Consider the following 71,915-nt stretch of genomic DNA (forward strand, 5'->3'; position numbering starts at 1 on the left):
GATATTCTGTATCAGGTCAATAAATAGAAATTAAACTTGAATATTGAGGATCTGGTCAGCTTTTCTTAAAGAGTTGGTCTTGACACCTACAACAAGCCTGAGAATGGATTACAGACACTCCATCTAATAGTCTATAAAGATCCCTGGCGGTAGCTTCTTGGCTTGATCAGCTTAATGATTCATTTATATTGTAATGTTATTTTTCAGTTGTATGCCTGTGTGTGCTTAAAGTAAAAAGGACAAAAATAAGTTTGAGGGGGAAAATACATTTTAATTGCTTTCAAATGTTCCAGTAAACTCAAACCCATATACTCTTGCTCAAGAATTTCTTTGCCAGATTATTACGTACTTGCTTGCCAAATCTCTCTAGTTTTCTCTTATTTTCTTCATCTTAGGAACCAAAGAAGATATTATGCTGGCTGGTCAGAAAATGTAAATATTTCCAAAAAACTTAAACATTCAAACGTCATAGGAAAGAGTAAAAAAAAAAAAAAAAAAAAAAAAAATCAGATCTCTGCTCCTAAAAACAACTAATAGTAATAATCAGAAAATAGCAAAACCAATCTTAAGCCCCCAAGAAGAAAGAATATATAATTTTTTCACATTCATGTTTAATTTTGTTATCTTCAACTGTAGTTCCTACTGCAAACATCCCAATAAACGGCCAGTCTCTATGACTAAGGAAATACTCCAACTTATGATCCACCGATAAGGCGAAGAAATATCAACAAGTCCAGGAGGTCTCCTGAGTCGCTATCTAACAGATGGTGGCACCAGCAGCAGGCCCAGCTAAATGACAAGGAGCAGTGGTTGTACCCAAACCATTGCAAGTTTGCTAAGATTATTTCAGCCCATCGAACAACTCCAGGTGGGCACCAGGCACACTGGATTCTATGTGACCAGAATACAATAGAATATACGTGAATGGTGGGTGCCCGTTGTTCAAAGAAGTTTTGAATGATTACAGGTTGAAATTCCAGTGTTTCTCTGATGAATTTACAGTATTTAGCTGCATACTTGAAAACTCAGAAAGACATAAAATCTTTCATAACTTGGAGAAATAAAGAGGAGGGCACACACAGAGATGGAAAGAGACAAAACTTGAGAGTGAATTCAGATATCATCTTTTTTCACAAGCAAAAACTCAGATATAAATAATATCCCTAAAATGTTTATAAGAACAGTTTTATTTCAGTCTTGATTTCTTTGAGGGTGAAAGGAGACAGCTTCTTGGGTTCAGGATTCTCTTACAAAATACTGTTTTCTTTCTTTGTTTGTTTGGTTTTTTTTTTGGCTGCGCCTTGCGGCATGTGGGAATCCTAATTCCCTGACCAGGGATTGAACCTGTGTCCCCTGCATTGGAAGTGCAGAATCTCAACCACTGGACCACCAGGGAAGTCCCCAAAGTACTATGTTTATTTTATTTATTTATTTAAAAAAAATTATTTATGTATTTATTTTTATCTTTCGCTGCGTTGGGTCTTCGTGGCTGTGCGCGGGCTTTTCTCTAGTTGTGGCGAGCGGGGGCTACTCTTCGTTGCGGTGCGTGGGCTTCTCATTGCGGTGGCTTCTCTTGTCGCAGAGCACAGGCTCTAGGCGCGCAGGCTTCAGTAGTTGTGGTATGAGGGCTCAGTAGTTGTGGCACACGGGCTTAGTTGCTCTGCAGCATGTGGGATCTTCCTGGACCAGGGCTCGAACCCGTGTCCCCTGCATTGGCAGGCGGATTCTTAACCACTGCGCCACCAGGGAAGTCCAAGTACTATGTTTATAAATGGTTATTTTCAAGACAAAATATCTATGACATCTTGATGTCTCCAAAAAGGCAATATTGGACTTCCCTGGTGGTCCAGTAGTTAAGACTCCGCACTTCCACTGCAGGGGGCACAGGTTCGATCCCTGGTGGGGGAAGTTCCGCGTGCTGCGTAGTACGGCCACAAAAAGACAGTATCATGCTCATGGGGCACTTTTCCTGCACCCTCCTAGTGTCTTGTGATATAAGCAGGGAAACTGAGTCAGGGATAGAGTCAAACTGTAGCTCTTATATGATCCAAGAACAGCAAAAGCCCGAAGTCTGTTTAATTTAATCCAGTGCCCTTGGCTCTCAACTCTACTTGACATCCTTGTTACTTAAAGCACATGAATTTTAAAGAACAGTTTTCATCATAATTATCATGTAGTGTTAGAAGTAATTCATTACTCTCTGGGGTCAGAAGGAAAGGCTTTCATTCTTAAGAGACCCAATCAAAGGTTACTTTACCCACTAAACAGCCTCAGACATTCTCAAATGCCAGAGGATGTCTTCAGAAGAAATAAAATTCCTAAGTAGGCCTTCTTTGCTCCCTCTTAGACCCCTAAGAAGGCAGGTTTGCCACTAAGGCAAACACCTGCTTTATCTTGTAGTCTAAGACTATGAGCTTTTCTTATCTGTCTTCTTATTTACAGCTAAGGTACTTAATTAAAAACTAAATATAAATCTATCAACCTGATGGGCAAAAAGAAGGAGTCTTTGAAAAGACACAGATTAAGGAAGAGAAGTCTGAAATAGAAAAATGGAATATTGTGTCATAGAGCAGATTTAGGATCCCTCAGACTGCAAAATAATGTTTTCCAAATAGTTTTTAAGTGTCTGTCAAATCTGTCAATTACCTGCTTTGGGTTATTTTACATATCTTCAAAACCTCTGAAGTTCAAAGTAAAGAATGGTGACAATGGTTAAATCCAGCATCTACAAGGAGACTGTTTCCAGGGAATTTGACATTTCAATTAAGGTTGCAACGGTGATGCCCCTCCTTTTCAAAGATGATCACGTATATCACCTTGGAAAACCATGTCATCTTGTTTGGAACCCTCCCTCATGCTCTTGCTCCCTGTAAGAGATCTGCTAGAGAACTTTAATACAAACCAGAAACTTAATTTAAGTAAATGGTACTAAAAAAGAAACTTCTGGCCCAGTACTTCGAATCTTTGGACTATTAATAACCAAGAGAACTGTATTTTCAAGTTGGTGTATTGTTCATCTATTCTGCTCCCAACTTTGATCTCAATATTTACAGGGTGTCTGTGAAGTCTGGAAACAAAGAAGGAAATGCATAATATCATCATGAACCTCTTCAATCTGCAAAAAATTAGAATACAACAGAATAGACTAATAGAATGGTATAATCGAATAAAACAAAACAAAAAAACAGAGTAAAGTAAATTAATAAAGTAAATGAAAAAACACTATCTAATGTTTCCAGACTTTATGGAAATCCTCCCCGTGAACTTGTGGGGTGTGTTGAGCCATGAGTAGCTTGGCGAAATGGGAAACTCCGCTGCAGGAAGTGGTGCTTTTCTGATGCTGCTAATTAAGGAATGTGGAACCCTTCCTTCTGAGTCAGCTTGGCGGTATGTGGATCTCTGTGCTGCTTGCTGCTTACATGATTATTGCATGAAACTTTGGAAATAAAACCAGAGTATCTCACCACTTAACACTTAAGAGGCAGGAGGTGGTATGTGTGTGTGTGTTTTTTAAATGGTTCCTAATCTTTAAAATGGTTCGCTGCAGCTGGCCTTGTTATCAGCTGATCATATTTACAGCATAGTCTCAGACAGTGGTGCAACCCACAGAGAGGATCTGGACCATTTATGAGCTCGCATTTTAAGGTACCTAGGTTTATCAGAGCATTCTGAGGATTCACTACTATTACACAGCAATAAAAACATCTCATGGGACTGTCAACTCTTTTTAATTTCTTTTTGGTAAAATAAATGTTAATTTGTTTTATTTCAAAGGTAATACAGGCATATAAGAGAAAATATTTCGAGAAAAATAGGAGGTAGAAAAAGGTCATGCATATCCCATGATCAAAAAACAACCATTTAAAAAATTTTAATAGAAAATTTGAAATGAACATAAGAATAGAGAGAATAGTGAAGCCCCCATGCCCAACCTCAGTTCTGCAGTTTCAAGATGTAAACCACATTTGCTTCAATTCTCTCCTTTTTAAAGTTTGCTAAATATTATAAATTCCAACATACCAGGCCATTTGTCTCCTATACTCTTCAATATATATCTCTAAAAAATATGTAAATTTTTTTCTAGTAACTCAAAATGCCATTATCACAGCAAATGAATGAACAATAAGTCCTCAGTATCACATGATGCACAGTCCGTACTAAAATTTCTGTGATAAGAAAACCAATTTCAACAGTTTTACATATTCTTATATGCTCTTTTTGCTTACTAATAAAAAGACATAGTTTATTAAAAATATGATTTTGCATCTTGATTTTTTTTCCATTTGCTATTTTAACTATTTCCCAATGGCATTATTTTTTAAAACTTTCTAATTTCAAAATGGCTATGTGCAAAAGTGGGGCATAATTTGGATGATTAGCTATTCCTCTGTGTGTTTCCACATGTATGTGGAGAGAGAGGGTGTGTGTGTGTTTTTCTTCCCCTTATATTAAGTCTTGTTGCCATGAATGTCTTTGTTCATAACACCTTTTCCTTGATTAGGGTTATTTCCTTGGGATTGATTTCAGGAGTGTTATTGCTGCACCCAAATGTATGAACATTTGTAAGGCCCTTGACTTGTCTCACTGAGTTGTTTACAAAAGGACTGTACCAATTTACACTTCCACTTACAAAGGATGACAGAGCCTCTATTAAAATGTTTAAAGGCAGTGCTTTTCAGAGCTCTTATAAATCATTGGCTAAGGCTAGCTCATGTGTCATATGGTCATAGCCATCTCAAAATAAATAAATACACATTTTCTATAGCCATAAAAACCTGGCAAGCGCAGACTGCCAAACAACCACAAACTAACTTTGATTAAACAAGGAAACCGGTCTGCTTGTTGAAAATGTGGTAATGAGATAGTTTCCACCCAGCCGGGAAGCCCAGTCGTGGAGGGGGAGGGGAGCCTGCATTTCTTCTTGCCTCTCTACCCATCCTGGAGAAGGTAGAAATGAACAGGTCAGCAATCTCTTCCTCTACGATTTTTTTTTTTTAAGCTGAGTGTTTTATTTGTTTCCATATGGCTGAGTTGATGATGCAAAAATACGATTGAAAGCGGGTTGAAAACTAGCAGAAAACTTCTGGTGGCAGGCGTTTCCTGTAAACGCAGCCCCATGGTACGGGGTAACAGAGGATTAAGGCAGAGCCATTTTAGCTTGGATTCCAAATTCTACTTTGTTTCCTTGGGGACACGTTGTTGTTCTTATTCCTTGACTTCGGATACAACTGCTTCAGAAACTGTTTATTTCTGTTCATAGCCTTCTTTTCTTTAAAGGACATAGCATATCAGTTACAAATCATTATAGCAAATTCAATTGTATTTGTTTGGAGAAATTTATGTGACAGAGTTTTTGGGGTTTTTTTTTTTGAAAGTAGGGAGAAAGAAAAACTATCTCGTTACTGTTGTGTTTGTGGGGGAGGAAAAAAAAAAAGAAGGAACTTGGTAAGAAAATACTTAGCAGGATGGTCTTTAAAAGCCCAGGATCTGAATCTTTAATTCTTTGCTTTTTCTTTGCTTTTCTTTTTTTTTGAAAAAGTTCAGGAAAGATGGTCCTATTATCCTCATTTGCTTTTATACTGTTTTCATCCCACTCAACGTCGCTGAAGCTGTTCCTCAAAGCAAGTGGGAACAAAACATAATCTCTTAAAATATTTTTAAGAGGACATGCAGGCTTGGTATTTGTAAAAATATGTCAACAAAATGTGCTAACGACGTTTGAAAAAAAGTTGTCAAAGAGGCCAAGGAGATTAGTTAAGTAGAAGGGCTGATTTAGGACAGGGAGAGGGATGGCTAATGTCGTTTTGGCTGACATTTACTGACTCAGTTTTAAGGTTTTTAAGGTCTCATCACCATCAGCCCATTTAACCCTTAAAGGCGCCTGATGCATTGAGGACTATTATTCCCATTTTACAGGTGAGGTAGAGAGGCTAAATCATCGGGCTGAGGTCCCCCAGCAGCTGAGCAGTGGAGTCAGGATTTGGATCCAGGAAGCCTCTGGAGACTGTATTTTATTCAGTTCCGGTTTCTGGGAAAACTTGCTGTGTTCGTGTTGGGAGCTGCTGAAAGTGAAGTGGTGAAGTAGCTGGTTTGGGATTAACTATGCTCCAGAAATTTAGGGCAACTGTCTTATCTTTAGTCTAGACTCAGGGATTTTTTTTGGTCACTCTATGCCTGTCAAGGGTATGGCTCTGACCTTAATCTCCTCTCCAGCACTTCTCCCAAATCCCAATATCCTATTGGAGGGCGTGGCTTGAGAGGGCACACCTAAAGTCAGGAGATTCTTCTGTTCCACATCCTTTCCTGCTGCCACTAACCTCTGACCTCCTCCTTCAGGGGTCGCTCAGGCCTTGCTTGACCTTCAGTTTGGAGAAGATGCCCAAGGAACACTGAAAGGTGGGTTGTCTCCGAAACTTCCTGGAGGATCACCCAGATTGAGGTATGTATCTTTTTTTCCAGGGAATTCCACTTACTTAGTCTACCTTGGGTGGGCACTCAGATGATTGAAAGTGACTCAGTTCTGGAGAGGACAAATCCCTCACCTCTATAAACACACTTCTCTTCTCCAACCCATGAATAAGTACCCTGGCAGGGTCCTGCAGTGGGTGAGCTTCTGTGACCGTGGGCAATAATCTTCATAATAATAGTGTGTCTTAATTAAATGTTTACCATGTGCCAAATTCTCTGCAAAACATTTTACAGGTGAGGATTTATTTATTCCTCTTAAATACACTTGTCAGTGAGTATTCTTACCTCCATCTGTAAAATGGGGAGAACAGAGGCAAAGAGAGCTCAAGTGAGGTGGCAAAGGTGGCACAGCTGGGTAGTCCAGAGTCTTGGTTTGAACCCAGTTTTATGAGCTCAGCCCTTTAACCACTATCCATATGACTGCTCGGAGTTGCAGGTTTCTAATCTGGGCGAAGGGGGTACTGACTCTGCCTGGGTATCCAGTAATGGTGCATACAATGTGCTTGGCCTGTAATAAGTGCTTAATCAATGATCCCTATTATTACCCTCTGGTCTCCTAAGGCCAAGGTCAACAACTTAGGGTAAAAAAGAATGGCATGTGGCAGCATGGGGTTTGGAATTAGACGGGGCGAGAATTTCACTTTATTTTTGTGGTAGCACCTCCAGGAAGTTAGAGAAGTTAGTAAGTCAGAAAGTAAGTTAACCTCTGATGGCTATAGTTTCCTCATCTGGCAAATGAATTTAAATATAGTTAAATTTATATATACATTTACATTTCTATATATTTACATAAATATAGATAGGTTATCAGGAGAGCTAAGTAACAGCTTGATTGGATACATTAGGTGTGGAGTCAAGACTCTGGCACATAGCAGGGGCTCAATAAATTATTTTATTTCTCCCTTCTTATCCTTTTTATCTCTTCTATTGCTATTGTCCTCATTATTGTTGTTGTTATTGTAAAAGTAGCCTGAAAATATGAACACACTTAAATATCTGAGTGATTTCAGCAAAGGAGACTATCTGCTTTACTACTTTAGAAGTGCTCTTAATTTTATCATCTGTTTAATAAGCCTCTTAATACCCCAGCCAGGTCATCATTCCTCTGCTCAAACCATTCAGTGGCCCTCAGGCTCATTCAGATAAAATCCTATCTTTACAAAGTCCCAAAGGCCCCAGGCAATTTATATGCATCCCCTCCATTCTCATTTTCTGATTTGTCTCGTCTTACTTCACGCCAGCCACTCGGCCACCATGCTAGCTGCCTTGTAGTTCCTTGAGTCACTGGATACACACTTCAAGGTCTTTGCAGGCCAACCTTTTAGCCTCTTTCCCCAGAACCCCACATGGCTCCCACTGGAACCCTATTCAGATCTTTACTCAGATGTCTCCACCTATGAAGTCAACCTGCAGTAGACATTTTTTTTTTTTTTCTTTTGGCCACTTCTTGGCATGCGGAACTTCCCTGACCAGGTATCGAACCCGCGCTCCCTGCAGAGGAAGCGCGATCTTAACCACTGGTCTGCCAGGGAAGGCCCAGACTAGCCTATTTAATATCCCCCCGCCTCCCACACCTACCCCTTCCATTTCCTGACCCCTTCGCTCCCCTTATTTTTCTCCATAGTACTTAATTAACACACTAGAATGTTAAATGTTAACTTTGTGAGGATAGGCGTTTTGATTGGTTTGCTTTCCTGCGGCATTCCCAGCACCTAGAACAGTGCCTGGTACACAGTAGGTGCTTAATAAATGTTTGTTGAGTAAGAGAGTAAATGCATGAGTGAATGAAAGAATTCAGGGAGCATATTTATTTAATTAAATAGAACAGCTAAATATTGAGACACTTCCTGTGTGCCAGCAACTGTGACATGGAGGAAACTGGCCTTCCCTTCAAGGAGCCTGTGATTTATTCAGGTGGGCTAAGCATAATCCAGCAAATGTCACAAAGGAGGGGTGAACAAACAGTGACTGAACAAAGAGAGGGTGGTGGCATTTGGAGTGGTCCTTGGGGGGTGGGCAGGATGGCTACAGATTGACTTTTGCACATACATGGCACACGTATTTGGAGAGATTCAAAGTGACAGTGGGACAGGAAGCCATCACAGAGAAAGGAGATAGGTAAGCAGAGAATGGTTTATCAAATGTTTATCAGAAGGCAGTAGATGGAGATACTAAACATTTTATTCCCTGTTTTTTTTTTATTTCCCAGTGTATTCAACACAGTTTGGAATTTCTTTTTAGTAGGCATATGAGTTTGCTTTACATGTAAAGAAATTAAAATATTTAGCTATCACCAAACTGTCCTGGATCCTTGCCCACACTTGAGAATTAACCAGCTTTTATTTGTGTATTTCCATATATATATTTCTTATTTATTTATTGAGATATAACTGACATATAACATTATATTAGTTTCAGGTGGTACAATATAATGATTCAGTATTTGTATATATTGAGAAATGATCAGCATATATATATTTCGTATGATGTGTGTGTACATATATATTTACATTAATATACACATACATATATACATATGTATACATAAACATATGTATGTGTGTATTAATGTAAATATATGTGTACATGTATACGTATATATGTATATGTAAATATATATAATATATACACATAAATATTATATACATATACATGTATTTCCTTTGGAAAATATATAATTGTGTGTGTCTTTTTAAACAAAAATGGCATACGTTTTTGCAGCTTTGTTTTTTTTCTCCACAATGTCTTGGTGATCTAGCCACACCACTTCATTCTTTCCAACTGCTGTCTATATTCTTCAATTCGGATATACCGTAGTTTATGTGGCCATTTTCCTTTTGATGAACACATAGGTTGTTTCTAGTTTTTCACTGTTATAAACAATGCTGCAATGAACATACTTGTGTATGCTTCTTTAAGTACCCGAGTGATTATTTCTCCAGGGTAGGTACTGTAATTATATGCTTTTCTGTTTATTTATGTTTTAATTTGTTTAATGTCTATTTCTCCGATTAAAATGTAAGCTCCATGAAGGTAGGAATGCAATTTGTTTTGTATCTCATTCTTTAGTTACTATCTAGCCAAGTGCCTGGGACAGAGGAGTGCTCCCAAATAAATATTTATGGAATGAATCTGGCTGAAAGCTTGGCTGGGGCCGTAGTTTTGTATCCTAAGAGAGGGAGGTATGGCTTCTTTTGGTAAAATTGGAGATTTTTGCACGGGACAGTGGCAGGATGGTTATTTGTGGGGTTCGGGAAAAAGTATTCTGGGTTAGGAGGAAGACAGGTACAGGAGGACCAGTTAGGAGATTACTACACAGATCAGAATGAAACAAGAAACAAGGACTGTGGAAATAAGAAGGAAAAGGGTGCATTGAGAGATTTTGAGACGATAGCATCTGTAAGACTTGCTAGCTGCTGAGCTCTGACAGGCAGTGTGAAGGAAGGCATGGATGTTTGAGACCTAGTCTAGGATATTTTCATCTTACAAACCTATATTGCTTCCCAACTCTGTGAAAAGCACTCTGCTAATTGCTGTTGGGATATACTTTGCATGACCTTTCTCCCCTACCTTCAAAGGAGATTTGCAGACTGTTGGGGAAGACAGGCCGAGTACTCAGGGACACCAGGAACGCCAGGGAGTGACTGAGGTGGGAGGGGACTAGCCCCGGGGCAATGGAGTAAAATATGGCTGTTCCAGAATGGGGGGAGGGGAGGCACATTGGGTGAGGAGGTTTCAACTTTGCCCTGGAGCCACACACGGCTGACTGGTGAACATTCAGGAAATAGGGTGTCAAGCAATGTGCATCAGTGCTGATTTCTATTTATTTATTTATTTATTTATTTAAATAAGTACCTGATTATTTTTTATTTTATTTTTAAAAAATATTTATTTATTTATTTATTTATTTTTGGCTGTGTTGGGTCTTCGTTTCTGTGCGAGGGCTTTCTCTAGTTGTGGCAAGCGGGGGCCACTCTTCATCGCGGTGCGTGGGCCTCTCACTATTGCGGCCTCTCTTGTTGCGCAGCACAGGCTCCAGACGCGCAGGCTCAGTAGTTGTGGCTCGCGGGCCCAGTTGCTCCGCGGCATGTGGGATCTTCCCAGACCAGGGCTCGAACCCGTGTCCCCTGCATTGGCAGGCAGACTCTCAACCACTGCGCCACCAGGAAGCCCTATTTATTTATTTTTAATTTATTTATTTTATTTATTTTTGGCTGCATTGGGTCTTCGTTGCTGCGCGGGGGCTTTCTCTAGTGGCGGTGAGCAGGGTCTACTCTTTGTTGCGGTGCGCGGGCTTCTCATTGCGGTGGCTTCTCCTGTTGCAGAGCACGTGCTCTAGGCGCACGGGCTTCAGTAGTTGTGGCACGCGGGCTCAGTAGTTGTGGCTCGTGGGCTCTAGAGCGCAGGCTCAGTAGTTGTGGCGCACGGGCTTAGTTGCTCCGCGGCATGTGGGATCTTCCCGGACCAGAGCTCGAACCCGTGTCCCCTGCATTGGCAGACAGATTCTTAACCACTGCGCCACCAGGGAAGCCCCAGTGTTGATTTTTAGGTGAGGAAATTTAGGTTGGTGACAGAGTTGAGGTTTGACGTTGGGTTCAAATGGCCCATTGGCCTTAGTCCTGAAGACAGGGAATCAAACTGTTAGTTGTGTGACCTCAGTCAGCCTACTTAACTCTTCTGAGCCTCAGTTAACTCTTTTTTAAGGAAAGGCAGTAGTAACTCAAGGGGTCACGATTGATCAGATTACAGCTGGTGCCAGGCACGGCGATCCGTGACTGCTGTGATTCTGTGATCCTACCCTTGGCACAAGGAGAGGAAAATGGGGGCTTGAAGTAAGAGAACTGTAACTTCTTCATGTTTGCTGTGGCCTCTGTTTAACCAGGATGAGATCCTTCAGGAGATAATCTCTCAAGGAAGAAACACTTGAAGTTCAATAGTTCTTTCGGTTTTACTACTATTTTTTTTTCCCGTTGGCATCCCAGTGCTTTTGGAATAAAGTCCAAAGTCTTCACAGGGCCCACCAGATCCTGCCAGAAATTTTGTCTTTATTTTCAGAGACGTTGGGAGTTTGGGGCAGGGCCCTGATGTGATCACATTTGACTTTTGAAAAGATCAGTGCAGATTGTGAAGAGCTCAGTGTGACAGAGATGTGATCATCTGCATCTCTATCAGCTGCCAATCAGGGAGCATATTTATTTAATTAAATAGAACAGCTAAATATTGAGACACTTCCTGTGTGCCAGCAACTGTGACATGGAGGAAACTGGCCTTCCCTTCAAGGAGCCTGTGATTTATTCAGGTGGGCTAAGCATAATCCAGCAAATGTCACAAAGGAGGGGTGAACAAACAGTGACTGAACAAAGAGAGGGTGGTGGCATTTGGAGTGGTCCTTGGGGGATGGGCAGGATGGCTACAGATTGACTTTTGCACATACATGGCACATGTATTTGGAGAGATTCAAAGTGACAGTGGGACAGGAAGCCATCACAGAGAAAGGAGATAGGTAAGCAGAGAATGGTTTATCAAATGTTTATCAGAAGGCAGTAGATGGAGATACTAAACATTTTATTCCCTGTTTTTTTTTTATTTCCCAGTATAGTCAACACAGTTTGGAATTTCTTTTTAGTAGGCATATGAGTATGCTTTACTCTGCAAGTTCAGAATCCACTTTCATCACAGCTGTATCCCTGGTATGTGGGGAAAATGCTGGGCCCATTACTCGGAGAATGTAATGAGATAGTAGATGGCAGGCACCTGGCGCACAGCATTCATCCTCATTTTGCATCTGGTATTTTAATGAGCAGCTACTATGTGCCAGGCATGGTTCAAGGTCCTGGGGATACACCATGAGGTGTTGGGGTGAGGCTTGGCCGGTGTCTGCACAGGAAAGGAGGCCATTGTGATGAAGGACAGTGAGGGAGGGGGGAAGGGGGGGAGAGGAGCCGAGGTGGAGACCTAGGCAGGGGACCCGGGTATGAGGAAGGTCGTGTATCTGTAGGTAAGGACAGAGGCCCTAGAGGCAGGTGCTGGATTTAGACGCCTGGCTCTGCTGCTTATTGCCAGCTACTTAATCTCTTTGTGCCCACGTTCTTTGTCTATAAAAATGGAAAAATATTGGCCCTGCCTTGCAGGGTCGTTAGGTGGATTAAATGAGTTACAAAATGAAAAGCACACATGAACTCAATCAACGTTAGAGCTTATCAGCTAAGCCTCTCGGCACGCTGGCCCTGTTTCTGGCATAGAAGTTTTTTGAACTGTCAGTGGTTTAGTCCACCCAACCCATCCCAAGGCAGAGAAACGCAGGAGGCTCTGCTGGGTGTGAGTTTGGACAAGTCCCCACTCTTGATGGAGTTAACAGTCTGATTCAGACCAAAAAATGAAAGAAAATAAAATTCCTAACCAACCAACTATATAAACCATTCACTACACCAGTTATCTCATCCAAAAGGGAGAGAAAAGTGAGTTCAAAGACTGTGAATGCTCTTTTAGCAAAGTGCGGGACCTCTTGGGTTTCAGGTCTGATGTAAAGGTCATCAGGGGAGCTGAGTTCCAGGTGTACCCAAAGGTGAGTCCAGACACAAGCAGAGCCCCCTGCCGAGTTGACACTCAGCAGTCAAGACAAGAGTCATGGTAAAAACGACCCTTTGCTGTTATACAGCACGGAGCTTCCCCATGGTATGACAGGGGGCAACCCCACTATCCAAGGAGGCAGGTCGAACAGAGATTAGAAGCCTCATTTTACAGATGAGAAAACTGAGCCAAGACCCCAGTGACTGGCCTGAACACCCAAACTTCAGGTCCCTTTTGGCTGGATCTCACTGCGGCTGAGTTCTATGCATTAGTATTATTTCTATATTCATTTGTCTTGAACACATTTATTGATCGCTGCAATAGACAGACATCATACTAAGACTTGGAGATACAGCAGAGAACAAATCACAGTATCATGTATTTCTATGGAGTTTAGACTCTAGTGGGAGGAGGACAGGCAGAAATAATTACTATAATGTGTGATGAGTATAATTGCATTGGTTTGAGCTCGGGGGGTACCTGGCAGGGGTGCATGATCCAATGTCGGTGGCTGACCCAGCTCTCTACCCACTCTTTTCTTGGCTGACCCAGCTCTCTACCCACTCACTCTTTCTTCTCCATCTACATTCCCTTCCTGGAGAGTCTCATGCAATTTCTATGATCTTATGTATTCATTAGTGGTGGAGGACTGTGGGAGAAGGTCTGAGGTTGAAATCTAGAAATAATTTCTGGACATCTAAATGGAGCTGGAGTAGACAGCTGGAAATATATTTTGGGGTTTGAGGGGAGAGGTCTGGGTGGGAAATATATAAATTTAGGAGCCTTATAGATGGTATTTTGAGCCATTGGACTGAATGAAATACTTAGGGAATGAGTAGGAAAAAGACCAGGCTCCAGCACTGGGCCCTGGGGCACTTCAGAGTCTGGAGGTCAGGGGAAAAGAACCAGCAGAGGGGACGGAGAAGGAGCAGCCAGTGAGGACTGGTGGAAATCAGGAAAGCGCGGTGTCCCAAATCAGGGGGAAAAGTGTTTCAAGGAAGAGGAAAGGGCTGACTGTATCGAGGGCTGCAGATATGGCAAATAAAATGAGAGCAGAGAATTGACCATCTTTGATATCCTACTGCTACCAGAGTCAAAAACCAGTCCTTGGGACTTCCCTGGCAGTCCAGTGGTTAAGACTCTGCGCTTCCACTGCAGGGGGCACGGATTCTATCCCTGGTCTGGGAACTGAGATACCACATGCCTTGTGATGCGGCCAAAAAACCAAACAAAAAAACCCAGTCCTTGCCTCTGTCTTTACAAGGTCTTGCCTTATTATTTCCTTGTTCCCCTGTCCTCACCCGCTGGGCCCCGATGCGCTGGCCTTCTGGCAGTGCTTTCCCCGGGTCAGCCTGTCTTCTGCCCTGTCTTCTGCCTTCTCACCTTGTGCTCCCTGCCTTAGTGTGCTTTGCCACCCGACTTCCTGGAGGTCTCTGCTCCTCAGGGAGCCCCAGTCCAAAAAACAGCAGGCACCTTCCCCTCGCCACTGAGCCTGTGTGTTGTCTGCCTCCCTCTAGAAGGTAAGCTCCAAAAACGGAAAGAACTTCGTTTGCTTTGTTTACTGTAAGCTCTAGCTCCGGTGCCTAGAACAGTGCCAGGCCTGCAAAACTCTGGGCTTACAGGCTTTACACAGTGTGCCTCAATTTTGCCAAGAGTCTTATGAAAACAAATACTATTTATATAAATAATATAATTATATTATTATATAGTTCTTCCAGTTTTATTGAGATATGATTAACACATAGCATTGTATAAGTTTAAGGTATACAATGTAGTAATTTGGTATATGTATACATTTCAAAATGATGACCACAATACATTTAATTAACATGAATCATTTCACATAGTTACAAATATTTTTTTTCCTTGTGATGAGAACTTTTAAGATCTACGTTCTTCTACAAGAGTATATTGATATTATACAGCACAGGGAATATAGCCAACAATATAATAAATTTTTTTTTAATTTAAAAATTAAAAAAATTTTTTTGGCCGCGCCACATGACATGGGATCTTAGTTCCCTGACCAGGGATGGAACCCGTGCCCACTGCATTGGAAACACAGAGTCTTAACCACTGGACCACCAGGGAAGTCCCTATAATAACCTTAAATAGAGTATAATCTACAAAAATTTTGAATCACTATGTCATATACCTGAAACTAATATAATATTGTAATACTGTAAATCAACTATACTTTTTTTGGGGGGGCCACACCAAGAGGCTTGCAGGATCTTAGTTCCCTGACCGGGGATTGAACCCACCTTAGTGAAAGTGCTGAGTCCTAACCACTGGACCGCCAGGGAAGTCCCTAAATCAACTATACTTCAATTTAAAAAATTTAAAAAAAAATTTACCTCACCCTTCCCCGCCTCCTCCATCTTCTTCTTTATCACACCATTTTATGGATCAGGAATTGAAACCCATGGAGATTAAATAGTATTCCAGGATTAATGCAGCTGTCAAGAGGTTGGAGCAGGAATGTTTGAGCCCAAGATTGGATTATTGGAGAGAAGACCTTCCAACACCTTGTCAGAGGGCCTCCCCCCAGAGAGCCCAGAGTTTAAACCTCTCAGGAGGAATAGAAGCTGATTTCCTGAAAGACTGGAGAGATAGAACTAGGCAAAGGGAAACACAGGGCTGGAGCCTCTGGGTCAGAGAGAAGGCCTTGTGGCTGGAGCTTAGAGCTCTAAGCAGAGGGCTTGCCAAGACTTGAGGCTGGAGACTTAGGCAGGGGCCAGATCTACAGGGTTGGCAGGCAGGCTCTGGAGTTTGTTCTTTTTCCTGAGGCAATAGGAAGCCATTAAGCAGGGTGGTGACACGATCTGATTTACACTGTAAAAGATCTCTTGGGCTATGGGTGAAGAACATAACCAAGGCAAACCTAGAAAGGAAGAAGCTTGGAGACACCTTGGTATATTTGGAGGAGTGAGAGATCGTGGTGCTGTGGAGTAGCCTTGTGTTAGAGATTTGAGATATATTAAGATAGAAATTATAGGCCCTGCTGGTGGATTAAAGGTGTGTGTGTTTGTGTGTGTGTGTGTTTGTGTGTGTGAGAGAGACGGGGGTGGGGCTGGAGATGAAATATCATAGTTTGACTTCCAGGTTTTGGCTTACGTGGGTGGATGGAAGATGGTTCCATTTACTGAGATGATGAAAATTGCATTTCAATAGATGTTAGTTACTTTCCTCTTCCATCACCTCCCCCTCACCCCACAGCTCACCATTTGGAATATTAGATGAGAATAAAAGCTTTAAAGAGGTGCTCCAAAAGTTATGTGACCCATGTAATTTATTTTTCTTCTAGTTTTATTGCGAAGTATTCAACATATGCCATTGCGTAAGGTTAGGGCGTACGGCATAATGATTGACTTTTCACAATCACGAAATGATGACCATAGTAAGTTTAGTGAGCATCCATCATCTCATATAGACACAAAATAAAAAAAAAAAAAGAACAACTTTTTCTCCTTGTGATGAGTACTCAGGATTTACTCTCTTAACTTTCATATATAACATACAGCTGTGTTAATTATACTAATCATGTTGCATATTGCATCCCTAGTACTTTATATATATATATTTTTAATTGAGGTATAGTTGATGTACAATGTTATATAAGTTTCAGGTGTACAACATAGTGATTCAAAAATTTTAAAGGTCCATTTACAGTTACTATAAAATACTGGCTCTATTCCCTGTGTTTACAGTATATCCTTGTAGCTTATTTATTTTATACATAGTAGTTTGCATCTCTTAATCTCCTCCCCCTATCTTGCCCCTCCCCCTCTTCCCTTTGCCTACTGGTAACCACTAGTTTGTTCTCTATATCTGAGTGTTTCTTTTTTGTTATATTCTCTAGTTTGTTTTATTTGTGACCCGTGTAATTTTTAAAGAAAGTTTACAGTGACATTTTGAGTGGAGTCAGCCTTGGAAAACCATCCAGGATATTGGAGAAGATGCACAGAAGTTGTGCTTGTAAAGTGGGGCAGGGTACTCACCAAACTTGCCAATGGGGCAGACACAGCCATGATTGGTTAGTCAAGCTGGGATTGCATCTAAACCTCTATTTATACTGAGCCTTATTCTTGGCCCCTCCCTTTTTTGGTTTGCTTATAAAAACCAGCAATCACATCTCTTCCAGTATTGTTCTGAGTCAGGTGGACCGGCCAACTCAGGGAGAGAAAGCCTCCTGGTTCCAGACCCTGCCTCCACTTCTGCAAGGTAATTTCTGCTATTTATTTTTATCATGTATTATTATGATGTTTTGTAGGGCGTTTAAAATTGTGAGATGACTTGAATGGGATGAAGAAACTTAATAGGAAAGAGAGAAGTTTGGTGTTCCCTGGAGTCGCTGGTGATCCCTACTTCATTTAGTGCATTCTGTCCTGTTAAAAGAGCTGCCCTTCTTCATTTCCTTCTCAAATGTCCCTTGTAGTTTGCAGAGCTGGCAGGTTTGCCTAACTTTTTCATTTTCTTTTCCTGCTAACTCCTCACTGCAGTTTTTCAGGTTTTCCTGCTCTGAACACTGAATTCTTTTAAGTCTGTGTTGGCTCCGTTTCAGCTCCAGGGATTTACATACAGTTTCCAAATCGTTTCTCTATAATAGTTCCACAGTAAAATAAATACTTGAGAAAATAAGAAGATCATAACGGCATCCTCCTCTGCTAATGAAGGCTAATTCTCAAAAGATGATTCCAATGAATGTTAAATATAGCAAATTAGAAGGGTTTTTTGTTGTTAGATCTGAGAATGCGGTGGCAGGCAGGAGCTGGAGAGAAAATCAGAAGTTAACTAAAGCCAGAGGGCTCCTATCACTGGGATTAGATCAGAGATAATGGTGCGATTTTATAAGCATACACTGGGAAATAGATCTTAAGGAGGGCTGGTCTGTTTGGATAATTGTGAAAAATGAGGTGTAGGTGATGTGCGTCGCATTAAAAAGAGGTGAAGTGGGGTCTTTCGCTCTCTCCCCGAATAACGTGTGCCGAGCATCAGCTCACATTTGAAGGGACATTTCTGGTTCCATTGTTTGTGTCGCCTGCGTCTCTGCAGCACCTGACTCCTTTAGAGATAGTCTAGCTGGGGGGGGGGCGGGGGGGGCGAAACAGGATTATGCGTGGGCGGAGCTAAGTATATGGAGACCAACGTTCGATTTTCGATTTTCATTTCATACGATAATAGTGAGTTCCTGGCTTTACTACAAAACCGAATGTTCCTGGCGTCCTCCTGTTGCTTTTGGAGTTTTCATTCTTAATTGTTTTAACTATACACGCTTTCCAAGTAAATCTTAAGTGTGGGTCTCCACCTTCTAAGGGGCCGAATGTGTCCCACAGACGCCCTTACAGCGCATTCAGATCACTCTATGTCCATTTAAAAACACAGTATGTGTTTGCAACCCAGCACTCAGCCATTGGCAGAATTTTTCAACGACTTCCCAGTTTTGTTGGCACGTCTCCAGGAATAAGGTTCTTTGTAATTCTTTGCTCAAACGTTAAGATCGCCTATAAAACGCTTAGCGGATAGATCAGTTAATAAAATTACTTTCAATTTGAAAATCTACAAGGTAATACGGTTTTTTTGTTGTTGTTCTATTTTTTATTTTTTGCCGGGCGGGGGGGGAGGAGAGAGAAACAGTAACTAACAAACCATATGATGCTATTATGCTCACAAAGTGGTAGTTTTGTGAGGGCATAGGGAAAAGTACCATTTTTTGCTCAGAAAATAATTCAGTAGCAACAAGGTCTGAGAGCCAGGAGCCTCATTGTTCTTAGTGAAACGATTATTTGTCAAAACATTTGTTTCCCTATTCCGACTGAAAAGTTTGGACTTTTCTTTTTGCTCAATTTTGACACTAGGATTTTTAACTATCAGTGCTATTGTGTTTACAGCTTTCAAGGTTTCAGAGTTCAAAGGTTATCTATTAACATGTAGAGTGAGGCTACACTTATGTGAAGACTCAATTTGGTTTCACTTGTTCATAGTTTCTTTGTTTTGTAGCAGTGCCCGAAGTCATTTGTTTTGGTAAGTTAAATGAAGTTTCTTGTTTAGGAAGAGTGTGTCTATGGACTGTATTTTGGTATGTGACTATAAGACTTTACAAAATATTTTAAAGAAAGATATTCGTCTTCCCTGAGAAAAGGAACTCTAGTACTAGAAGTGATCAATATCAGTGTACTTGAGTGAGGGAAAAAAAAAGAGTTCTGGCTTAAGAATCTACTTCTGGAACTGCTAATTAATTAAGTGTGAGTAAGTAATTGGTTCACTTCCTTTTTAAAAAAGACTAACCAGACCATATGTGGGGTTAGTAGTTATATATAAAATGACAGCAAAACATCACACTTGGCAAATTCTTCCCCTTTGCTGAGAAACTGTCTCTCAAGTTCCATTTCCTACTTATTAAGGATTGCACTGCTCACCAGCAGAGCATTTATGTAGGGCTTTTTTTGTCCTGATTTATTAAATATATACTTTAAGGGCCTTTCTTGATATGTTTTAAGTTTTTCCATTTTGGATACACCGAAGGCCAATAAAAAAACACACAACAAGACAAACTTGGCTATTTTGTGGTGACTTAACGTAGCACCCTTTACTTTTGCATTCGTTTGCATCTTGGGGCAGAGAACTTGGTGGATGTGATTGTTCCTTCTTTGGTTCCTCCTTGGGGCTTACTTAAAATGGGGGAATATCACTGACCTTCGGAATCATAACCTTTTCTTTTTTAGTGAGCAAATAAAAAGAATAGTTGGGAAACGCTTTCAATTAAGGGGAGGGGGAAGGCTAGTTCCCCCCCCCCCAGTTTTAAGCCTGGTTTCATCCACGTGGATTTCTATCAAAGCCAAGTGGATTCTTGGCATCTAGGCCAAGTTTAGAAACCTCAAGTTATAGCAGCGCAAGCTCAGCCCTTTCAGAAAAATAGTAACAATTAAAAGTAGCTTTACGAAGATACTAATTTAAAAAATATTTTAATCATCTTATCTCATCGACCTTTCTCATGCTTGAAGAAAATCTGAAAAAATGTTGTTTGTGCACAGTTGCCTTCTAACCTACCCAAATGGGGGTAAAGGCTTTTCGTTTGTTGGTAATGCTGGATGACCCAGGAGTTCGGGCGACCAGCCCCTCCCCTAGCCTGGGCACACCTTGCATGGGAGGGGGAAGCGGCGAGGCAGAGGCCTGGAACTGCGCTTGCGCGCTGCCCTCGTGGCCCCCTCCCCGCGTACCTGTCACTGGACCCGCCGGGGCGCGCGCGGGCCACGTTAAGCCGGATGGCGGGAGGGGTGTGTGTGTGTGTGTGTGTGTGTGTGTGGGGGGGGGGGGGGTGAAAGGCGCGCGCGTGCGCGGGAGTGGCAGGGCAAGAACAGGGAGTGCGCGCGCTCGACCGCTCGCTCGCGTCCGCGAGGCGGGGGTCCGTGGCGGTGGGCGGGGCAGGGGCGCGCCTGCGCAGATCACGTGGATGCGGGGGCGTGGCCGAGGGCGTGGCCGGGCGGCCGGTGAAGGCAGGAGGCGGGGCGTCTCCGAGCGGCCGGGCTGAGGGAGGGCGCAACAGCTGCTCCCTGAGCACTTTCTGACCCAACAGTCCCCCTGCGCCTGACGCGCCGCGCCCCGGCGGCTCTAGGGACCCCCCGCGCCTGCACTGTCCTCGCGCGGACGAGTAGGGGGCGCCCGCGCCTTTGACCCCCGTGAGCACCCCCGCCCCGCTCACCTTAGCCCCGCGCCCGAGGTGAGCCCGGCCCCCAAATCCTCCGGGTGGGGGTGGGGGACGCTCCTTTTGGGGGGGTCTTCAAGGCGCGAAGCCCCGAGGCGCCCAGGGGGATGGCCTCGCCTCTTGCGCAGTGGCCCCCAGTCTCTTTTGGGGGGCCGGTGCGGGCGCGGAATCCGGGAGGTGTCCGCACAAAAGGCCGAGAGAAACTCCCCGTCGCCTCCCCTCCCTCTTGCCTTCCCCGCCCCCTCCCCTCCTCGCCTGCTCCCTCCTCATTCAAACCTCGGCTCGCTCGTGTGGTGTCAGTTCAGTCCCGGCCGCCGCCGAGCGAGGAAATGGCCGAGGAGCCGGAGCCGCAGGTAAAGGGGGCGCGCCCCCGGCCCGCGCGGGGCCCCAGGGGGCTCCTCGTCTCGCCCCTCTGGCGTCCCCCGAGCCCGCCCTCGAGTTTCCCGTGCTCGTTATCTCGCCCTCTCCCCGAACGGTTCCCCCGCCCCGCCAGCCTCCCCCCATTCCTACTCTCTATTCCGCTCCTCTAGGGCGCCCCCTCCCCTCCCGGCTTCTGAGCGATTCCACTGGCGAGAAGGTGTCGGGCGAGCCCCCGGTATGCACAGACTGTGTTTGACCATCACACTCACTCTGGGAAACAGTCTAGATGGCTTGGGGGCGGAGGAGTGCCCCTTCCTTGGGTCGGGAGTCAGGGGCCCGCCGGAGGGAGCTCGGGGGCTGCGTGGGGGGGTTGCGTGGGGGGCTGTTCCTGAAAAGTTGGGTGGCTCCGCCGGGCAGGTCTCACCGTTTGCCCACTCTGCCGTGGGGCGCGGGCGGAGGGGAGCGGGCCGGCGCGGGGTCCCCTGGTATGGCCCGAGAGGGGCCGGGGCAAGTTGGAAACAGCCAAAACAATGCGTCCTAACAGGCGTCCCCCGCAAACAATGGCCGGGACCGTCCGCACGGGCCGGGCGGAGGGCGCGTCTACAGGGGCCGAGGGAGGGGCTTGGCCTCGCCGCGGACCCGGCCACGCACCCCAGCCAGCCCCCCGGGCGCCCCCAAATCCGTCCCCGGGAGCCTCGGTCCTCTGCCCATCCCTGAGCAGGCGGTGCACCGGGCTGCGTTTCCTGGATGTGTAATAAGGTGTTTTTTTTTTCCCCCCTTTAATTTTAAAATATTTTTTTAACTGTTTTTTTTTTAATAACCCTTAAATGCTTTAAGAATATCTTTATCACTCAATTCTAGTGGGAGACGCAAAGCCAGCTGGAAGCAGAACTAGGAACTCTAAAGGGCAGGAGAGATTGAAATGTTAGCCTAAAAGTGTTTTTTTTTTTTAAAGGGAAGTTTCTACCAGGAGGCGCTGAGTGGCGAGACCGCTCAGTTTCAGATGTAGAGCCCTCTTCACTCTTGATTTGGCCCCAAAATGCGAGCCGCACGGGATGGGGAGGGAGAGGGGGAGGAGGGCGCTGCTGGGGGCCCCGGGAGGCTGGATTTGGGATGGCCCGGGCGGTCTTGCTCCGAGGGGGCCAGAACTGGCCTGCGGGGTGCGCAGGCCGCGGTACCTGCGCCCCGGGGATCGGAACAGAAGTTCAAGTCCCGGGTTGGAACCCACATTTTAGGATTCAGGGTAGGGCCACCGAGAACGGGAAGCCACATTCTTGGGCGGGCGGGTGGGGGTGGGGTGGGCGGGGGGGCAGTTTCCCCCCAGGGCTTAGTAAAGAGAGCAGGAGAGGGCCACCAGTGGCCACTTCTGGGACCCCAAGCAGCCTGTTAACACTTGGAGCAGTGTAAACTTTCTTTTTTCTCATTTTGTTGCTTTTTCCAAGAAAAGGATAGTCACTTCAGAGTTTGAGGCTTTGCTGTGTTGTTCCCCTTTGAAATTCCTTGAGCCTCAATTTATCTTTCTGGATCAGCCTATAGGGCTTGGAGCGTTAAGCTTGAACATTCCTTAACGTGTATTAAAGACAAGGCGGGTACAGTGGTTCTTTGGCCGGTCTGGGGTCCTATGTTATTGATCGCCGTGCAAACTAGCAGGTTTCCTAGTTTTCTAGATCGTTTGGAATCATTAAGGTGTATGTTTTAAGAAGCCTAGGTCTGATTTAGTTCAGGTTGATTCAATTATGTCTTCATCGCTTTTGAGTTGGTTGAATGAGTTGACATGAGATTAAGCCCAACAAAAGAAAAGGCAGGGTAACAGCAGCTGCCAGCCAGGCCTGGCCACTAGGTAGGGGTCCTTAGGAGGCCTTTACCTTCTCTTTTGTATGTGTCAAGAAGTACATTTAAAATGTTTTCGACTGTACTTTTACCCCCCTGGAATGGATGGACTGTCTTGATTGATACCAAATAAGACTTAAAATAGTGAATTTTGTAATATTTTGAGAATGAGTAATAGATCTAGATTTTCTAAAAAGCCTTCAGCGCAGTAATGACAAGTGTAGAGCAATAACCTAATTGCTTTTTGTCTGAAAAATATAACAGTCAAACCACTAGTTTGTGCTTGCTTAGTTAATGTGTGCTGAGAACTTTTAAGGTGTGTCCTTAATGGTAGATGACTTTTTCTGAGAAGTCCTGTTTATTTTAGATACTGTTTTGTTTAGTATTCTAAAGACTGTAGTAGTGTGTGTGCGTGAGTGTGAGTGCGTGCGTGTGTGTGTGTGTGTGTGTGTGTTTAATCCTGGTGTTTTAGTGGAAGTCGACCCCCACCCCACATTGCTGCCATTTTAAATCAGTTATATAAGTCCTGAATTCCAGAGGCAGGGACTTATTTAAAAATTCAGTTGTCAATAGCTACAGGCCAAATTTATCATTTATTTGGCTTGTTTGGTAGAATAGGGTTAATAATCCGATTGTTTGGAATTTTAATTATTTGGCGAGGCGAGGGAGGCTGCTCCTGTAGAATTGCACATTGATTTGCGTGCTGGAGGAGGGAGTAGGGGAAGATTATGACTTTTCTAGGTAAAGGACACAGACTTTTTTCTTTCGTGTCCAACTTCTTTCAGTCCTTTTATCTTCACAACACCGTCTAACACTGCCGTTTGACCTTTGCTGTGTGTTTTTGTTTTTAATAACTTGTGAGATCGAAGTTTAGTAGTTGTCTTGGGTTCATATTATTCCCTTTCACTTCTTAATCAAAAAAAGGAACTAATACACCACTTAGATAAAACTTGTAGAAAATGTTTTGCTCCTTTGTCCTGAAGAATCGATTTAGATAACAGCTTGATTTTTTTTTTTTTTTTTTTTTCCCAAGTAGGGGAGGAAGAGGGAGGGGTGAAGGTTTTGACTTTCCCAGTAAAGGTTTAAGGTGGAGGTTGGTCTGCCTTCTCTTAATAATCCTCCATTTTTGGCAGTGGAACTTCAGGGAGGAATAGCAGCCCCTGTTTTAATAAAAACCCCTTCCAGTGGTCCTTTTCAAGAGGAAATCTGGAAATAAGACTCAGTCATCAAGTCACTTACAAACTGATGAAATAATTAAGGAATATAATGGCCTGGCAAGGACAGAGTCCCTCTGTCTCCTCATTTCAGATAAATGCTAATCACTTCTCTCTCTTTTAACAACATTTATGATGAAATGGCCTGTTTTTGCCACAGCAGGGTTGCTTTGCCAACCCAGAGCACTCTTAATTCTGATACGCTTGATTAGAGCCTCAGGGGTCCCAAAAGATGTGCTGTTTTCCCACTTTGTAAAATTACATTCTTTTCTCACAGTTGTCGCAAACATGATATTGGTTGATAAGAACTTTTGAGTAGTTTTCATGAGTCTTTACTGCTTACAGTCTACTACTTTAAAAAAAAGATAGACTTTTATCTCTCAAGACTATAAATGGACCTTTTTTATGTTTTACATGAAGCTTTGTTTCCATTTGCTCAAAAAAAAAAAAAGGAAAAAAAGTCAATTCAGATCATTCCAGCTCACAGATGCCACTATGGCCTGTAAGGGTTTTTTAGGTTGCTGGGTATGACTTGTTTTAAATGGTTCATTTCTAATTTCAGTTTAATTGTGTAATAGTGTGTTTAATAGATGAATTGGAAAGGTGAAGTCAAAGAACTGAACAATGGCTATGTATTTTCAAGCTTCAGAATTACACAGTAAGAATGAAACACATGAGACAGTTGGATAAACTGATGAGTATTCATTCCTGTAAAATAAAATAAATGTAAGGAGATTTTAAGTTAAGTGACTTTATTTGGAATATACTGAGTAGTTTTCAAGTTGCTGAGGTGTGCTGCAAAATAAAAAAAAACCTGGAAGGTATTTACAGAACAGCCACTGAAGTGGAATTAGAGGAATCCAATCATATTAAATATTCTAAATAGTGAAGAGTTTAGTTACAGCATGTAAATGAAAGTCGTGACAGTGGAAGAGTCTTGATTTGTATGCCTCATCTTCAGATCTTTGGGGGAGGGGTGCTGCCTAGTTTAAATGCACGTGGAAGAAAGAATGAGTTACACAAAGACAGCAGGAAATTTCTTAAATCTGGGGGAGGGAAGCTTGATCATCATAGCTGAATGGCCTCATTTGGGGGCAGTATAAAACCTTCTGAAATGTTGGTGAAATGTTGACTTTCGGCAGTAAGGTGATCTGGATGATTTTTCTCCAACTGATACTATGGTTAGGCAAATTTGCAGTGGTATGTAGGGCAAAGGGTTGGGAATTGAGACCATGAGGGCAGATAGAAATCTGACTTTGAGGAAGTCGGAGGACAGGGACCATCCTTCCTAAAATCGGCAGCTATTGATAAGTAAGCTCAATTCTTGTATAAATCTATCTTCCCAGTAAATAGAGGGGCAGCCCCTGTCAGCCAGGAGCCACCACACGTTGCTCATTTACGCTTCGGGTTGGAATGCTCATTAGAACACTTTATATTTGAACATTTGTGGACGGACTCTTCTGAACATCCTCATAACTTCCTGCCCAGGGTAACAACATAACTGAGTTACTGGAAATTTGGGGCCAGTTTGGTAATTTTGTGATAAAGTTGAGAAATAAAATTACTAAACCCGAAAAGACAGCTGAATAAGTTGTATGAGAGAATTAGTTTAATTCTTTAGCCTTTGTCCTCGAGCTTTACCAGAGTTGCTCTTGGCCTGCAGGTCCTCCGCTTGCTATGGGAGAGCAACCCTGGAGTGAGCTGCTAGTTTTTTAATGGGTTCGTGTAATGTTTTGTGTGTTGGTGTTCATTAGTTTCTAGTGTGTCGGGGAACCTTCTGAATTTAAAATACAGTTCTATGGACTGGAAATGGAGAGTCCACATATGTTTTGTTCCTGAGTCAGCATTAGGAAGAACACTTTTTATATTTCCTACCTGTAACAAATCAGGATAACCTCAGAACAGTTCAGTTATACCAGAAGAAGTGTTTTTGTGTTTTTTAAATTAGTGGATAAGTGCTTTTCAGTTCAGTATATAAGTCTGCTGAGCAGTGATTGTATTAATTGAAGGGAGACTTTTTTTTTTTATTTTTGAAAGCAAATATGTGATTTGAAAGAGCCAGACATACAGCTTTAGTATTTACTCAACAGAGATGGGGAGGGGAATATTTAAATGTGGCTAAAGAAAGATCTCATGCCTTAAAAGGCATTGCCCTTGTTTATATATAATCTGAAGTTGGTTAAATTGGCTATAATTAAGAACACTCACCATTAGGCACCGTGGAAAAAGAGGTGTAGTTGTGTAGGGTAATGGGTAATATAATGGTTATAGTGATTTGTGTATCTGTGTGTGTGTTATATACACACAGATATACAAATATATATATACACACACGTGTGTGTGTGTGTGTGTGTGCAGTGTTTTCTTTGTAGAGAGTTAAAGAATACAGGTAGTTTTTTTTTTAGTTCGTTGAAATCTCTCTGAAGTTAGTCCTGTCCAAAATCTTTGCAAAATACTTAAGGTAGTACTGGTTAAGTGGTAATAACAGAAACTCACTGATAGCAGTGCTTAATCTTGCTTAAGTAAAATTTAAAAAATTTCCCTTATACTTCTTTTTTTCACGTCAAGATGGAATTTTTAAAAGCCAGTTTACAGGCCACAGTATCTTAATATTGATAATACTGAAACTAAAACTTAATATGTGGTGCTTTAAGTTCATATTAAGATCGTTTATCGAGCTTAATTAATTTAGGAGGAATCAGGCAGAGTTCTTAATCATGACGCTGAAATATGCTAGTAGGAATATATTTTTATCCTACTTTGGTCTCTAATCCCATGTAGCACCAAGCACCTACACAGAATTTCAAGAAAATGAGCCTTTATCCCATCGGATCTTCCCAAGCTTTGCCTTTGAACAATCATTTGCTTTCAAATAGATTGTAATGTTGAATGTAAACTTTGAATATTTTAGTCTTTCTCTCTCGCTTAACTTTTAAGCATCTTTCCACAGCTCTGTTAGGAGAGTTGGGTTGGCCATCTGCTCAGTGGGTGTGACCTTGGTGATTTCCTTGCAATAGTGTTGAAGGATTTAAAGTTGTAGGTTTTGATTGCCACTGTAGATTACTGTGTGGAGTTCTCTTCACTTGTCAGATTAAGGAAAAAACAGTATGTGCAAAATAGAGAAGGGAAACCTATAGAAAAACCGGCAGTTTCCTAACCACATCTTGGAGATAATTTTGAAGTTTAAAGGATACAAATGAATTGGCCGGAGACTAGTAGTTTGTTTAGACTGAATGTTTTAGTGATCATTTATTTGGACGCTGAGGTAACTTGGGTGGTGGTAGAGGGAGTAGATTTGTAGGACTACTGCAAATTACTTGGCTATAAATAGAATTTTTAAGTGTTTTTGACAGGTTTTGAGGACCTTGAATACCTTATTGCTCCATACTATGGTAATAAATATTCCATGCCAAGACATGTCAGATAACCTGTTCAGCCGAAGTAGGGATGTGGGGTCTCTAAAGGCGACAGTTTGAGTACAGCTGTACATTAAGAACAGTATTTCCAAGTTACATTGTCAGCAAGGTGGCATTCACCTCTAATTTACTGTGCTTAAGCACAAATTATGGTGCTTTTCGTTAAACGTTGTATACTGGGTAGTATCAATATTTGCTAATTTCAAGGTCGATAGGTATTGGCAGAATTCATAGGAAATTTACTTACAGATGAATATCTGCTTTAAAAAGAGATAAATGACCTAAAGAACACCAGACTTATATTCCAGGTGGTTGTAGCACTATGGTTTCTATTCTTGTCAAAGCTTATGTTGTGGTGAATTAAAAAAAAGTATCTACTTAAGTGATCACAATATAAATTAAACCCTAGTATTCGCTCAAAATATTAGGTTATACTGAATAATCTCTTGCCTTAGGTGCCTTAGGTGTGTCTGGCTGATGGTCAAGTGCTGTCATTAACCTGAGTAAAGGTTAAGAAAACTTGTTTTAGACGTTGAAAAACATTTTTGCTGAGTGCCTTTCAATAAGCTTCGTCTGTTCAGAATGCTCACTTTTCTGCAAACTAAAAGAAGTTAGACTGTAGGTGTTGGTTTATAACATCTTCCCTACCCCCTCCATCTCCAGTTCCTTGTCGAGACAGACAATTCACTTTATCAGCAGTGCCACTGGCGTACTGTTGACGTCCGTGTGCTCCATACGTGAAACGCCGAAAGTGCTGGGGAGCCTGTGTGTGCACACTTCCCTCAGTTGGGATGGTGACCTGTTGCTGTGTTACCAGTAATTAGGTTACGATGTCTGGTTTCCTTAAGTTCTGTTATTATTAAAGTCTTTATTATTGCAGGCACTCTATAAAGATTTTTGATTTTTGTTGAGCAGACTGATTTTGAGTATAGTTATTGATTTATAGTTTAAGGAAGTGTTTTGTCTGCATTTAGTTTTCTAAGTCGAGTTGAGGGTATTTGCTCAGAGAGATGTCCCTAGCAGGCCCTGCATTTTGGGTTTGGTAGGTCAATAAGGAGAGTGGTTATAAAGCCAAGTGATGCAGTTTTGCTTCTACTAGTTAACTTTATGGTATGATTATATATGATTCATTTTTTATTATACTCTTAACATTGCAGAAAATGGCAATTAGATGGCAGCCACAGATAGCCGTGTAGAAATCTTGATGAACATTCAAGTTAATTTTAATATGAAGTCAGTTACGGTTGGTGACTGTGGCCAAAAATACACGTACTCATTCTCTACCTGTACTGATTTATGTGGTGTTTCTTGAGAGCCTCACCCTGTGCCAGGGACTCTTTCTAGGCACTGGGGGGCAGCAGTGAGCCGGGCTGACAGGGTCTCTGCCCCTGGGATCTTACTTTAAAGGAATGGCCCATAGTTTTCGAATCTTTTGGGAGAATAGTAAGGATTGTTTGTGACCCTAGTGCTGGGGACAGCTGGGCACAGTTAATGACCATCAGAATCTGTCCCAGAAGCTTCCCTGGAGGAAGAAGTCCTTGGGTTTTGCCTGGGAGGGTTGTCTTCCCCATCTGACTGCACCCGCAGATTCCCTGGCCTGGGACATCCTTCCCTCCCTCCTATTCACCCTCTTGGGCAAAACTGAAGCTCTTCTCTCTCCTAAGGTTTTTCCCACTATGCTCCTTCACCAATCCTTTAGGTCTTGTGTTGGAAGCTGATGATGACTTACTTAACCCAGATATTTAACATTTCAGAGATAGAGTTGAAACTGAACTGTCTTTCTAAGACAGGAATTTCCAGTATATGCTGTTACCCCACGTGGGAAATAATAGGGATGTACCCACATCATGTTTAATCCAGATACTGAGTTTAGGATTGGTGTCTTTTGGGGAAAGATTATTTATAGAAAAGTGGAGTTCCCCCAAACTTAAAAATGTCACAGACTAGTCAAATTTCTTAAAAAAAAAAAAAAATAATGTTGAGGTCTGACCTGGGGGACTTTGATTTTGCCAAATTAGGACATTAAAAAAAAAAAAAAAGCCTGCTATTGCCACTCTTTCGTTTTATGAAAAGGGTATTTTGGCACCAGAAAGTAGAAAGGACCTCAAATAAAGGACAATCTTTATTCAAATTGGAATTAATTCACATAGCTTTGTGTAGAGCTCATTGAGCAGTTTTTCTATTTCTCATTCAGCTGTTGGCCAGTGAAAACAGTGTTGTCGGGTTTGAGAACTGCTTTTCTAGAGTGTGTGCTGTTACTTTCTTCAGTTAAAATATTACCTGGGACACTAGCACTCAGTAAATATTTGTTGAATGAGTAAATGACTACACAGAAACCCGAATTATCAATCACAGATCCAAATATCATTTAACATCTTGATTAGCATAATCATTAAATATTCTTTTGAGTATGTCTATCCATAAATGTAGATCTAACCCCAGGACCACAGAGTTTTGGAACCCGACAAGTGGTCCTGTAATTTAACCACCCTCATTAAGTAGACAGAGAAAGGTGAGGTACGTGGTGGTGCCAGCTTTAAGGTTGTGACTTGGCCAGGACTGGAACTCAGGTCTCTGGAGTGTTCTGTTCTGTCCTACCCAGCAGCCGGTAGCCAGCCCGTGTGTTTATCCTCCACTGTGATTGCAATAAAAGACTAAGAAATTAAGATAAAACACTTGAGTCCATTCTTTCTGTACCCTAAACTTTGATCTGCAGTCTTATTTAGAAAAGCTTAATGTTAAAGATCTAGTTTACTCAAAACTAAAGATAACAGGGAGTATGAGAATTTTCTTTCTCTGAGCGTAAAGAAGTGGAAGAAATGTTTCCTCCTCTTCTGAGCCTACAGGCCCTTGCTCTTTGAGGAAGTGGAGAGAAGGAAAGTTGTGTGCTTTTTTTAATATAACGTTGACTGTGGTGGGAATAGTTTGCATGTCTTTTTGTTTTCTTGGGTAGAATTAACTGACTTCAGTTAAAGGAGTTGGGACTATTTAAAAACAATTCCTGTGCTTGCCGTAAAGGTGGAGGGCGTTGGCTTTAGAGGTTAATTCTTCTCCAAGAGTGAAAATTAGCTTCTAAATCGGACCCTGTAGAGTTAAATCAACTCATGCATTTTTTACCTGGCCAGTGCATATGTGAAAGGTGGATTAGAAATGAGAGGATCTATTTTCTGCTGAAATACTAAGCCATGTTGAACCAGCTATGTTGAGGATTTTATTTTAAATGTGTACATTCACAGAGTAGCTTTGTGTATGTATTTCCTTATTTGTTGTTTGGACAAGGAAGCCCTACCTTGCCTGACGCTGTTAAAAGCAAACTGGGATTTGGGCAGTGGAATGAGGGCCAGAATATCCAGTGAACCAAAATACATCAATATCAAGGTTCTGCTTGGCCAGGAGGAGCAACGGTTCTGAAGTGTGTTTCTTGAATGGGGATTTTAGGAAGGGTTCCCATTTTCTTGTGCTTATGTTGTTGACTTAGGTATGGCTAATCTTTGAGTGTGCTTTTAGGCATTTGTGTTTCTTGTATGTTTTGTCTGTAAGACAGTTTGAAGCTCTGGCTTTTGAAATTTTACCTAAAGTGCTTTTATTGTTATTTTTTACAGTTCTTATAGTCTCTATACTTATACAGGTTGTTTGTGAGGATACATTTTAGTGGCAGTTAAAACGTAGTCAGCTGAAATGGACAATTTCTGTCCTGAAACTTTACATTTTAGATTTAAATCATTAAAGTACCAGGTTTTGAGTTTAACTGCATGAATTTCTGGCAGTTTGATAAGGGTACTGATTGGATAAAATGCTAATGATTTAATTAACGAGCGCATTTGTTTAACAGGATGCGCTGTATTAGTTAAAAGCGAAGCAGCTGAATTAGGTACATTCTGTGCTTCGTGGGAAGGACCACTGTGAGTCATCGGCCAGCCTTCTCTTTTCTCTGACTGGAGCTAGCCGTTTCTATTTTTTTTTTCCTCTAGGTTTTGGAAATCCCTTGTCTCCAGGTTGCTGGAATTGACTTCTTGCTCAGCTGAATCACTCACTTGATGAAGACAAAGAGAACTCATGCCTTGTGCTGACTCGTCTCTGAATCCGAGCACTGGGGAGTCTGTCTGCCTGGGTTGTGGAAAGATCCAGTGATTGTTTTTATCACTGAGCTTCCTGAGACTTCTGAAGATAAGAAGTCAGAGGAATATACACTTTCTTTTGAATTTTTATAACATACTTGCTCTAGTTTTGAAGCCTCGGGCTGCTGGGCGTGTGAGTGACAAGTCTTTACAAGTGGCCTTATTCCAACTCCAGAGATTCCTCACCCAGATTCTAATTTTATATACAATCCTCAAGAGACAGGAAACATGCCAACTCAATCCCTCTTGATGTATATGGATGGACCAGAAGTTATTGGCAATTCTCTTGGCACCCAAATGGAGATCGATGATGCCATGACAATAAAAGGGACCGCCGCTGTTCCTTTCAGAGCCACGCAGGAGAAAAACATAATCCAGATAGAAGGGTATATGCCCTTGGACTGCATGTTTTGCAGTCAGACCTTCACACGTTCGGAAGACCTCAATAAACACGTCTTAATGCAACATCGGCCTATCCTCTGTGAGCCTGCCGTTCTGCGTGTTGAAGCAGAGTATCTGAGTCCCCTTGATAAAGTTCAGGTGAGAACAGAACCTCCAAAGGATAAGAATTGCAAGGAAAATGAAGAACTTAGCTGTGAGGTGTGTGGGCAGACGTTTCGAGTCGCCTTCGACGTTGAGATCCACATGAAGAAACACAAGGACTCTTTCACTTACGGGTGTAATGTGTGTGGCAGAAGATTCAAGGAGCCCTGGTTTCTGAAGAATCACATGCGAACGCACACTGGCAAGTCGGGGGCCAAGAGCAGACCGCAGCCAGGCCTGGAGAGCCCGGCGACCATCAACGAGGTGGTGCAGGAGCATGCGGCCGAGAGCGTCTCATCTCCTTACAAGATCTGCATGGTTTGTGGCTTTCTGTTTCCAAATAAAGAAAGTCTTATTGATCACAGGAAGATGCACACCAAAGACACTGCTTCCGGTACCCGCAGCTCACAGACAGACACGCAGCAGGAGGGAATGCCATCTCCGGGGGAAGAGTTGCTGCAGTTCTTAAACCTAAGACCCAGATCTCACCCTGAGATCGCGAAGAAGCCGGCCAAATGGATACCTCAGCTGGACCCGTTCACCACCTACCAAGCCTGGCAGCTGGCCACCAAAGGGAAGGTCGCCGTGTGCCGAGAGGTGAAGGAGCAGCCGGGCCAGGAGGGGAGCACTGACAACGACGAGTCCTGTTCAGACAAAGAAGAGCTGGGGGAAATTTGGAACACGAATAAAAGCCATCCCGAAGGTTCCGGGAAGTCCAAGACAAGTAAAAGCGGCTGTCCAGGTCTCTCACAAGATAAGGAGAAGCCCAGACACCCCACCGGTGAAGTGCCTTCCGTGGACGCGGACCCCAAGTTAGCCAGTAACAAAGAGAAGCCGACGCATTGCTCTGAGTGTGGCAAAGCCTTCAGAACCTACCACCAGCTGGTCCTGCACTCCCGGGTGCACAAGAAGGACCGCAGGGCCGATGCCGAGTCGCCGCCCATGTCAGTGGATGGCAGGCAGCCGAGGACCTGTTCTCCGGACCTGCCTCCCACCCTGGAGGAGAACGGAGCCATTGATCGAGAAGGTGGCTCTGAAGACGGGTCCGAGGATGGGCTTCCAGAAGGGCTCCACCTGGGTAAGCTGCTGGGTGGTGCACTGTTCCTCCTCTGCTCGGTGCCAGAGGACACTGGCCGGTTATCGGAGTGGGGAGGTGGGTTTGAGTCCTGGCTGTGTCTGGTGTCATCCCCCTGTTGTAAGTCCCTTAGCCTCTCGGGGCCTTCACTTTCTCTTTTCTGTAACGATAGGGTGGAGTTAAAAGGCTCATCGAGGTTTCTTCCTGTTCTAAAAGTGATGTGATTTCATACTTTGCTAACAAGAGACACACATTATTTTATTAAACCAATCTTTACTTTTTAATTAATTAATTTTTGGCTGCGTTGGGTCTTCGTTGCTGCGCACGGGCTCTCTCTAGTTGTGGCGAGCGGGGGCTACTCTTGGTTGCAGTGCGCGGGCTTCTCATCGCGGTGGCTTCTCTTGTTGCGGAGCACGGGCTCTAGGCGCGCGGGCTTCAGTAGTTGTGGCTCGCGGGCTCTAGAGCGCAGGCTCAGTAGTTGTGGTGCACGGGGCTTAGCTGCTTCGCGGCATGTGGGATCTTCCCAGACCAGGGCTCGAACCCGTGTCCCCTGCACTGGCAGGCGGGTTCGTAACCACTGCGCCACCAGGGAAGTCCCAGGACACACATGGTTTTACCTCGTGCATCGGCGCTGCTTCGCTGGGGCGATTTTGCCCCCAGTGGACATCTGGCAGTGTCTGGAGACAGTCTTGGTCGTCACCACTGTGTTGCTGTGTGTGTGCCGCTGGCACCTGGTGAGTGGAGGCCTGGGATGCGCTACACATCCTCCCAGGCACAGGGCAGGCCCCCCGTGCCAGTAGTGTTAGGGTTGAGAGATGCTGGCCTTCCCTTACAGTTTCCCAACATTTCTGATCTTAATCTATAAAAACAAGTTATCCTTATATGCAGTGCACTTCCCTTTCTATCAAGGGCCAGCTTTCACACGTTTATTCCAAACGGATATCTGTGGGCACAGATCAGTACTGGGAATGGTTGTCAACCAGAGAAAGAGTATTAGGCCATTTGGTGCTGCCTGGTCCCCTGTCCTTCCTGTCTGGGGGCAAGTATTCATTCACAGTCAGCTCAGTCACTGAAACAATTTGTAAAGGAAGGAGAATGTGAACACACCAAAGATGATTTAAAGATCTCACTTTTGCTCAGTCAAAATTTTAATGTACTGATGGCGTTTATGGGAAACGGAAGCCATCGCTGAGGGCCTGTTGACCTATCTCTTGAGTCCTGGTGGGCATCATCTAGGGCAGAGGATTCCACCTGTGGTTCAGGTCGTGCCCATCTTCACGTAAACCACAGCTTCTCTATCCATTTAATAATATTTTGTTTGAATAGAGGATTCTGCTGCTGGAGAACAGTGAATAAACCCCTGCATAATCAACACGGGAATGATGAGAACATGAATTAGTCTTAGAGAAACAGTATCGTTTACAGACTGGTCTTGGGTTTAAACATATGCTGGCCTCTTGCATTGTAACTTGACTGTGTGTTGATGTCTCTAGGAACCCCGTGTGTGAGATCCAGGGTGAATGTGACCAGATAATACATCTTCTCTGAAGCCGGTGCCCAGTTCTTTTTCTGATCACAGGATGGGTGTGAGAGCAGCAGTTTTCATATCAAATATTTAGCATGTTTAGAGTTTCCTGGGAGACAGGAAACCTAGCACTTAGCATGCTTACAGTCTTCATTTTTCAGAAATCTAGAAAACCCATTATGGTGTCTTAATGACATCATAAACATGACTTTAAACCAGCCCTCCAGTCTTCTACGTGATTCCTCTTAGTGGCAGTGCTGTTCGTGGGCCTGTAGTAATGGGGCGGTGATTAGGCCTGTGAGATAGATGCCCCGGTGCCCTGAAAGACATGAGCTAGCCGGTCACATTCTGCCAGTAGGTGGTGTGGGCAGAACTGGGTGGAAAACTTGGGCCCAGTCGGCAGGCAGATAGACAAGCCCATGATAGCTGGGAGCGCCAAGACTTGCATTGAGTCTGGTTCTACCACTGCCTTGTTCTGTGACCCATTTCGTGTTCTTAACCTTTCTTTGCCCTGATTTCCCTGTTTACAGAATTGGTTCATTGACCCCTTGTCTTTCACCTCCCAAGGATGATTTCAACTGCCTATTTATAAAATGTCCTTTAAAGGGCAGCACAGCAAAATCACAGGTGGTGCTAAAGGAGCAGGAACCAGGTAGATGTGGAGGTTTCATGCCCTTTGTGTTAGAATAAAGGCGTTTCATAACGTTTTGGATATGATGCAACATACCGTAAATCCTGACACATAGCTGGAAGTAGGAAATTGCAGTGAGGTGCAAGCCCAGCTACAAAGTTGGGTGTGATTGTCAGAAAGAGAGCTGGGCATTCTACGTTAGGGAATGGACTTTAATGAATTAATATTATGATGTGGTCTTCTAGTCTAGATTTATTTTATTGTTATTTACTATCAGCCTGGCTTTCTTTAGATTTACTTTTAAGATCAGAAAGCAGAGTAAATAATTTATCTTTATTGTTTTCAACTTTAAGCTATAAATAGCTTTAATAATAGTTGTTCATGTAAATTATTTTTAAAAGTCTTCATGACACCTTTTTAGATCAAGGGTTGTCTCTGCTGTCTTAGAGTGTCTAGAGGTTTAGAGGTGGCTACATTGTGTTCAGGGAAGTGTAGGGGTGACAGAGATTTTATAGTCAGTCCTGTCTTTTTTTTTTTTGGCCGTGCCTTGTTCCCCGACTAGGGATTGAAACTGGGCCCTCGGCAGTGAAAATGTGGAGTCCTAACCACTGGACTGCCAGGGAATTCCCTATATAGTCCTGTCTTTATTGTACCTGGAGGCTCACCGTGGTTTACTAATAAGTTGCTTTTTAAAATCAGTGAAATCTATAATCTAGACTGCGGAATGTGGAAGGAGCCAGGAAGAGGCCATTTAGTAGGGAATTACAGTTTTTCAAGGCAAAAGGACAAGTTATGCTAAATTTAAAGAGATGACCCGACTTCTGTTGTCATATTGTGATATATGTAATATGACATAATTTAATAATATAAGAGGAGGTTTATCTAGAACTTACGCCCATATTTGGCGAGCCGGTACTTTAACTGCAGCACGACTGGGAGGGCTGCTGTGTCCTCCTCTCATTAGCGGGCCCCCCCAGGACCTTCATTTACTCCCCTGTCCTGATCAGGCCGCAGAGAGTGAAGTTTAAAGTTCAACCCCGTGTCATCTGGGGACAGATTTTGAGTTGTCAGGTACATTTTGCCCGTGTGAGTGCTTGTGGATAATACAACCTGCTTTCCAAAAACGTTGCTAAATTTTGACAAACTTTCCTAGGTGTTTGCCCAGGGCCAAGCTTTTTTATTTTCTGTAAAGATTAAGTTGTGCTCACTGCCCTCTAGTGGTAACTTGCTTAAGCTTAAGATAAAAAGCTTTTCCTCTGGTGGTTGGGAAAGTCAGCGATTTGTATTGGCTCGGTTTTCTAAATTACTTATTCTGAAGAAGCTGGTTATTCCAGCCCGTGTGCAGGTCCAGCTTGAGTTTGCCAGGTTCTGCGTGTCTCAGACTTGTTGGGAGAGCGGACAGCTGCCCGTTGGTTTCAGTCTGTGAAATGGTCCTGTGATCGAGGTAGATGAAGAACTGAATCTTTAACAGTGAACTCTGCTCTGCTCAGAAAAAAAACTGATGCACACGTGCTTTAATACTGCAGGCAACCTCAAAGCAACATTTGGCATGTTTTTAGCCAACACCTAATATAAAAATTATTTTATACTTTCCAAAAATGTTTCTATCAAGAATCTTTAAGTCAGCTCGCCCTGTTCACATACTTGAGCCATCTTCTTACATGAATTATTTTTGTTTCTGTTTTAAGATAAAAATGATGATGGAGGAAAAATAAAGCATCTTACATCCTCAAGAGAATGTAGTTATTGTGGAAAGTTTTTCCGTTCAAATTATTACCTCAATATTCATCTCAGAACACATACAGGTAAGGAACTTCTTAGATTTGTTTACAGCATGTATTAGTTCAGAGGATTATGATGTAGTTCTGTGTCTGATTTTTTTTTTTTTGTTGTGTTCAGATATTCTGCTAGATCCTTGGACTAGCTTAAGAATATATGTGTAGTCTGTCGATTGTAGCTGTCATTTTGATTCCTTTAGTGTCATTGTAACTTGAACTGTTCTTGTTGTGAAGTTAATTTCTCACTCCTTTATCCTAACTCTCATCTTATTAAAACCTCTTTAACGTTTTTTAATGCTACAGCTCTTTCGCATTAATTTTTATGATTTAGAATGCAGTGAATATATTTAATAATCATTTATTTATTTTTAAGTTTATTTTAATTAATTAATTTCTTGGGGGCCGTGCCACACGTCTTGTGGGATCTTAGTTCCCTGACCAGGGATTGAACATGCGCCCTCGGCGGTGAAAGCGCGGAGTCCTAACCACTGGACCGCCAGGGAATTCCCAATCATCTTTTCTTTAGGTTGTAGAAGCAGCTGTAACATAATAGTTTAGGAGGCTGTGTGGACTTGAATTTGCATCTCTTCTGCTCACTGGCGTACAACCTTAGGCAAATTACTTAACGCTTCTGTGCTCCCATTTTCTTAGCTGTAGAAGTGGGATAATAGTCACTCCCGTAAGGCTGTTATGAAGATTAAATGAGATAATTTTAAAGTGTGCTTTTTAATTTTTTAAATTAAAGACGTGTTCACGTTTTCAAATATTTGGGGTAGAAAGGGTGATGAAGCAAACAACTCATGACAGATCCTGGATGTGAAGATTAATAGACAGGAAGGGAAAAGGAAAGGACCCCATTTTCTCTGTCTTATTTGTTTCGATGCCTTTCATAAACTTCTGTAAAAGAGTGACATTTCTTGTTTTAGGTGAAAAACCATACAAATGTGAATTTTGTGACTATGCTGCAGCCCAGAAGACCTCTCTGCGGTATCACCTGGAGAGACACCACAAGGACAAGCAGGCTGATGCTGCTGCTGAAGTCAGGAACGAGGGGAAAAACCAGGAGACGGAAGATGCACTTCTAACCGCCGACAGTGCGCAAACCAAAAATCTGAAAAGATGTTTTGATGGTGCCAAAGATGTTAAAGGCAGCTCACCTGCAAAGCAACTGAAGGGGATGGCCCCTGCCTTTCAGAACGTTCTGGGCAGTGCTGTCCTCTCAGCAGTACACAAAGATACTCAGGATTTCAGTAAAAACGCAGCTGATGACAGTGCTGATAAACTGAGCAAAAATCCTGCCCCTGCTTCTTTGGACGTGTTAAAAAAGAGATCAGCAGTTGAACCTCAGGCACACAACCTCACCTGCAGAACAGAAGTGGACGTGGCCCCTCACCCAGACGGCCGGGCGGCCCATCACGTCCAGGTCGGCCACAGAGAGAAGAAAGCGGAGGTCGACGCAGACTGTCAGGAAAAACCCTTAAACTTATCCCTCGGGGCTTCCCACTGCTGCCCGGCAGCTTCTTTGGGTAAAAGTGTGACCACGAGTACCACCTGCCCGTTCTGCACCTTCAAGACATTTTATCCAGAGGTTCTAACGATGCACCAGAGACTGGAGCATAAGTACAACCCTGACAGCCACAGAAACTGTCGGAACAAGTCTCTGCTTCGAAGTCGACGGACCGGATGCCCCCCAGCTTTACTGGGGAAAGATGTGCCTCCCCTGTCGAATCCCTACAAGCCCAAGCCCAGGCCCGCCTTCCCAGCGCAGCCCAGACCTCTGCCGTCCGAGAAAGCGAAGCCCACCCCCGCGGGGCCCGGCAAAGCCCCTCTGACTTCAGGGATCGACTCCAGCACTTTAGCCCCCAGCAACCTGAAGTCCCACCGGCCGCCGCAGAGCCTCGGGGGGCCGGGGTCCGCCGCCCGGCAGCTGCCTTCCGAGATGTTCGCCAAAGCCGGCGCGACCCCGGCCCCGGCCGCGGATAAAGCCAAGCGGCTGGAGCCCAAGCCCAAGCCTCAGCCTCCTGCCGGGGCCCCGGCCCAGCCCGCCCCGGGCGCCGCCCTCAATGGCTGCAGCGACCACACCCCCAGGAATGACGGCCCCTGGGCACCGCCGGCCCGGGACTACTTCTGCGGCCGCGGCGCCGGCACCGAACCGGGCGAGCCGCTCCCCAAGCGGCCGAGGGTCGGGGCGCCGGCCCTCGACGGGGACCAACCCGGCCCCCACTACCGGCGGCCCTTCGACCTCCCCAAGTTCCATGTGGTGCGCGGCCTCACGTCGCTGCTGCCCCCCGAGTGCGCGTGCCCGCCGCCCACCGCGCTGCCTGCGCGGCCCCGCTTCCTGAGCACCGGCGAGGCGGACGCGGCCGTGCTGCCCGCGCAGAAGCCCTTCGCTGCGGCCGGAGCCCTGTTCCCCTGCGGCCCCGTGGGCCCCGCGGCCGGGCCGGCGCTGGAAGGTGGGCATCCTTGAGGCGGGGGTTTCCGGGAGGGCGAGACGTTCCGAGGCTGGGCAGTGGTTCGGGGCCCCCAAGCTCAGCCCTGCAGGACGAAAGCTTATTCCCCAGTGTTTAATCTCGCTCTTTTAATTTAATTTTCTCCCTGGTTGGGAGGATGATGAAAAGCGCTTGAGGACCCAGGAGTCTGATGTCAGGTGTCATTTACGCTCGCTCACCTGACTTCGTCACGGTCTAGTTTTCTCCTTTGCGCATGTGTGTTGCGTCTAGCGCTCCAGCCCAGCCCAGCCTGGGAGATGGGAGCCCGGAGGTGGGGTACTTCTGTCCGTGTCTCACCACCCCTACTAGACTGTGAACTCACTCAGGGCAGAAAATGCGTTTTATATAACTTTGATATGCAGCCCTGTCAGGTGCCCGGCACAGGGCGGTGCAAGGGGTGCTCAGTAAATACCCGTGAGGACCCTTGATCCCCCAGAGCAGAAGGCTAAGAACTGCTGGTTAAAGCATCTTTTGAACAGCTTTGATGCTCAGACTTGCAGAACCGTGCTGCCTTCTTCAGCCTTTGTTAAGTATTTAAGTGGATTGTAAAAAGCACGGTTTTTCCCCGTATTGTCCATTATCCTCATAGATACTTTGGTGTCTTTAATGCCCTTGCTAACTCATGACAGTTTCATAGAGGTGTCTGACACATACCTGTGCCTGCAAAAAAGTAGATCAGAGTGTCGTGGGGACCTGTCCCCTTTGGAAAACGTGATGAAACCACCATGCCTTCCTTTGTCAGATACAAGCTCTGCAGGTTTGTCCGCCCCAAAGGGACAAATCCATTTTGAACCTCTCAGTTTGTATTAATTTCAAATTAAAGATTGTGTGTGGTGACAATGCTCTATCAAGGATGGCTTGATGCCAGTTGATCTGGTAGGGACAGCAAATTAAAAAACAATTGCTTTCATACACTCCAGTGACTTTTATTAAAAGTCTGATGAAGAGATAATTTTTGCAGCCTTTTGATTAGAAGCATCCCTTTTTTTTCCCCTCCTCGGCACTTAAAATGGACATGAGTCATAACTGTGTCTTTACTTGAAGAGAAAAGGCTCTGTGTTGCAAGTAAATCAGTCTTTTTTTCCCTCCTCCTCCACACAGTTTTGGTTCATCATACGCAAAGGTTTAAAATACTTATGCTGCTGTTTCCTTTTAGCTTTTTAATTTTTACTAATGACCACCTAGCACTTAGATAATTTTAGCTTTAGTGACTTAAAATTCTGTGCTAAGAGATGTCCTCATGGCAGTTAAAAACATTTCACCTTGTAAGTATCTTTATAACATGTATGCGTCTTATGTGTTCTGGTCACATTATCAGTTAGGAATTTTGAAAATTGACTTCTGACAACCCACACACATCTTACCTAACTGTTGAACTTAATTCTAAATGCCCTTTTATGCTTTTTTTTTTCAATCAGGAAAAAGGCCTGTGTCCTATCAACACTTATCTAGCAGCATGCTACAGAAGAGGAACTATGAGAATTTTATTGGGAACGCACATTATCGACCAAATGACAAAAAAACTTGATTTCCTATTTTGGGGATGAAAGGTGAGCACATATAATGTATTGATTTTACTTAATTGAAAATAAACCATCTAGCTTATCCAATATAATAATACGAAGTAAAATTGCTTTTAATTTGAATTTTGAAGTGTCTTAAAACAGAGTCCTCCCGGTCTCTGCATATCAGCGGCGATGATAATGGTAAAAACAACAATAGCAACTGGAAGTTACTAAGCATTTGTTTCATGCCAGGCGTTGAGTGAAGTGTTTTATCGCCATGAGCTCATTTAATCCTTCTTACAGCATCAGGTCAGGGGTTAGCCAACTGCCCGCCACCTGTTTTTGTCAATAAAGTTTTATTGGCACACAGTCACATCCATTCCTTTACGTATTGTCTGTGGCTGCTTGGTGCCACAGCAGCAGAGGTGGGTAGTTGTGACAGGGACTTCATGGCCTGCAAAGCCGAGAATATTAACTGTCTGGCCCTTTACAGAAAAAGTTTGCCGATCCCTGCGTTAGGAGGTCCTGTGCCCACTTTACAGATGTGGAGACTGAGACTTGGATTATGTAACTTGCCCAGTGCCTTACGCTGCCTACTTTTGGTTGTAGGTCTGCACAGTCCAAGGCCTGTGCCCCAACCCTCCAGTTTAAGAGCTTGTTCAAAGCCTTTATAAATCCTTATCTGTTGGGGGAGGGAAGTGGGACAGAGCAAGTAGGTTTATTTCGACTTTTTGGTTCACATGGCAAATGTATCTAACGGTAGCTACCCCGAAGCCTCAGTGTTCTTGGAGTTGTACACGTGTTAGTTTAGTTACTTCCAAGTTTGGGCAGAGGGCATGATGTCTGTGTGAGAGTCACACTAGGACGCTTTTAACAATAAATTGAATGGAAAAACTGGGGCTCATGGACCGATTTAGTTCCCTCCCAGATAACTCTTGTCCTGTCAAACCACCACCATATCCCCATGGAGCATACTCTTGACTGAGCGCCTGCTAGATCTAGGTACAGAGATAAAGGCTCATGGACCAGGGCAGAATTTCTCCTTCTGTTTTCACTGGGACACATGGGGCCCGTCAGCCTCTGCAGCTCTACATCCTTCTCTCCCGCTCAGGTGATGCCAGTGGTGTGAGACTGGTGTCATCACAGGAATGAGATTAAATCCACTCTGCCTTAAAACATGAAAACAGAAAATTTATAGGTTGTAAGCAACAGATTATTTGCACTGCATGTAACAGGAGATGGGAACCGTCCTGTTTATCCAGCTCCGGCCTCTTCCTGCAGCCTCTGGGCTACTCTGCTTGCATTTCTCTCTCCCCGGGAACATCCTTCCTGCACCCTCTTTGCCAAACCTTGTTCTGAGATTTCAGGACCAGCTCACATATCATCTCTGCAGAATGTTTGCCGGGAACTGGGGCTTCCCTGTTTGTGTTCCGTCTGAGCTGTGGTTCTTACCCGTTTGTGCCCATCTTACCTGTGCGTCGGGCTTCCACTCCGAGCTAAGCTGAGGAGGAGCCTCCTTCATTCAGTGGCTGGCCCATCGCTGGGAATTTCAGCCATAAAACTCAATAGATGTTGGCTGAACAAATATTGTTACACATGTTTTATGCACCATCCTTCTCATGGGGGAGGTTATTCTAGGTCATTTGTTTTGTTAAACACCCCTGGTCCGTGCCATGAATTTCCCTTTCATAGGGTATAAACTTCCAGAGTTTCTTACAGGTGGCAGTTGCCTTTGGCAACTGTGTCTGATGTAAATTCTGGTTCTTGGTTAAATCATCTTCATTAAATCACTGTTAAGTATATATTAGCATCCCCTAAATAGTGCAGCTTTTATTTATTTAGACTCCTGAGACTTTGGTCACAAAATTTAAGCTTAAATGGAACCCATTGCATTTCTAGATCCCGTTAGTTCTATTTATTTATTATACTTGTTTTTTTCTTTTTTAAGATTTTTGTAAACTGTATTTAGTTTTATCCTAATCATTTTTAAACCTTTCCCCCCCCCCCCTTAGGTCTTGATGGATATAAATGTGTACTCTCCATGAAATTGAATTAGTTCATCTTTTGAAAAAAGCAGATGGTGAAAGCTACTGAAATAAGCTGTGATTGTACTGTACATATAACATATAAGGAACACTACGGTTTTGTAAAGTTGTTCTGTTAACTTTTGTACCAAATAGCAATAAAAACTATAGTTGGAACAGTTGGGTTGTACACAAATGGAGACCGGACATCTCTATTTTGCCCTGAATAATATTTTTTTTAGAATTGACCAAATAAGAAGTGGAGTTTTTTTGCATACTTGAGCGCTGCTGAAAAGAAATCATTTGGGCTGGGGGGTGGGATGGGGAGAAGGTATATAACGCTTGCACCTCAGGTAAAACTGTAAATATACGTTGTAAACCTGCTTGTTGAGAACTGTGCGTGTTCTTTCCTCTGACGTCGCGCCTCGCTTTGAGCATGTTTCTGCTACTTGTCCTCTTTTCATTCAAAATGTGTGTTTTTTAAAAAAGAATTTTTCAATGATTTGTATTATGTGAAATCCTCCGCAGTCTGTTGTCTTAACAGAATTGTTAACAGAAGCGTTGACCCCCTATGAATATGTGCTGCATGTACGGAGATCAGCCATTCTGAATTGGGTCCCCTTTTACTGCAAATTTCAGTATGTCATCTGAGAAGGACCCAGATCCACAGCCCTTTTCTGAGGGAATGGCATGGTTTGTGGGATTTTTAAGTGCGTGTATCTACAGGGAAGCATTTCCTCTGTAGGCCAGCCACACATTCAGTAAGCATACCAAATCGTATGTGGAGTTACTTAAATTTGTTTTCTATCAAATTAGTCATTTTTGTTGGACAGTTCCTGGGTTTTTCTGGCATTTGCCTAAACTCATATATAAAAATATAAACACTAAATTGTACATGTGAATTATATATATATTGGAAACAATTTTAAAAGAAATGAAAGTTTGGGGGTAAATTTTAGGTTTGCATTTGGAAGTCTTGGTGTGTCTGGCATTTGGGTTAACTGTGGACACACTCAGGTTAATTACAGACACATGGATTTTGCAGGAGTGCTGGCTGAGTTTTCTGGTACTCAGGGGAGAGGTAATCTGTTTTGAGACCTCAGTTGTCTTCCCATTTTTGGTTGTTTTGAAGCAGCAGCGTTTTTCTCAGTGTACATGCAATTTGGGTTTTAATGAGAGGCTGGCCACCAGCTGGCTTACTAGATGTTTTAAACTTCTGTTCTCTTAATCCGCTGTCCATGGCTGAGTGTATTCTGCAGTACCTGGGTTTAGCGACCACAAAATACTTTATTAAGAAAACTGTTTCAAAAGTAAATTTGCACTGTTAATTTTTCTTGCCCTGCCCTTCTCCATTAGAGCAAGGGTAATGTCCTCAAAGAATCCTGATTTTTTTTGTTTGTTTTCATTATGCAACATGACGCCTACTCGATAGAAAAGTCTTAACTCCCAGGTGAAAAGGGAGACCTGGTTTGAGATCAGTCTGCTGGCATCGTGATGAAGTGCTTTGTATCAGGAAAGTGTACACTATTTACCTTTCTTCCTGTTCACAAGCTGAGCCATATGTACATAATCTAGATGTTTGTTTTCATAGTTTTGCACTTTTATAGCCTATTTTTGAAGATTAACACATTTGCAAAGGTGATTGACCTGATCCTTACCTAATCCAATGAGTGTTACAGAAAGCTTGCTGTGATGATAAATATAAATCTTAAAAGGGGATACATGATAATAGAGGGCTGAAATTTAAATCTGTATTTAAAAAAAAAAAAAATCACCAAATCTATTTGAAAACAAGTCAATTCGTGTTATGCTGAAATTTTTGGGGGCTTTCAGATTTCTCCTTTTTAACCACATTTCTGAGTGCATAAAAATATCAGTTTTTTTTTTTCTTTCCACAGCCCTTGTACTCCAAAATATGTTTTTTTTTTTTTTTTTGTCCATCAGTATTAACTATTGGGATACTACTGGTTTTGTGTTTTTTTTTTTTTTCTTTGAGACAACAGTACATATAATAGAGGTACAATCTGTTGGATTTTTGTTTATGTATTTATTTCATTCCAGTTTGATTTATTTTAATTGTTGATACTTAAGTTGTCAAACCGTAGACATTACTTGTTTTATTTATGATATATTTCAGCTTAAAGTTATGTTATTGTATGTGGATGTAAATATAGATTTGGTGTTTTGCAGTCTTGGGCTTTGGTCTTTATTGTGTCCCTGCTTTCTGATTTGTTTTAACTTTTTATAAATGTAGTTTTAGGCATACACAATAATAGATTAGTATAATGAGTCCCCATGCGCTCGCCAGCGACACTTTGCCAGACTCTTTGTGATTCCCCACCCCTTTCCTGAGTATTTTAAAGCAAATCTTAGACATGATTTAATTTCATTCCTCAGATACTTCTAAGTATCTCTAACAGATAAGGGCTTTTCCTGATCACACCTAACTAAACGGAAAACGATTTCTCATAACTGACCTCCATGTCTGTCTGCATTCCCTGGTTGTCTCAGAAACGTCTTCTGACAACTGGTAAGTTGCAGTCAGGATCCAAACAAGATCCACTTACTCGGTTTAGTTGATGAAGTTTCTTAACCCGATTTTAATCTTAACCTTCTACCCCCGACACACACACACACACACACACACACACACACACACACACACACACACACACTCTTCATGGCATTTTATTTATTGAAGAAACTGGGTCATTTGTCCTATAGAATTTCTCACTTTCTTGTTTGGGTTTATTGCATATTTGTGGTTTCGTCTAACCTGTGTCTCCAGCCTCTATATGTAGTCCTATAAACGGGTAAATAAAAGTCTAGAGGTTTAAAGTAGATCTCAATTTTGGGGAGGCGGGGGCTTCTTCATCCCATCGCACTTCTACTGCATCACCTCTGGACACGTACAGTGTGTGACTGTTAACTACTTTCATGTATTCAACCCTTTTTTTCTGTACAGTTTCTCAAATAGCTAAAGTTCAAAATTTTTGCATGGATAGGCTGACCGTATCTTAGCCCGGCTCAGGAAAGCGCTGCAAAAGAAAGAAGGCAAGAGCCCTCCGTGGCTGTGTAATGTCAAGAGGGTGAGAGAGCTGAACTTCCAGAGGCTGCACTCGACCCCCTCCTCGGACAGACGAGGAGCCCGAGGTCCCCAGAAGGCCACGTGTGATCCCAAGGCCAGACAGCTTTGCTGGGCGTTATGAGGGAGGCATCTCTTCTGTTACACTCGGCTCTCTTTCCAAGGGTCAGAGAGAAGTGCAGAATCTCAGGTTCATTTTCAGACTTGGTTAGACCTAAGTCTGCCCTTCCTTCCTCAGAACTTGGCTGTTTGTGGTGCCCAGGTGACATCTCTGTGCCAATGTCTGGGACTTGGGCACCTGATGTTTATCCAATTGTACAGCCTTTCAATGAGATTCTACTTCCTAGTATGAATGGGACATACTCATGTGACAAAAGATTTCCAACCTTTTGTCACATGTGAGTTTATGAAAAGTTATACCAAAGAAGAAAAAAAAAATCACATTTCTTTTCTGCCCTTTACCCTTATTCGTCACAGTGAAATTGCATCCTCACTTTTGCACACACATCAAACTCCTGAATGTCTATGGCTCCTATGGACTGTAGCCGTAGAATCAGAATCACCTGGCATGTCTCCCAGCCCGGCCTCCCCTGGATTCTGGTTGGGAGGTCTGGAGCAGGGTTGAGAAACCTGAATGCCTACCAAGCACACCAGGTGATTCTTATTTACTCCAAAGAGTGAGAAGTTACCTAAGGTTCCTGGATATTCTGTTTGGGTAGCTGTAATCTCATCATAATGATGGTTAAAGTGTCCCTGAGCTTCGTGCCTCACAAGCATCCTCATCAGTGGACGGATTGCCGTCCTCAGCGCCCCAGGGATTTTCACTTTAACCTGCAGCAGCCCCAGCAGGGATTTTAGGAACAGGTGGATCTTTCCCTTCCATGCCTCTTGACATGGCAGGACCCGGCAGGACCCAGGGTTCAGGGCTCTGTCCGCATTGGTCCGGCCTCAGGACTGTCCACGCCCTGGCCCTGCCCCTGAGCCCAGATGTGTCGCTCACAGCTGCCTCTTGCACATCTGCACCCGTGTCCCCAGCTGGCATCTGAGCTCAGCATGCCCCGAATGATGGCAACCCAGGACAGCCCGTCTTCCTCACTCTGTGGAAGGGACCAAACCCTTTCAGTCACCTTGGGCTCCTCTTTCTCACTTCCCGTCCAATTTAAGAGCAAACTTGTTCCCCCTATTCCTTCAAAACACATCCGGACACATGGACGTTTCCCGTCACCTCCATTGCCATCACCCTAGACCAAGACACGAACTTCACCTTGATGACTTCACCTTTTCAGTCTCCCCTCTTCCCTCTTTAACCTCTTCTTCCATCTAATCACATGGCTGTCAGAACTATCTTTTACAATAGAGGTCATTTTACCCCATCCTTGCTCAAACCCTGCAATGATCTTACATGACTCACAGTATAAAACCCAATCCTGGCCATGGCTTTGCTCACCAGGCCTGACCCCTGGTTTCCCCCATCCCCTCCTCTCATTGATTACGGCAACCACAGGGGACTTGGTTGTCCTTCTGGAACATCTTAGGCACCTTCCTCTTTCAGCAGTGATGCCCTTGCTGTTTCATGCCTGGTACCTCCTTTACCTTGGATAATCCACGTTCAAGTGCTTATACGTCACCAGCCCTCAAGTCTCTCCAGCCCTCTCTGTCTCTGGATCTGGCATTATTTTTCTTCCTAGCACTCAGCACCACCTGCCATTATAATGTGCATTTGTTTGGTTGGTCTTCCCCCAGTTGCAGGTGAACTCCCTGAGGGCAGAAATTTGTTATCAATGTATCCCCAGGCCTATGCAGAGATTGGCACTCTTAATATTTGTTGGCAGAATGGATGGATGGATGGATGGATGGATGGAAGGATGGATAATATATGTGGTTTATTCTAGCCCAGCGATTCATTAAAGACGGAGAGGTGTTTGCCTAGAATTATGTCAGAATAACCTCATACCTTTGAAATTAATTACTGAGTTCCTTGACATAAGCATTTCCATGGCAACAAATGTAATTCACACTCACCACTGGTTAGTTTATTTTTGCTTATACATCAGTATACCAAGTGAGAGGAGTTTTACCGAGAGGATGATTGTGGGTGGGACTGGTATTTTAGAGGAATAAACGGTAGCTAGGATTGAGAGAGCTTCGGTCTGGAGTACTTGAATGATTGCTTTTTTACTGGGTGTGCGTGTTTGTGAGGGTGAGGATGTGGAGATGGCTTGAGGGCAGAATTTGATAATCAGGTTGCAGGAGAGCAGAGATAGCGCCTGGAAAAGGGTATTAGTCACGTCTGAGAAGTTTAGCCATTCACAAATCACCGATATATATGCAGAAAAAGTTTTCCTTGGTCTATGCCAATCCAAGCATCATTTGTTGTAGGAAAGGTTGACAGAATTCGGCCATTCTGAAGACTTTTGGCTTCAGAATCCCTTTACACTCTTAAAAATTCTTCAGGGTCCTCGAAAGTTTTTTTTATGTGGGTTATGCCTATTGATATTTACCATATTCTGGTTTAAAACGGAATTAAAACTTTAATTCATGAGGAAAAACAAACCCACTACATGTTAATGTAAATAACATATCTTTTCATGGTAGATAACAAAATTTCCAAGGAAAAAACATTTTATGAGAAGAATGGCATTGTTTCACTTTTTTGTCACTGTCACTAGTGTCTTACTGCCCTGCATTCAGTCTTTGGGGACATCCCACACCATGTGGCCTCTGGAAAACTCCACTCGAGAGAGAGTGTGAAAATCAAATAATTTCCTGGTATTAGATCTTTTGACCCTTGGACCCCCTGAGGGGTCTTTTGGACCCGTAGGAGGTCCCTGGACCACACTGTTAGGACTTTTGGAATAATACAGTTGACTGAGGGCTTTACAGAAGACAGAGGTATTGCTTGACGCCTCCTGTATACTCCATTACAAAACCCTGATTTTGCACAAAAGAGCAAATACTGCATGATTCCACTTAAAATAGTCCAGTCCACAGAGACAGAAAGTAGAACGGTGGCTGCCAGGAACGAGGGGTAGGGGAGGAGGATGAAGAGTTCAATGGGGACAGAGTTTCAGTTTGGGAAGATGAAAATGTTCTGGAGATGGAGGGTGGTTATGGAAGCACAACAGTGTAAATGTGCTTAATGCCACTGAGTTTTACACTTGAAAATGGTTAAAATGGTAAATTTTGTGTTATGTGTATTTTACCACAGTACAAAAAACCCGTTAATTTTAAAACTACAAGCACAATATGTCTTCATGAAGAAGCAAGCTTCGTGTAAATCTATAACGTAGAAAGTGAAACTTCCTCCTCTAAAATAACCACCTTTAATAGTTCAGAATCCATGTCTTCTGATTTTTCGTTGCGCATTTACTTAATAGAAAAGCATGAAGGGGCTTTACATGCATCATCTTAAGGCGGAGAATTTATTCTCGCCATTTGACAGATGAGGAAGCCGAGGCCCAGAGAATTTAAGTAACCTGTCCATGGCTGGTAAAGGGGTTGAACTAGGTCTGTACTTTTAACATAGAGATGGGTAGCTGGCTATAGTTTCTATGTGAGTTTTTGTCAAGTGTGAATATTTCTGTGAATTAAGCTGAAGCAGTTACTGGGGTTTGATTACATTTGGGACCAAACCAGTCTCTAGTCATGAGGAAGGCGATGAGCACAATTCACTTTTGCCAAATTGCACTTGAGAGGTGCGTTCTTAAAGACAGTCAATAATCGAACACTTTGAATAATTCAAGACTATTTTCCCCATGGAACTGACCAAGACCCCAGATATTTTAACCCTGGGAAGTGCTAAATAAACTACACCACCAGGTGGAGCTGTTGTAAACAAGCTTCGTTTACTTGTCCAACCAGCTTTGCTATTCAACTATTTGGGACAAAATTTCCCAAGACAGAGCAATAGTGATTTGTGTTATTGCAAATGCTGCAGGAACTATGAGACTCTATTAATATGATTTTATTGAAATATTTAACATTTTTGTAATTCAACATCCCATGAGCTAGCCTTTATGTTCATTACTCAGTGACTGTAACTCTACAGTAGAATGACACCACTTCTATTTTGATGTTTATTTCCAGGAATGCCCCAAACCCAGTTTAATTAAAAAAAAAAAAGGAAGAAAGAAACTGGTCGCCATCGTCTTCTCCTCTTTGCCTCAGATGCTGGCTTCAGAGAGAGCCAGGGGCAGGATGGAGATGCCTCTGCCTTCTAGTTTACAGGGAGGATGTGGGGCAGGAAAGTCCAGGTTCAAATCAGTGATCCTGGAAAGTGGGGGGAGGGTGTGGTGAAGTCCCAACATTAAAGGAAATCTAGTCCTGGAGGAAGGAGCCTCTCAGCTCCAGGGGGAGCGGATTGAGCCTGTGCCCTCCTGCCGTCTTCTCTTTCTCTACGAACCCATCCTGCTTTCCTGTCTCCCTGCTTCTCTTCCCTCCACCCCCTCCTCCCTTCTAAGGTGACTTCATCAAGAACTTCTGGAAGTAGATCTGGCTTAGTGTGGCTCGTGCAAAGGTCCTGGGTTACTCAAGAACAGTGAGAAGGTGCAGGCGGCCGGCTGGCCAGGTGGCTGAGGAAAGAGGAGATGGGGACCTGCTGGCTGTTGGAAGGATTTGACTTTTGCTCTGAGCGTGATGGGGAGCTACTGAGGGCTTTGAGCAGAGGATTAACATGATTGGACTTAGTCACAGCCCTATTCCAGCTCCATGCCGGGACATGGTCATTGAGTCACTGAGGTTACCTCCAAGTGGGGTTGAGCTTTCATACAGTAGAGACCCTGTGGGGCTGCTCATCCCACCATGTTGAACTTGATTCCCATTCCTGGAAGACCCCACCTGTTGGTGCATCTGAACCCCATGAGGAAGGTCGGGAGGGCTTCCTGGAAGTGTCACCTAATCTGAGACTTGCACATGGATCTGAGAGGGTTTGCGCCTGCTGTTCCCTTCCAACTTCCTTCTGGAGGTTGAAGGCAGAAAGACCCACTTCAGGGATCATCAGTAGGTGGGATCCACTTGAGTAAGAGAATTTTCTGCCAGGGCAGGGTTTGAAGAGGCTGCAGAGGTGCTGGTTAGCCGGTTAAGGAGTTTCCATTATCATGTGGCCAACAGATGCAGGGTGCAAAGCTGCAGAACGACAAGATCCATGGTTTTATTGACCAGAAACAGTAAGGCAATGTCAAAAATCAACAGCAAGTCTTGAACTTTTGGTTGAACTTGTATTAACTGTCCCTCATTATTATCGGTTAGTTTTGAAGGTGAGCAGGCAAGTGTAGCAAATTGGAAAATGGAATCCACTAATGACTCTTTTTATTGCCTTTTGCTGATCCTTAATATAAAGCAAATAATCGTAAATCACAGCCAGCTCGATGGCTTCCTTTCATCTACAATACAAACGACGCGTGGGGTTGAGAAGTTTACAGATTTTCAGAAGTAGCATCCGCCTCACTGGACCCCAGCTGACACAGCGAGGTCTGTCTTTATGCAAATTTGAAATTGTGAATTAGATACATGTTAGCGTTCCATGGTACGCACCAAATTTGCAATAGTGTGAATGCTACAAAATTAGAAATTCTCCGAGAATCTTCATTCAGGCAGTGTGGACTGAGGTTGGGGACACATCATTGCCACATGGTGGCGCCCGTCATCAGGTAAACAGAAACGTGGGTGCTCCTTTGTTGAGATGAGATGTGAATTGTGTGGCTTCAAATGATGCATTTTCTTCCCTTGAAAAACAAGCAGCTGCTCTGTAGTTCCAAGCTGGATTTGCCTTTGAAACCAAAGGGCATGTGACATAAGAAAACATTTAAAAATTCAAGTGAAATGTTGTAGCTGATAGCGTTTCCTTATGTCACAGCCCTTTCCATACTGTTGAAATGGCCATTTATGTAAAAATAAACAACATCACACATGCAAATGGTTAAAACAGCCAAATAGTGTTTATAGTGAAAAACGAGGGTCTTGCACTGCCTCCCTACCCCCTCAGTGCTGCTCTGCTGATGCAAGACCGTTTCTCCAAGCTTCTACTGGCATTACCAGCGATATGGCTACTGGCTCTTGTCTCTCGAATCCTCTCCATTCCACTGTGCCAGGATTTTTAGTTTGCCCGTTGCAGTGTTTCTCAGTGGGGGCACTGTTGGCATTTTGGGGGGGACAAAGTTGTGTTGCGTGGAACTGACCATTTATTGCAAGACGGAACGTTAGCATTCCTGCCCACGCCCCTACCCAAAGCGGAGGATCTGCCTGTTATGTGAGGAAAATGTTGCCAAGTGTCCTTGGGGTGGGCAGCACCTCCTTCACTTGAGAACAGCTGCTCTACTGCGGACCTTCTGCCTCCCCTCTTGTGAAATGATGATAACGATGTTGCCTGCCCCGTCTCATCACCTCTTGTGAAATGATGATAACGATGTTGTCTGCCCCGTCTCATCACCTCTTGTGAAATTATGATAACGATGTTGCCTGCCCCGTCTCATCACATCTCTGCTTCCACTTCTCAATTTGTGTCATTTGTACTTTTTCTGTTCCATGTTCAAGACTGGTGACACTTGATCTGGGTCCTGGAACCATAAGAACCGTAAGAACGTTGTCCATACTTATCTAGTTTGATTCTAAAAGCTGAAAAATCAGTAGTTATAACTATGCAAATGTCTCTATGCCTTTACCTATTGTGGATATTTCATACAAATGGAATCATACAACATGGAACTTTTTGTGCCTGGCTTTTTCACTCAGCATCATGTTTTGAAGGTTTACCCATGTGACAGCAGGAATCAGTGCTTTATTCCTTTTCATGGCTGAATAATATTCCATCGTATGGATACGGCACATTTGTTTACCTTCCATTTGTTGATAGGCGTTTGGGTTGTTTCTGCCTTTTGGCTGTTGGGAATAGTGCTGCTAGGAACTTGCACATACACGTTTCTGTTTGAATATCTGTTTTCAGTTCTTTTGAGTATATACCTAGGAGTGGAATTGTTTAGTCCTATGGGTTATTATATCACATACACTTTTTTTTTCTTTTACTTTTCAATAGGAGAACCCATTTTTAGTGTGTTACTTTCCCCCAGACTTTTAGTCTAAACGATAGTAATTGCACTTTACGATTGAGTCTTGAATGCCTGGAACAGTGATAACCAGGAGTTGCTAAAGAAATATATTTTATTTTAAATATTATTAAATATATATTTAATGAGTAAATGAATGAATGATAGTCACTGAGGCAACCCTTCATGGCAAAACCCACCAAGACTTCTACTGTGCTAGTCAGTGAATTGGTACCCTATTAATTACAACATTTGAAAAATTGTTATATAATATGGGCATAAAATTCTCTATGAGAACTGATTCTAGTGAATGTTTATTGACTCCTTATTCATGCCAAGGAGCATAGGCTGTATTTTGTTTTTAGCTTTTGGTTTTTCTATCAGTCTCACAAGTTATGTCTGGGGCTTGCTGGTCCATTTTATTGATTAGAAAACTGAGCCTGCAGCCATAAAAAGAAATGAGATTGAGTTATTTGTAGTGAGGTGGATGGACCTAGAGTCTGTCATACACAGTGAAGTGAGTCAGAAAGAGAAAAACAAATACCGTATGCTAACACATATATATGGAATCTAAAAAAAAAAAGGTCTTGAAGAACCTAGGGGCATGACGGGAATAAAGACTCAGACCTGCTAGAGAATGGACTTGAGGATATGGGGAGGGGGAAGGGGAAGCTGGGACGAAGTGAGAGGGTGGCATGGACATATATACACTACCAAATGTAAAATAGATAGCTAGTGGGAAGCAGTGCATAGCACAGGGAGATAAGCTCCGTGCTTTGTGACCACCTAGAGGGGTGAGATAGGGAGGGTGGGAGGGAGGGAGACGCAAGAGGGAGGGGATATGGGGATATATGTATGCATATAGCTGATTCACTTTGTTATACAGCAGAAACTAACACACCATTGTAAAGCAATTATACTCCAGTAAAGATGTTAAAAAACAAAAAAGAAAAAAAAGAAAACAGCCTGGGAGGGGATGTCCACTTAGCAGTGGAGCCTAAATTCACACCCTCGTCTTAGAGCAGTCTCTACTTAATTGGACTACTTTCTCTGGAACACTCAGAACCTAAACAAGAGGACAGGTAGAGAGGGAACTTGAGTTTTATTAGGGAAAGCCCATTAGAGCCACTTCCTTAAACGTTGCCCCCCCCCCCCCCCCCCGCCAAAAGTTTTTTCCCAGGCAATGGTAATGCAGCCTCTGTCCACACGGGGACAGTATTCGCTCAGAATAGCAATTGTAAGGGAACAAAGGCCTCAGTCACCAACAGCAGGCTGGCTGCTGGCTTTCTAGGCCAACTTTAGGAAATTAATCAACGACTGTAGATCGCTGGGTCAACAAATATAAAACAGACCAGGCATCAGCTCCAAAATCCACAGCGAGGATTCTCACCTCTTCCATGGGAGGGAAAGGGCTCACAGCACACGCTCCTAAATGTCTGCCCGACGATTGCATCAGAGCTGCCCAAGCGTGGTCCCTGGTTTACTCCCCCTGTGCTAGTTGTCACAGACAGATGAGGACCCAAAGAAAGGGCACCGCTTCCCCGAGGAAGAACTTTCTAACTCGAGGGCAGCCAAGTGCACGACAAACATCTCAAAAGCAGCTGAAAGCGACTGTCCAAGAAGACCTTCCATTGGGTTGGGGAGGCCAGGGTGCTCAGATTTTTGGAATTTCATTAACCAATAACACTGAAAAACTGGTGTCATCATAGGGGTGGATATCAAGTTTTGATCTTGCCAGTTAAGGGGATAAAAAAATACAGTTGGCGTTTACTATTGCCGTCATTTCATAAAAGGGCAAGACAGTTGGAAAAATATGATTGAAGACTAAAGGGTAATCCTTTAAATTGGATAAAAAAGAAAATTTCATGAAAAACAAATCCACGAAAACTTCATTAAGACTCGAGGAGGCATTCTTCTAAAGGTGTTAACTCTTTTGGCTTGAGAGAAACTTGTTAAGGAAATCAAGATTCGAAGGGCAAGTAACTCATCTGAATTTCCCTAAATGCATTTCTTGTTTCTACCAGACTGGAGGAGCGTTCACCTTTCCTGAGCATTTGCATCGGGCTGTGCATTTTCTTTCTTTCTTTTTTCTTTCTTCCTTCCTTTCTTTCTTTCCTCTCTTTCTTTCTTTCTCTTTCTTTTCTTTCTTTCTTTCTTTCTTTCTTTCTTTCTTTCTTTCTTTCTTTCTTTCTTTCTTTCTTTCTTTCTTTTCTTTCTTTTAAAATTGAAGTATAGTTGACACAGTATGATATTAGTTTTAGGTATACAACATGGTAATTCCATATTTTTATTTTCTATGTACTGACATTTAATTCTCGTGACTCCCCTTTGAGACAGGAACTTGATATCATTCCCGTTTTACAGGGAAGGAAACTAGACCTTGAGGCGTTTATATGACCGGCAGACAGCTGGTGAGGCGGAGGTGCTGAGATTTGAACCCAGAATATGGACTGAGCATCCCCTCCCCACCACCGCACCTAACCACTGGGCCACAGAGCTTTGCTGCCCTCTGGTTGCTCCAGGTTGCTCTGGGAAGGAAAGACGTGGGTTTCCTGATAAATTAAAAAACAACCACCACCCCAGTAGACCATTAAAAAGGAAAATCACCCGTACTTTCCCAATTTCGAGGCAGCTAATGTGTGAGCATGATTCTTTCCATTATTTTTTAAAAAATTGTTATGTTTTGAGGTTGAACTTTATAAACGAATTTGCATCCTCCTTGGCTCACTTAAAAGTATAAAATAGGGCTTCCCTGGTGGTGCAGTGGTTGAGAATCTGCCTGCCCATGCAGGGGACACGGGTTCGAGCCCTGGTCTGGGAAGATCCCACATGCCACGGAGCAACTAGACCTGTGAGCCACAACTACTGAGCCTGCGTGTCTGGAGCCTGTGCTCCACAGCAAGAGAGGCCGGGATAGTGAGAGGCCCGCGCACTGCGATGAAGAGTGGCCCCCGCTCGCCGCAACTAGAGAAAGACCTCGCACAGAAACGAAGACCCAGCACAGCCAAAAATTTAAAAAAAAAAAAAGTATAAAATAAAGCATTTTCCCCAGTTATCAATATCCTCCATACCATAATTTTTGAAGGTTGTAACATCTCCCATTGATGAATGAAATGTGTATTTTGATGCTACTGCCCTGTACTTAGTGTCTTGGTCTGTTTGGGCTGCTGTAACAAAACACCACAAACTGGGTGGCTTATAAACAGCAGAACTTTATTTCCCATGGTTCTGGGGGCTGGAGGCCTGCGATCGGGGGTCAGCGTGGCAGGGTGAGGGCCCTCTCCTGGGTGGCAGACTTCTCGCTGTGTCCTCACATGGTGGAAGGGGCTAGGGTCTCCTTGATAAGGCACCCTCCCACTCTGGAAGTCTTCACCCATGTGACAAATCACCTCCCAAAGGCCCCGTCTTCTAAAATCATCACACTGGGCATTAGAATTTCCACATATGAATTTTGGAAGAACACAAACATACGGACCACAGCACTTACATTAAGTTGATCCAAGTGTTCATTGTTTATAGAAAAGATTGCATTGGATATCTTTGTGCATTTAGCTTTTTTCACATTTCAGATTTCCTTCTGGCTAGATTTTTTTTTTTTTTTTCTGGCTAGATTTTTTGGAAACAATTATTGGGTCAAAGGCTAGATTATTTATTAATTTTTTCCCCCAGTTTTATTGAGAAATAATTGACAGACATCACTGTATGAGTTTTAGGGCTACAGCATGATGGTTTGGTTTGTACATATTGTGAAATGATTACACAACAGGTTCAGCTAACATCCATCTTCTCATCTAGATGCAATAAAGTTTCATGAGAACATAATACTCTCATTTGTTTACATGTTGTCTGTGGCTTTTGTGTTACAATAGCAGAGCTGAGTAGTGGCAACATGGAGCGTTATAGCTGGCAAAGCCTAAAACATTTACTATCTGAACCTTCACAGAAGTAGTTTGCTGATCCCGATCTAGCATCTCTTTAATTAATTAATTAATTTTTATTGATGTACAGTTGATTTATTATATTAGTTTCAGGTGTACAATATGGTGATTCAATATTTTTATAGATTATACTCCATTTATAATTATAAAATACTAGCTATATTTCTTGTGCTGTATAATATATCCTTGTAGCTTATTTATGTTATACATAGTAGTTTGCACCTCTTAATCCCCTACCCCTACTTTGCCCCTTCCCTTCCCCTTCCCTCTCCCCACCGGTAACCTGTATCTGTGAGTCTGTTTCTGTTTTGTATAATTCGTTCATTTGTTTTATTTTTTAGATTCCACAGGTCAGTGATAACATACATACAGTATTTGTCACTGGACTTATTTCACTAAGCATGATACCCTCCAGGTCCATCCACGTTGTTGCAAATGGCCAAATCTCATTCTTTTTTTATGGCCGAGTGGTGTTCCATTGTATACATATACCACGTCTTTATCCATTCATCTGTCGATGGACACTTAAGTTGCTTCCCAATCTTGGCAATTGTAAATAATGCTGCTATGAACATTGAGGTGGGTGTAGCTTTCCAAATTAGTGTTTTTGTTTGCTTTGGATACGTCTAGCATCTCTTTAGACTGCCTGTGAGTTCCCCTAAAGATATAATTCTCCTAGAAACTTCTTGAATATTACAGTAACAAAGCAGAGTCTGAGTTAAATAATTATTTCCATAAAATATGTCCAAATTTCTGTTTTAACTCCTTTGTGAAATGAGGCAGAGTATAAATTTTTAGATGTCATAATAAAAGGCCATATGATTTAATCTAATATACATAGAAATATCATCTATAAATTTTCTTATGAGGGAAGAGAAAGTATCTCTTTCTATTTAGTCATTTCTGGAGTCTGTTTAATCAGAAACATCTTTTAAAAATTATATTTCATTTTTCAGGAAAAAAATCTGAATGTAAAGAGGAGGCTTATTTCTCAAGGTCCCAGCCTCCCAAAATGGATTGTCTTAGTCCGTTTGGGCTGCTATAACAAAAACACCATAGACTGGAGGGCATAGATGACAAATATTTATTTCTCACAGTCCTGGATGCTGGAAGCCCTACAGTTATAAATACCTTAGTGACAACAAGAAGGCTGAAAGCCAAGAGGCCTGGGGTCCAGTCCCAACTCCAATGCAACTTGCTGGGTGACTTCGGGTGGGCCACACAACCTCTCTGGTCATCCCTGGGGAAATGGAGGGATTGGATTAGAGCAGAGGTGACAAACTCCAAGGCCATTAAGGCCAGTAGGTGGCTCAGATGTGAGTGGACATGTGTACCTGTGAATTGGGGAGGGCGGCCTGGGGACCTGGACCCATTTAAAGGGAGCAGCGGCTACTTAGCTCTGGCTGACCGGTGCCAGGTGGGAATGCAAGTCCAATGTCACCAAATCTTCAGATTTTTAAAAAGAAGCCAGAAACCAGGGTATTTACGTGACGTCTCCCTTTATAAAAAATATTGGTTCAAAATGTAAAAGACACATGTAGGACAGATGAAACACATTTGCAAGCTTCCAACTTGTGTGTTCTGGTCTGTGCAGCTCAGGTAATGATGATGATGATGATGGTTGTGGTGACAGACACGCACGTGTGCGCACACACACAGCACACAGACACACACCGGCGACGTGCAGATCTGTCCCCTCCCTGTGCCCGTGGCCTTGCTTCCACTCTTCCTTTCAGGCCAGGAGCCCCGGCCCCATGCCGCCGAGGGGGGCCTGGCGGGGCCTGCTTGCCAGGTGCAGGGCGAGGCCATGCTTTTCTGCTGAAGAAGGTGCCTCAGGAATTGATGAGTGACTAGTTAGTGCTGGCTCAGGGCCGGCTAATCACGGGGCAGCAACAATCATCATACTCAGAGACAGACTAGAAGCCTGAGGTCCCAGCCCGGCTGTCCTCCTCTGCCCCAGAGACCTGACTCTCTCCTTGACACTTCCTGGGCCTCGGGAAGAGGACGGAGCAAAGGAATCACCCAGAAGGAGGAAGGTCGCCTGGAAAGCTGGTCCGGGGAGCCGAAAACCCGGGTGTCCGAGGGTCCGGACATGTGAGTGGGGACCCGGAGGAGCATCACAGTCTTGCCAGATTTTCCAACTTTTCCAGAGACTCCAAAAATCCAGGTTTTTTTTTTTTTGGTGGTAAAAAATACATAACATAAAATGTACCGTTTTACCCATTTTTAGGGCACAATTCTGTGACATTAAGTCCATTCACATCATTGTGAGGCCGTCGCCACCCTCCATCTCCAGAACTTTTCATCTTCCCATGCTGAAACCCCATGCCCGCTAAATGCTAACTCCCTGTGTCCCCTCCTCCAGCCCCCGGCAACCCCCCCCCCCCCACCTACTTTCTGTCCCTATGAGTTTGAGCAGGTGTTTTTGTTGTTGTTGTTGTTTTTGGCCACACTGTGTGGCCTGTGGGATCTTAGTTCCCCGACCAGGGATTGAACCCAGGCCCTGGGCAGTGAGAGCTTGGAGTCCTAACCATTGGACTGCCAGGGAATTCCCGAGCAGGTGTTTTTTCAAGAGTGAAATCTCCTACTTTGAAAAAGTGGACTCGTTTACCACAGGCCACTGAAAGGTATCCGTGGATTTCCAACGCACTTCACCGAACTGGACTCTCAATTTCCCCAGCCAGTCCTGCTCCATCTTTGACCTCTTTCTCTCTCTCTCACCCCAAACCTCACGTGCTTCCATGAGATCGTGTGGAAGGGGCTCGTGGAAGGGACGCAGGCAGCAGCCAACCCCATCAAGTCAACATTCCGCGTACATCTCTAACCTGCTGGCCACCCCTTCAGTCCTAAACGCGCAAAACACCTTCACCTGGACCTGAGCTGGCACCATCGTATCCTCGAGGGTCTCCCTGCTTCCCTCGGGGCCCTGCAGCCTGTTCTCTCCCAACGGTTTTGGTGGCTTTGGAACCAGGCAGCCTGGGTTCACATTTGGACTCTGTTACTCCTTATTCATGAGACTTTGGACGCGTCTCTTCGTGTCTGTGTGTCTCAGTCTCCTCATCTGATGGATGGAAATAATAATGGGACCCAGACCCATCTTAGGGAATTAAACGGGTTCATCCATTTAAAACCAATTAATGCTAAGTAGTAGCATTGTAGTTATTATGATTTTGAAATTTATTGTCACTATTTGCATGTCTATCTATTTCAGACTGAAATGGTCCCTTGAGAAGAGGGACCCAATCTAACCGATCTTTGTTTCCCCAGAGTCTGTCCCGTGCTTTGTGCTTATTTAGTAAGTGCTCAGTTAATGATTGGGAAAGGAAACAGGAGGGAAGGCAGGAAAGAGGGAAAGGAGAAAATTATTTCAGTGGAAGGTCAGGACACACTTTAAGATATCAGGTCTGAAGGGAAGACCCCTCCCAGAGTCCCTGGATAGCTGGGGTCCCCACTTTCGCTCCAGATCATAGGAATGCATCCCCTTCCTGTTATTGCCAAGTAACAAATACCCCAAAACTTAGTGGCTTAAAGCCACAAGCAGTATATTATGTCTGCTGATTTTGTGGGTCAGGAGCGTGGGCAGGGCTCACCTGGGCAGTTTTCCTGCTCCTCACGGTGTTCAGCGTGATCCCTTGAAGGCTGGTGGGTGGGCTGGTCTGGAAGTGAAAGTGGCTTCACTCTGTGTCTGGTGTCCTGGCAAAGATGGCTGCAAGGCTGGGCCCTGCTGGCACTGTCTGTTCCATGTGGCCTCTGCAGCATGGTGATCTCAGGGAGCCAGAGTCCTTACACGGAGGCTGGATTCCCCCAGAGCGAGTGTCCCAAGGGCAGAGCTGCAAGCCAGGCTTCTTATGAGTAGCCTCGGAGGTTCCAGGGCACCACTTCTGTTGCATCCTACTGGTCAAGCAAATCACTGAGGCCGCTCAGATTCCAGGTGGGGTAGAATCAGATCCCACCTCTCCAGGGAGGGGCAGCAAAGACCTCGTGGCACGTTCATCCACCATAATCTTTCCCTCCATTGCAGGTCCGTTAAACCAGGGGTCACTAGGTCTCATGGACATTTTTTTTCAGTGAAACCCCTGAATGAGGTTTTGTACAGATGTGCAAAATGTGCATTTTTTTTTTTTCCAGCGAGGTGAGCTGTCAGGAAGATTATGAATCACTGCATGGTGGTCTTCCTTTTTACTGAGCCTCATCTAATCCAGTGCTCTGCAAAAATTTCCCAAGAAAACATGCGTAGTCTTGTAAACTATTCAAATAATGCAGAAAAAGCTAGTCACTCTTGAATTCTCTGCCTTCCCCCATCCACTCCTCTCCTCAGAGATAATCCCTGCCAGCAGTTTGATGTGTATCTTTCATGATGTTTTCCCATGCATTACATAGACGTGTAAGGTTTTTAAAAATGCAGATAGCCTCGTTCTCCTCTATTGTTTCTGTAATTTGCTTATTTTTCACTTTTAACATTGCATAGAGGAGATTGTTCATGTCAGTACCCTAGACTTATTCAGTGTTTACATCCAGCCTCGCTGAAGCCGGCCAGTGGTTGCATTCATAATGCGTGAGCCCTTCTTCCTCGAAGGGATCTGGAGGTTGTTGCCAGCTTGCACCACGCTGCTGTAAACAGCCCCACTTTGTCCACTAGGGCACACAGGACGGTGTTTCTCTTGGGTAGGTACCAAGAGGTGGAGTTGCCGGGTTATTGCATATGTGCGTATCCCATTTGAATTTTTATTGCTGAATTCGCTTCCAACATAGAGGCACAGATTTACATGCCCACCAGCAGGGTCTGACAATACCACACTTTCCACACTCTTGCCAGAGTTGAATCTTCTCATTCTTCTCAATTCTTTCCAGTCTGAGAGCTGAGCATCTGACCATTTTACGGAGCATTGCTATCCAGCTGACAATGAAAAACATGGCCTTTGGGGTCAGGGAGAACTGAGGTCCTGGGTTGGCCACTTGCCTCTAATGATGCTATTAAATCATGTGACCTCAATGAGGTCCGTTGCCTTCTTTTTGAGTGGGCACCATAATGTCACCTCCTGTTAAAGCTGCAATGATGGGTCCATGAAATTGCATGGAAGGTGCCCTTAGCAATGTCTGGAACATATCAAGTTCTCAATTATCGGCAACAATTTGTATTATTATTATTATTATTGTTCCAAGAGTGTTTCCAGTTTAGCAGTTGTGGAGGGGAAGATGCTCTTGAGGACATCAGCCTTGACAATCAAAGCTGCTCCTCCATCCTTCAGGCCCTTTAGTGTAGAGGCTCAAATAGCTAAAGTTAAGTCTTACCCTTCAGTGGGATGGTCTGAAGAGGAACCATAACCATAATAACCAACTTCACTGTGTCTACCATGCTGCCTGTGCTCCAATTAATCCTACCAGCCCTATGAAGAAGGTGCTATGATTTGACAACCCATTTGACAGATGAGGAAACCGAGGAACAGAGAACGCTCCTGAGATCACATTGTTTGGCAGAGCTGGGATCTGAACCTGTCAATTAGGCCGAGGGCCCATGGGCTTCACCATGAGCCTGTAATGTTTTCTAGATTGAACTTGATACAGCAGATGTCGGTGCTTTGACAATGACGTGGACCATTGGTTCCCTAAAGAGACACTGATGCTCTACTTTTCCATGAGACTGGGCAGCTGTTGGGTCTACAAGTGAGGAAACTGCGTGAAAAACAGAAGCTCCCAAGGTTTGGTCTCACCCCATCCCTCTGTGGTGTCCCCTTCATGTGGCACTCAGGACCGCAGGAGGGGGCGGGGGAGGAGGAGGGGAGGGGAGAGAATGAAATCACAACCTATTCTGACGTGGTCACTGGCTCGGGGGTGCCCTCTCGGGTGCTGTCCTGGCCGGCTGTTCCCTGCAGGTGTGATTTTAAGGGAGTCATTTCATTTCTCTTGGCCTCGGTTTCCTTTTCTGTTAGTTGAAGATAAAACTATTTTATCGGGTGATGAATGTACGTGGAACGTAGTGCCTGGCACCCAGTAGGTGCTCCCTCCATGAGCTTTGGACGGAATTCACTCTACCCCTGAATCCAGGAAGGGGCCTGGGACTCAGGGCTTGGCGATTGGAACCTTGTATCTCTCTGGCCACAGTCACTGGTTCGGGGACAAGCATGTGACATAATGGGAACAATGGCAAGGGGAATGCCATGCCCTGAACAGCTGGGGGTAATCTCAGTTTTCCCCGGGTCACCTGGGCCACGTAGGAGAGGAATGAACCCTGCAACAAAGTCAGAGTTCAGTTGGTGAAGAAGAAAGGGCGATGGATTCTGGGTTGATAACCAACTGTGCCCAGCACAACGCTTGTCTCATTTTCAGAGCGTAAGGAACTGAGGAGCAGAGAGGTGAGGAAACTCGCCCAAGAACAGCCAGCTAATTCCAGATCCCATGTTCGTAATCATAACCGATCATTTGCATTTTTGCTTGGACCAGTTTGAGTTGGGTTTTTCTTTCATTTTCAACAGAGAGTAATCTCCATGAGGGCATGAACTACAGAAGGACTATTCTCCAATTTATCTCGTGACCCAGCCTGGGGTTGGCACAGAGTCTGACAAAACAAATATTTGATGAGTGAATGACAGAGTGAAACAAGAATGCCATGGGGGTCCTGGATGGGATTTTCAGACTCTGATTTGCACATAAATCACCTGAGATCTTGTGAAAAGGCAGATCGAAATTCAGCAGCTCCAGGGTGTGGCCTGAGATTCTGGATTTCTAACTCGTTTTACAGGACCACACTTTGAAAAACAGAGTCTGGATGGCTCTGGTCCCCATGTAGTCACCAGCCACGTGTGGCCATCGAGCATTTGAAACGTGGCTCATCTGAACTGAGATGTGCTATAAGTATAAAATACACACCAGATTTTAAAGGTTTATTTTTTAAAAAATCTGAAAAACACATTTGATAACTTATATATTTATTACAGGCTGAAATGACAATATTATATCATTTTTTATATTATTGTTTTAATAATATAGTTATATATATTATTAAATTATAATACTCTAAAGACTGTATTATTAAAACTCATTTCACCTGGTTCTTCTTGTTGTTTGAAATGGGGCTACTAGAAATTTTAAAGTACGTGTGTGGCTCACATATTTCTCTTGGACGATGCTGGTCTCAAATGCAGGATCCCACATTTGAGGAAACGCGTCTTCAATTGCTGAGGTTTTTTTCCCGACTGGACCGCAGGCCAACAAGGTCCAACAGTGCAGAAAAATCAAGGAGGAGGAAGAAGACTGAGAAGAAATATGGGTACTGGGGTTTTCTAGAAAGAGCCATGTGTCAATGGTGTCAGGAAAGGAATAGCATGACTGGTTGGGTGAGAGAGTGAAGGAGGCTGGCGAGCCTGTGGAGAGAAAGACTTTCTGTTAAGCAATTTGATGAGATTTTTGTTCCAGTCTGAAAAAAAACTCTGGCAAAAATTAAAATTTTTTTTAGCAAGAATTGGTAGGGATGGGAGCAAAGGGGATTTTCATGGGCACACTCCAAGACTGAGTGATTTCACTCCTAGGCAGATACCTAGAAAAACACGTGTGTGGACAAGGCGTCAACTGCAAAGATGTCTGTGTTGCCACACACTGGAAACAGACGAAAGGTTCAACATTAGGAGACCGAATAAATAAATTGTGTTCTGCTTCTAGAACGGGAAGCCATGTTACCGCAGAAAGGAAGGAGCTGGAGCTACCCTAACCAGCGTGGCTACATTTCAAACACTAACGTGGAGTGAGAAAAGCAAGTCGCAGGATAAATGCAGGATGATACTATTGGTATGAAGTTTAAAAAACATGCAGAACATTGTCTATCATACAGGGATAAAAATGTAAAAGATACAAAGATATGCATGGGAAGGCAAACCTCAGATTCAGGATCGTGGTTATCTTAGGGGAGAAGGAGGGAAATATGGTCAGAGAGGTGAGAGGTTCACAGGGGTCTATTGTAAAAAAAAAAAGGATGTAATTATTTATTCATTAAAGAAAAACAGCTACTTAAAGACGCAGTCCATAATGAGCATGTAAGACGCTGCCACGGTAATTTTACTCTTAAATTTTCTTCTATTGCTCTGTCTACTGTTTATTTTTTAATAACTTGTTTTCTTTTTTTTATGTTTATCACAGCCATACTTTAAAGACTCCAATCAATATACATGGTTTGTTAACTATATACATTTTTTTCTTTTTCTTTAACTGGGTGGGAACAGAGGTGTTTGCTCTATTACTCTCCAACACCTTTTTATAAATCTGAAACGTCATTAAAAAGTACCCATTCATAAAATCATTATAAAAAATGAATCAACCATTATATTCAAATGAATCAAAGAATAGCTTTGTGTCTACAAATTTAGTGATCTTAAACTTTTCTAAAACTGGGACTCATCCGTCTCGCATCTCATTAGCTTCTTTGTTTTCTTGGAGTTGGTTATCATCCTGACTTTTCTTCCCCATTTCCCACCCATTGGATTCGAGTACCATCATGAATTTTCCTAATCTCTGTTGGGTATGGTGGTGGAGATAGTTTGAAAATTGTGATCAGTATTATAGTGGTGGCTTGGATGACAGCTGGAGAACTCCTGCCTTTGATATCTGGGTAAAAATGCCTTGAAATCCTCATTCTCTAAGCTTGTGCTATTCTGAAGCTTTCCCACAGATGTCTGCTGCTTCCTCTGGGGATTTAGGGAATGTGGGGTAGTCTCTCCCTCTCTCGGGGTCTGGTTGCTGAGCGTGATGTCTATTTCTCCTCCCTGCCTCCCTAAAACTCTGTCTCTCCTTTGTTTAAAACTATAAAAATCCACTCAGATCAATTATTTCATAGGTATCAAGGACACTCTTGACCAATTTCTTTGGACAAACAGAGAAGGGTTTCACATCCCAACGTGCAAATATCTTTTAAAGGGATCCGTTGGCATTGCTCTACTTGAAATGTCTATATGGGTGTCTGTTGGTTTTGTCTAGTTTCCTTCCTCTTTATCCTGGTGCTGCAATTTGTATTTTCTTTGGGAAACCAGCCTACCTCGCTTTCGGGTTTTTGGGTGGACCAAGGCTCCCTGGGGATAAGGCTAGCTAAGTATTTTATAAAGAAGAAGAGTGTGACTGCAAGAGGTTTGCATACAGCCATCAAGGTCAAATAGCTAGTGAATGCATGATTTGGAATTTGAACTCAAATCTAACACCAAAGCTTGTGCTCATAACTGCTATGGTATAAGGATATAATAATAATGATAATGAACATTCACCATCAACTCCCAGGCTGTATCTCCATTCCAGACCTCTCCACTGAGCTTCAGATTTGTATAACCAGCTGCATGTACACTATCTCCACCTGAATGTCTAATAGGCATTTGTGATGGTTTTAAAAAAATGTTCATGAATTCTTTGATACAGTGTCCTTAAGGAGTGAAGCTTAATTTCTCTCTCCTTGAGTGTAAGTTGAATTGATGACTTTCTTCTAACAGAATATTATGGGAATGACAACGTATGATTTCCGAGGCTAGGTCATAAAAGGCATTGTGACTTCTGCCTTGCTCTCTTGAATCACTCATTCTGGGGGCAGCCAGCTGCCATCATGGGAAAACACTCAACAAGTCCTATGGAGAGACCCATGTGGTGAGGAAGTGCAGCTTCCCGCCAACAGTCAGTAAGAAACTGAAGCCTCCTGCCAACAGCCATGTTGAGTGTGCCATCTTGAAATCGGCTCCTCCAGCCCTAGTCAAGCTTTCAGATGAGTGCAGCCCTGGCTGATATCTTGACCCCCACCTCATGACAGATCCTGAGCCGGAACCACCAGCTAAGCTACTCCCAAATTCCTGACTCACAGAAACTGTGAGATAATAAATATTTGTTGTTTTAAGATGCTAAGTTTTGGGAAAATTTATTATGTGGCAATAGATAATCAATACAGCATCTCAAACATGACACGTGAAGAACTGAACTCGTAATCTTCATCCTGCAAACATAATTTTCCCTCTGTCTTCTCTATTCAGAAAATGGCAATGTCATGATTCTTGTTACTAAGGCTAAAACGTTGAAGATATCCTCAAAACCTGTCTTCATGTCACATCCCAAATCTAATGTAAGAGCAAATCCCCATTGTTCTAACTTTAAACTGTATCCCAAATCCAATCATGTCTTCTCATATCCTCAGTTACCATCCTGGTCCACCACCATCACCTCTCACTAGGTTGGCTGCAATTGCCATCTACCTAAATTTTCTTTATCCCTCATACTCCTAGAGTCAGTTCTATATACAGTAGCCAGAAGGATCCTTTAAAATTATAAGCTGGACTGTCAATTACTCTACTCCAAAACCCTCACGATTACTCTTCCTCCAGATCTGTGAATGGCTCCCTCCTTTCACTTTCTTTAGATCTTTCCCAGAAAAGCACCTTCTTAATTAATGAGGACTTTTCTGGCTCCTGAGAAGTTTCTATAGTGTATATATTTACATGTCTATTTACTTTCTCTCTCTCTTCTAAAATGACAGCTCTTTAAAGAAAGGGACTTTGTTGTCTAGTTTGTTGACTGTTGTGTCCCCAGCATCTAGAATGATTCTTGCACACAGTAGGTGCCGTAAAATATTTATTGAATAAACACACCGTTGTTTTCCTAAGAGCTATTGTCTTTGGTGTATATCCGAACTCCCTGGGAAGCCAGTGAAAAAAGAGAATACCCATTTGGGTGCCCAGGGCATCCAACACAATCCTAGGTACTCAGAGTCTGATGAAAACCAGGTGATTGTAAGATGTATCCCTGGAAATGTCTACTGCATTTGTCTCCTAATCTTTCAGCAAAATTTGTTATTTCTGCTTTAACAGAGGCAAGGAAAATAGTAAAATATATTGAAATTGGTTTGTATTAAAAAAAACTCCTTTGTAGTTAGGGCAGTAAATTATAGACATAGGATTCAATATAAGCCATAAATTGAATATTTTAGTGTGAGTAGAGTTGTATTGAGTCTTCCTTTGGGGATTAGAGTTTATTTCCTAAGCTTTTGTTCACTATATCATGAGTCTTTTCAATAAAACGATCTCATTGCCTGACAGCCAGACAAGGCTTTCAGTGATGCAAGAGGATTTTATCGGGTGTGGTTAACTCAGAAAATGGTTCTCTGAAGACACTTTATGACCAAATATTTACTAATGTCCCTTAGCAGGCCTGGTTAATTTCAGAATACCTAAGAAAGCCAATAAATGTGAACAAACTAGGATGTACACACACACACACACACACACACATCCACTGTTGCCACTCTGCTTCAAGTAGATAAAAACCAAGAAATGTAACTGAAATAGGAAACTTGATGTTATCATGACCTTGCTCTTAAAAGTTGTTGGGCAGATGAAAGTGATTAGGATTGGTGGGCATGTCACATAGAGATTCAAATCAATCCATCCATTCATCCATCCATCCATCCATCCATCCATCCATCCATCCATTTGAGCAGGTGGGCATTTGCTTTACAATAGTTGGGTTCAAGGTTTATAATTCATTATTTTTCTAATTTAGGAAAATTTGTTCTACTCGTTATCCATTAGAATTTGATGGATGCAAGAAACAAATTTGACTCTTCAGTTTTGAAATGGTCAGGGTAGCCGACAAACTACCAGCTGAAGGACTGGGCTTGGGGAGGGCAGGACACGGGGCAGCTCTGGCGTTCCAGGGACTAGGAGTGAATTGAGTCTCTCCTGGATGAGAAAGAAAGTGATAGGCCTGCACACCTGCCCACGCCTCGGCACGGTCTGGGAGAGCGTGGTAGGCAGCCTCTGAGACAGCCCCACTGATCCCCACCTCCTGGTATTCATGCCCTTGTGTGACCCCCTCCCCTTGAATTTGGCTGGATCTAATGGCTTGCTTCTAATGGATAGAATGAGGCAAAAATGAGGGGATATCACATTGATGATTAGGTTACAAAAGAGTCTGACTTCTGTCTCGTTGCACTGTCTTGCTTACTGTGATGAAGCAGCTGCCATGTGTGGGCTGCATAAAGAGAATCCCACATGACAATGAACTGACTGAGGCCTCTGGCCAACAGCCAGTGAAGAACTGAGGTCTTCAATCCCACAGCCCACGAGGAACTAATCCTGCCCACAGCCACTGATTTTACCTGGAAGTGGATCCTGCCCCAGTTGAACCTTGAGATGAGACCACAGCCCTGGCTGGCACCTTGATCGTAGCCTGTGAGAGATCCTAAACCAGAGGGACCCAGCTAAGCCACACCTGGATTCCTGACCCACAGAAACTGTGAGGTCATACATGCCTGTGGTTTTCAGTTGCTAAATTTTGGGACAATTTGTTATGTGGTGTATTAGTTTGCTAGGGCAGCCATCACAAAGTACCATGAACTGGGTCATTTAGAACCATAGAAATTAATTTTCTCGTGGTGCTGGAGGCCAGAAGACCAAAATCAAAATGTCAGCAGGCCCACACTCCCCCTGGAAGCCCTAGGGAAGGACCTGTTCTTGCCCTTTCTCCTGACTTCTGGTCGCCTCAGGCATCCCTTGGCTTATGGATGACCATCTTCTTTCTGTGTCTCTTCACATAATCTTCCCTTTGTGCTTGTCTGTCTCTGTGTCCAAATTCCCCTTTTATATAAGGGTACCAGTCATATTGGATTAGGGTCCAGTTAATGACCTCATCTTAACTTGATTACATCGGCAGAGACACTATTTCCAAGTAAGATCACATTTACAGGGACTGGGGGTTAGAACTTCATATTTTTTTTTTTGGTGGGGACACAATCCAACCAAACAACCAGCAATTAAATAACTAACATAGAGAGTTGTTTCCTAAAAAGGAACGTGGGCAGTATTATTAGAAGAAAGAGAAAAACAGATGCTACATTATAAAAAAGACCCCAATATATATTAGAAGTTCCCATCCAGTAACACTGAGGCATCTAATACAGTTGTCACCAGGCACATGTGGCCCTTGGGCACTTGAGATATGGCTGGTCCCAACTGAGATGTGCTGTGAGTACAAAATATACACCAGAATTTGAAGACTTAGAATAAAAAAAAATATTTATCAATAAGCTTTTATATTGATTTTATGTTAAAATAATATTTTGGATATACTGTGGTAAATGAAATATATTATTAAATTTAATTCCACCTGTTTCTTTTATTTTTTTAAAATGTGCCTACTAGAAAATGTAACATTAAGCATATACGGCTTGCATGATATATCTGTTGGGTGTTGTTTCCCTAGAGGTTGGGATATTTCTATTCTGTCCTATTTAGGGGGAATTCCTTCCCCCCTTAGAGTTAAACAAAGCTTCTGAGCTCTACAAAACTGGGGAAATGGGTCTCTGGTCTTGATTGCATTGTGATTAAAAGTGAGATATTCTCAAGTCACCAAGACATGATGCCTTTCATCCTGCTGTAGGGAGCCCCAGGTTTCCATGCCGGCACCCTGACTAGAAGATCAGCTCCTCTGGGAGTGATGGGGAAATGTTGCATCACTGCATCTCCTCCATCTGCCCTCCATTCCTTGGTCCTTAGGGCTGGACCACTGAGGCCTTGTCTCCTTCCCCCCCAACCCCTCACCCACCTCCCTTGGAGCTCCTCTTTCCTGGGACTATCCAGATCCTTGTAGCATCTTCTATTTGGAAACAAAGGCCTACTTGTTCCCCCCGGGGAAAAGAAGCACAGAGGTCCAGGCTGCTTTCAGAGCATGGGGGCAATGGAAATATCTTCCCCTATTTCTATATCTCAGGATGAACAAGACAAATTAATATTTCAATAAATAATCCTTCCACAAATTCATTTGCTCAACAGATATATTTATTGCTGTATTTCAAAGCTCTTTTCCTTGAATTATTTTCATTTATTCAACAAATGTAGGGAGTGGTTACTCTGCTAGGCCCTATGGGGATTAACTGGTGAACGGGCAGACACCACCCTCTTCTCATGGAATTTATAGTTGACTGGAGGAGAGAGTGTGGAGCAGACATCCAAACAAAAAATTATCACCTTCTGGATCAGTGCTACTAGGGACAGTAGAAATGTTCTCAGAAGGTCCTCCAGTAGAAGCTCACCGTGTATGTGTGTGTGTGTGTGTGTGTGTGTGTGTGTGTGTAGGTGAATCAAGGAAGGCTCATATAAGCTGAGAGCTGAAGAATGGATGAAACTGGAGGTAAGGAGCTTAGAGATGAGTAATGTCTTTTCTGAGCTCTTAGACTGAACCACTGTTCATCCATCCATCCATCCATCCATCCATCCATCCATCCATCCATCCATCCAACAAATACTTTCTGAGCATCTACTGTGTGGCAGGCACTGTCCCTTACTGCATGGAGACAATCAGCATGTAAACCATGGTTCTCAACCTCAGCACTTCTGACACGTGAGGCTGGGTCATTCTCTGCTGGGGGCCGTCCTGTGCACTGCAGGAAGTTTAGCAGCCTCCTTGACCTCCACCCATCAGATGCCAGTAACAACACTCCCCAGTCCTGACAATCAAAAATATCTCTGACAAGAGAGGCCGCGACAGTGAGAGGCCTGCGCACCGCGATGAAGAGTGGCCCCCGCTCGCCGCGACTAGAGAAAGCCCTCACACAGAAACGAAGACCCAACACAGCCAAAAATAAATTAA

At 43.4% G+C, this 71,915-nt stretch overlaps 1 protein-coding gene across 6 annotated transcripts; it reads left to right on the top strand.

Moving 5' to 3' along the window:
• Positions 1-4,877: 4,877 nt before the first annotated feature.
• On the top strand, positions 4,878-52,907 carry ZNF217 (zinc finger protein 217). Of its 6 annotated transcripts, none has more exons than XM_061209618.1 (8): positions 4,878-4,961; positions 6,337-6,439; positions 17,183-17,262; positions 31,535-33,302; positions 37,144-37,260; positions 38,160-39,686; positions 41,141-41,272; positions 52,868-52,907. In XM_061209618.1, the coding sequence occupies exons 4-7, from the start codon at positions 31,910-31,912 to the stop codon at positions 41,248-41,250; spliced, it is 3,147 nt and encodes a 1,048-aa protein (XP_061065601.1). In that variant the 5' UTR covers positions 4,878-4,961; positions 6,337-6,439; positions 17,183-17,262; positions 31,535-31,909; the 3' UTR covers positions 41,251-41,272; positions 52,868-52,907. The 6 variants fall into 6 exon arrangements, with proteins under 6 accessions (XP_061065601.1, XP_061065600.1, XP_061065599.1 ...); XM_061209617.1 differs by lacking the exon at positions 52,868-52,907 and adding an exon at positions 43,240-45,403; XM_061209616.1 differs by lacking the exon at positions 52,868-52,907 and having other exon boundaries at positions 41,141-41,606.
• The last annotated feature ends 19,008 nt before the right edge of the window (positions 52,908-71,915 follow it).

This window comes from Eubalaena glacialis, chromosome 13 (genome assembly GCF_028564815.1).
Source record: "Eubalaena glacialis isolate mEubGla1 chromosome 13, mEubGla1.1.hap2.+ XY, whole genome shotgun sequence".
Taxonomy (NCBI): Eukaryota; Metazoa; Chordata; class Mammalia; order Artiodactyla; family Balaenidae; genus Eubalaena; species Eubalaena glacialis.

Bases quoted from the DNA above. Each gene is read 5' to 3' on its own strand.
- ZNF217 (XM_061209618.1), top strand. From the start codon at position 31,910: ATGCCAACTCAATCCCTCTTGATGTATATGGATGGACCAGAAGTTATT. The intron at 37,261-38,159 runs GTAAGGAACTTC...TTCTTGTTTTAG, and splicing joins TCATCTCAGAACACATACAG to GTGAAAAACCATACAAATGT. The intron at 39,687-41,140 runs GTGGGCATCCTT...TTTTTCAATCAG, and splicing joins GGCCGGGCCGGCGCTGGAAG to GAAAAAGGCCTGTGTCCTAT.